General features: G+C 43.5%; 1 protein-coding gene across 2 annotated transcripts; it reads left to right on the top strand.

The window, feature by feature from the left end:
- The first annotated feature begins 49004 nt into the window (after positions 1-49004).
- LOC121562168 (transcription factor AP-2-delta-like) lies at positions 49005-69958 on the top strand. Of its 2 annotated transcripts, none has more exons than XM_041874519.1 (8): positions 49005-49338; positions 51044-51553; positions 54472-54532; positions 60479-60644; positions 61506-61624; positions 62515-62656; positions 63512-63625; positions 69152-69958. In XM_041874519.1, the coding sequence occupies exons 1-8, from the start codon at positions 49285-49287 to the stop codon at positions 69360-69362; spliced, it is 1377 nt and encodes a 458-aa protein (XP_041730453.1). In that variant the 5' UTR covers positions 49005-49284; the 3' UTR covers positions 69363-69958. The 2 variants fall into 2 exon arrangements, with proteins under 2 accessions (XP_041730453.1, XP_041730454.1); XM_041874520.1 differs by lacking the exon at positions 49005-49338 and adding an exon at positions 50199-50455.
- Positions 69959-72089: the final 2131 nt, after the last annotated feature.

Below are 72089 nucleotides of genomic sequence, written 5' to 3'. Positions count from 1 at the left end.
AGTTGGTATAACAGTTGGTATGTAGTTATGTAGTTGGTATAACAGTTGGTATGTAGTTATGTAGTTGGTATAACAGTTGGTATGTTGTTATGTAGTTGGTATAACAGTTGGTATGTAGTTATATAGTTTGTATAACAGTTGGTATGTAGTTATGTAGTTGGTATAACAGTTGGTATGTAGTTATGTAGTTGGTATAACAGTTGGTATGTAGTTATGTAGTTGGCATAACAGTTGGTCTGTAGGTATGTAGTTATGTAGTTGGTATGTAGTTATGTAGTTGGTATAACAGTTGGTATGTAGTTGTGTAGTTGGTTTAACAGCTGGTATGTAGTTATGTTGTTGGAATAACAGTTGGTATGTAGTTATGTAGTTGGTATGTCATTATGTAGTTGGTTTAACAGTTGGTATGTAGTAATGTTGTTGGAATAACAGTTGGTATGTAGTTATGTAGTTGGTATGTATTTATGTAGTTGGTATAATAGTTGGTATGTAGTTATGTAACTCATCCTTGACCGCTGGCCATGTCCCTTCCGTCTTCAAGAGAGCGAGAGTTGCACCCCTTCTCAAAAAACCAACACTCGATCCCACTGATGTCAACAACTACAGACCAGTATACCTTCTTTCTTTTCTTTCCAAAACTATTGAGCGTGCCGTCTTTAGCCAACTCTCTTGCTATCTCTCTCAGAATGACCTTCTTGATCCAAACCAGTCAGGTTTCAGGACTGGTCATTCAACTGAGACTGCTCTTGTCTGTGTCACGGAGGCTCTCCGCACTGCTAAAGCTAACTATCTCTCCTCTGCTCTTGTCCTTCTAGACCTGTCTGCTGCCTTTGATACAGTGAACCATCAGATCCTCCTCTCCACCCTCTCCGAGCTGGGCATCTCCGGCGCGGCTCACTCCTGGATTGCGTCCCTACCTGACCGGTCGCTCCTACCAAGTGGCGTGGCGAAGCTGTCTCCGCACCACGTGCTCTCACCACTGGTGTCCCCCAGGGCTCAGTTCTAGGCCCTCTCCTTTTCTCCCTATACACCAAGTCACTTGGCTCTGTCATATCCTCACATGGCCTCTCCTATCATTGCTACGCTGACGATACACAACTAATCTTCTCCTTTCCCCCTTCTGATAACCAGGTGGCGAATCGCATCTCTGCATGTCTGGCCGACATATCAGTATGGATGACGGATCACCACCTCAAGCTGAACCCTGGCAAGACGGAGCTGCTCTTCCTCCCGGGGAAGGACTGCCCGTTCCATGATCTCGCCATCACGGTTGACAACTCCGTTGTGTCCTCCTCCCAGAGTGCGAAGAGCCTTGGCGTGACCCTGGACAACACCCTGTCGTTCTCCGCCAACATCAAGGCGGTGACCCGATCCTGCAGGTTCATGCTCTACAACATTCGGAGAGTACGACCCTGCCTTACACAGGAAGCGGCACAGGTCCTAATCCAGGCACTTGTCATCTCCCGTCTGGATTACTGCAACTCGCTGTTGGCTGGGCTCCCTGCCTGTGCCATTAAACCCCTACAACTCATCCAGAATGCCGCAGCCCGTCTGGTGTTCAACCTTCCCAAGTTCTCTCACGTCACCCCCCTCCTCCGCACACCTCCACTGGCTTCCAGTTGAAGCTCGCATCCGTTACAAGACCATGGTGCTTGCCTATGGAGCAGTGAGGGAAACGGCACCTCCGTACCTTCAGGCTCTGATCAGTCCCTACACCCAGGCGAGGGCATTGCGTTCATCCACCTCTGGCCTGCTGGCTCCCTTCCTCTGCGGAAGCATAGTTCCCGCTCAGCCCAGTCAAAGCTGTTCGCTGCTCTGGCACCCCAATGGTGGAACAAGCTCCCTCACGACGCCAGGACAGCGGAGTCACTCACCACCTTCCGGAGACATTTGAAACCCCACCTCTTTAAGGAACACCTGGGATAGGATAAAGTAATCCTTCTACCCCCAAAAAAAAAAAAAAAAAGTATAATTGTAAAGTGGTTATCCCACTGGCTATAGGGTGAATGCACCAATTTGTAGTCGCTCTGGATAAGAGCGTCTGCTAAATGACGTAAATGTGCCCTTGAGCAAGGCACTTAACCCTAATTGCTCCTGTAAGTCGCTCTAGATAAGAGCGTCTGCTAAATGACTAAAATGTAAAATGTAAAAAAATGGTATAACATTTGGTATGTAGGTATGTAGTTGGTATAACAGTTGGTATGTAGTTATGTAGTTGGTATAACAGTTGGTATGTAGTTATGTAGCTGGTATAACAGTTGGTATATAGTTATGTAGTTGGTATAACAGTTGGTATGTAGTTATGTAGTTGGTATGTAGTTATGTAGTTGGTATAACAGTTGGTATGTAGTTGGTATAACAGTTGGTATAACAGTTGGTATCTAGTTGGTATAACAGTTGGTATAACAGTTGGTATGTAGTTATGTATTTGGTATAACAGTTGGTATGTAGTTATGTAGTTGGTATAACAGTTGGATTGTAGTTATGTAGTTGGTATAACAGTTGGTATGTAGTTATGTAGTATGTATAACAGTTGGTATGTAGGTATGTAGTTGGTAGGTAGTTATGTAGTTGGTATAACAGTTGGTATGTAGTTATGTAGTTGGTATAATAGTTGGTATGTAGTTATGTAGTTGGTATAACAGTTGGTATGTAGTTATGTAGTTGGTATAACAGTTGGTATGTAGTTATGTAGTTGGTATAACAGTTGGTGTGTTGTTATGTAGTTGGTATAACAGTTGGTATGTAGTTATATAGTTTGTATAACAGTTGGTATGTAGTTATGTAGTTGGTATAACAGTTGGTATGTAGTTATGTAGTTGGTATAACAGTTGGTATGTAGTTATGTAGTTGGCATAACAGTTGGTCTGTAGGTATGTAGTTATGTAGTTGGTATAACAGTTGGTCTGTAGGTATGTAGTTATGTAGTTGGTATGTAGTTATGTAGTTGGTTTAACAGCTGGTATGTAGTTATGTTGTTGGAATAACAGTTGGTATGTAGTTATGTAGTTGGTATGCCGTTATGTAGTTGGTTTAACAGTTGGTATGTAGTTATGTTGTTGGAATAACAGTTGGTATGTAGTTATGTAGTTGGTATGTATTTATGTAGTTGGTATAATAGTTGGTATGTAGTTATGTAGTTGGTATAACAGTTGGTATGTAGTTATGTAGTTGTTATAACAGTTGGTATGTAGTTATGTAGTTGGTATAACAGTTGGTATGTAGATATGTAGTTGGTATAACAGTTGGTATAACAGTTGGTATGTAGTTATGTAGTTGGTAGGTAGTTATGTAGTTGGTTTAACAGTTGGTATGTAGTTATGTATTTGGTATAACAGTTGGTATGTAGTTGGTTTAACAGTTGGTATGTAGTTATGTAGTTGGTATGTAGTTATGTAGTTGGTATAACAGTTGGAATGCAGTTATGTAGTTTGTATAACAGTTGGTATGTAGTTATGTAGTTGGTATGTAGTTATGTAGTTGGTACAACAGTTGGTATGCAATTATGTAGTTGGTATAACAGTTGGTATGTAGTTATGTAGTTGGTTTTACAGTTGGTATGTAGTTATGTAGTTATGTAGTTGATATGGTCCTCTTTAGCTCAGCTGGTAGAGTACGGCGCTTGTAACGCCAAGGTAGTGGGTTCAATCACCGGGACCACCCATACACAAAAATGTATGCAAGCATGACTGTAAGTCGCTTTGGATAAAAGCGTCTGCTAAATGGCATATTATTATTATTATTATATGACAGTTGGTATGTAGTTATGTAGTTGGTATAACAGTTGGTATAACAGTTGGTTTGTAGTTATGTTGTTGGTATAACAGTTGGTATGTAGTTATGTAGTTGGTATAACAGTTGGTATGTAGTTATGTAGTTGGTATAACAGTTGGTATGTAGTTATGTAGTTTGTATGTAGTTATGTACTTGGTATAACAGTTGGTATGTAGTTATGTTGTTGGTATGTAGTTATGTAGTTGGTATAACAGTTGGTATGTAGTTATGTAGTTGGCATAACAGTTGATATGTAGTTATGTAGTTGGTATAGCAGTTGTTATGTAGTTATGTAGTTGGTATATAGTTATGTAGCTGGTATAACATTTGGTATGTAGGTATGTAGTTGGTATAACAGTTGGTATGTAGTTATGTAGTTGGTATAACAGTTGGTATGTAGTTATGTAGCTGGTATAACAGTTGGTATGTAGTTATGTAGTTGGTATAACAGTTGGTATGTAGTTGGTATAACAGTTGGTATAACAGTTGGTATGTAGTTGGTATAACAGTTGGTATAACAGTTGGTATGTAGTTATGCAGTTGGTATAACAGTTGGTATGTAGTTATGTAGTTGGTATAACAGTTGGTAAGTAGTTATGTAGTTGGTATAACAGTTGGTATGTAATTATGTAGTTGGTATTACAGTTGGTATGTAGTTATGTAGTTGCTATAACAGTTGGTATAACAGTTGGTATATAGTTATGTAGTTGGTAGGTAGTTATGTAGTTGGTTTAACAGTTGGTATGTAGTTATGTAGTTGGTATAATAGTTGGTATGTAGTTATGTAGTTGGTATAACAGTTTGTATGTAGTTATGTAGTTGGTATAACAGTTGGTATGTTGTTATGTAGTTGGTATAACAGTTGGTATGTAGTTATGTAGTTTGTATAACAGTTGGTATGTAGTTATGTAGTTGGTATAACAGTTGGTATGTAGTTATGTAGTTGGTATAACAGTTGGTATGTAGTTATGTAGTTGGTATAACAGTTGGTATGTAGTTGGTATGTAGTTATGTAGTTGGTATGTAGTTATGTAGTTGGTATGTAGTTATGTAGGTAGTATGTAGTTATGTAGTTGGTATAACAGTTGGTATGTAGTTGGTATGTAGTTATGTAGTTGGTATAACAGTTGGTATGTAGTTATGTAGTTGGTTTAACAGTTGGTATGTAGTTATGTTGTTGGTATGACAGGTAGTATGTAGTTATGTAGTTTGTATGTATTTATGTAGTTGGTATAACAGTTGGTATGTAGTTATGTAGTTGGTATAACAGTTGGTATGTAGTTATGTAGCTAGTTTGTTCAACAGTTTGTATACAGTTCATTCGGAAAGTATTCAGACCCCTTTACTTTTTCCACATTTTGTTACATTACAGCCTTATTCTAAAATTGATGAAATTGTTTTTCCCCCCGCATCAATCTACACACAATAATGACAAAGCAAAAACAGGTTTTAGACATTTTTGCAAATGAATATAAAAAAACAACTGAAATATCACATTTATATAAGTATTCAGTCCCTTTACTCAGTACTTTGTTGAAACACCTTTGGCAGCGATTACAGCCTAGAGTCTTCTTGGTTATGACGCTACAAGCTTGGCACACCTGTATTTGGGGAGTTTCTCCCATTCTTCTCTGCAGATCCTCTCAAGCTCTGTCAGGATGGATGGGGAGCATCGCTGTAAAGCTATTTTCAGGTTTCTCCAGAGATGTTCGATCGGGTTCAAGTCCGGGCTCTGGCTGGGCCACTCAAGGACATTCAGAGAATTGTCCCAAAGCCACTCCTGCGTTGTCTTGACTGTGTGCTTAGGATCATTGTCCTGTTGGAAGGTGAACCTTCGCCGCAGTCTGAAGTCTTGAGTGCTCTGGAGCAGGTTTTCATCAAGGATCTCTATGTACTTTGCTCCCTCAAACCTGACTAGTCTCCCAGTTCCTGCGGCTGAAAAACATCCTCACATCTTGATGCTGCCACCAACATGCTTCACTGTAGGGATGGTGCCAGGTTTCTTCCAGACATTATGCTTGGCATTCAGGCCAAATATTTCAATCTTGGTTTCATCAGACCGAAGAATCTTGGTTCTCATGGTCTGAAAGTCCTTTAGCTGACTTTTGGCAAACTCCAAGTGGGCTGTCATGTGCCATTTACTGAGGAGTGGCTTCCATCTGGCCACTCTACCATAAAGGCCTGATTGGTGGAGTGCTGCAGAGATGGTTGTCCTTCTGGAAGATTCTCCCATCTCCACAGAGGAACTCTGGAGCTCTGTCAGAGTGACCATCGGGTTCTTGGTCACCTCCCTGACCAAGGCCCTTCTCCCCCGATAGCTCAGTTTAGCCGGGCGGCCAGCTCTAGTAAGAGTCTTGGTGGTTCCAAACTTCTTCCATTTAAGAATGATGGAGGTGTCTGTGTTCTTGGCGACCTTCAATGCTGCAGAAATGTTTTGGTACACCTTCCCCAGATCTGTGCCTCGACACAATACTGTCTCGGAGCTCTGGTTTTTGCTCTGACATGCACTGTCCATTGTGGGACCTTATATACACTGGTGTGTGCATTTCCAAATCATGTCCAATCAATTGAATTGACCACTGCTGGCCTCCAATCAAGTTGTAGAAACATCTCAAGGATGATCAATGGAAACAGGATGCACCTGAGCTCAATTTCAAGTCACAGCAAAGGGTTTTAATACTTATGTGAATAAGGTATTTCTGTTTTTTATTTTAAATACATTTCCAAAAACCTGTTTCGCTTTGTCATTATAGGGTATTGTGTGTAGAATGATGAGGAAAAATTGTATTTAATCAATTTTAGAATATGGCTGTAACCTAACAAAATGTGGAAAAAGTCAAGGGGTCTGAATACTTTCCGAATGCACTGTAACAGTTGGTATGTGGTTATGGCATTGTTATAACAGTTTGTACAGTGGCTTGCGAAAGTATTCACCCCCCTTGGCATTTTTCCTGTTTTGTTGCCTTACAACCTGGAATTAAAATAGATTTTTGGGGGGTTTGTATCATTTGGATTTACACAACATGCCTACCACTTTGAAGATGCAAAATATTTTGGGGGGGTGAAACAAACAAGAAATAAGACAAGAAAACAGAAAACTTGAGCATGCATAACAATTCACCCCGCCAAAGTCAAGACTTTGTAGAGCCACCTTTTGCAGCAATTACAGCTGCAAGTCTCTTGGGGTATGTCTCTATAAGCTTGGCACATCTAGCCACTGGGATTTTTGCCCATTCTTCAAGGCAAAACTGCTCCAGCTCCTTCAAGTTGGATGGGTTCCGCTGGTGTGCAGCAATCTTTAAGTCATACCACAGATTCTCAACTGGATTGAGGTCTAGACTTTGACTAGGCCATTCCAAGACATTTAAATGTTTCCCCTTAAACCACTCAAGTGTTGCTTTAGCAGTATGCTCAGGGTCATTGTCCTGCTGGAAGGTAAACCACCATCCCAGTCTCAAAACTCTGGAAGAGTGAAATAAGTTTCCCTCAAGAATTTCCTTGTATTTAGCGCCATCCATCATTCCCTCGATTCTGACCAGTTTCCCAGTCCCTGCCGATGAAAAACATCCTCACAGCATGATGCTGCCACCACCATGCTTCACTGTATGGTGTTCTCGGGGTGATGAGAGGTGTTGGGTTTGCGCCAGACATAGCGTTTTCCTTGATGGCCAAAAAGCTCAATTTTAGTCTCATCTTACCAGAGTACCTTCTTCCATATGTTTGGGGAGTCTCCCACATGCCTTTTGGCAAACACCAAACGTGTTTGCTTATTTTTTTCTTTAAGCAATGGCTTTTTTCTGGCCACTCTTCCGTAAAGCCCAGCTCTGTGGAGTGTACGGCTTAAAGTGGTCCTATGGACAGATACTCCAATCTCCGCTATGGAGCTTTGCAGCTCCTTCAGGGTTATATTTGGTCTCTTTGTTGCCTCTCTGATTAATGGCCTCCTTGCCTGGTCCATGAGTTTTGGTGGGCGGCCCTCTCTTGGCAGGTTTGTTGTGGTGCCATATTCTTTCAATTTTTTTATAATGGATTTAAAGCTGCTCTGTGGGATGTTCAAAGTTTCAGATCTTTTTTCATAACCCAACCCTGATCTGTACTTCTCCACAACTTTGTCCCTGACCTGTTTGGAGAGCTCCTTGTTCTTCAGGGTGCCGCTTGCTTGGTGGTGCCCCTTGCTTAGTGGTGTGGCAGACTCTGGGGCCTTTCAGAACAGGTGTATATATACTGAGATCATGTGACAGATCATGTGACACTTTATTTAACTAATTATGTGACTTCTGAAGGTAATTGGTTGCACCAGATCTTATTTAGGGGCTTCATAGCAAAGGGGCTGAATACATATGCACACACCACTTTTACGTAATTTATCTTTCAGAATTTTTTGAAAGAACTTATTTTTTTCATTTCACTTCACCATTTGGACTATTTTGTGTATGTCCATTACATGAAATCCAAATAAAAATCCATTTAAATTACAGGTTGTAATGCAACAAAATAGGAAAAACGCCAAGGGGGATGAATACTTTTGCAAGGTACCCAATGGTGGAACAAGCTCCCTCACAACGCCAGGACAGCGGAGTCACTCACCACCTTCCGGAGACATTTGAAACCCCACCTCTTTAAGGAATACCTGGGATAGGATAAAGTAATCCTTCTACCCCCCCTTACCCCAACCCCCAAAAAAAAAAAAAAAAATTGTAAAGTAGTTATCCCACTGGCTATAAGGTGAATGCACCTATTTGTAAGTCGCTCTGGATAAGAGATAAATGTAAATGTAATGTAGTTATTTGTGTTTTTATTTGGGCTTAGTGGTTAAGAGCGTTGTGCCAGTAACCGAAAGGTCGCTGGTTCTAAACCCGAGCCGACTAGATTAAGATTCTGTCGATGTGCCCTTGAGCAAGGCACTTAACCCTCATTGCTCCTGTAAGTCGTTCTGGATAAGAACGTCTGCTAAAAATGTGAAATGTATTTATTATGGATCCCCATTAGCTGCTGCCAAGGCAGTGATACATTTTAAAAACATTACCATACATTCATAACAGATTTCACAACATATTAAGTGTGTGCCCTCAGGCCTCTACTCTACTACCACATATCTATAACACAAAATCCATGTGCATGTTATCATGTGTTTGTATGCATGTGTCTATTGTCAAGACATTACTTTCATTAATTTAATGACAGGGATGAATATTTTTGCAAGGCACTGTGTCTTGCTACAGCTTCTTATAGACTGAATTCAACAGTAAGGCCTGGTTTTATCTTAGACTCCTCGCACGGGGGATCAGGATATATGATAAACAGAGTAGCAGCACCAATACAGTGACTAGTTATCAGGATAAACAGAGTAGCAGCACCAATACAGTGACTAGTTATCAGGATAAACAGAGTAGCAGCACCAATACAGTGACTAGTTATCAGGATAAACAGAGTAGCAGCACCAATACAGTGACTAGTTATCAGGATAAACAGAGTAGCAGCACCAATACAGTGACTAGTTATCAGGATAAACAGAGTAGCAGCACCAATACAGTGACTAGTTATCAGGATAAACAGAGTAGCAGCACCAATACAGTGACTAGTTATCAGGATAAACAGAGTAGCAGCACCAATACAGTGACTAGTTATCAGGATAGATGATAAACAGAGTAGCAGCACCAATACAGTGACTAGTTATCAGGATATATGATAAACAGAGTAGCAGCACCAATACAGTGACTAGTTATCAGGATATATGATAAACAGAGTAAGCAGCACCAATACAGTGACTAGTTATCAGGATAAACAGAGTAGCAGCACCAATACAGTGACTAGTTATCAGGATAAACAGAGTAGCAGCACCAATACAGTGACTAGTTATCAGGATAAACAGAGTAGCAGCACCAATACAGTGACTAGTTATCAGGATATATGATAAACAGAGTAGCAGCTCCAATACAGTGACTAGTTATCAGGATAAACAGAGTAGCAGCACCAATACAGTGACTAGTTATCAGGATAAACAGAGTAGCAGCACCAATACAGTGACTAGTTATCAGGATAGATGATAAACAGAGTAGCAACCAATACAGTGACTAGTTATCAGGATATATGATAAACAGAGTAGCAGCACCAATACAGTGACTAGTTATCAGGATAAACAGAGTAAGCAGCACCAATACAGTGACTAGTTATCAGGATAAACAGAGTAGCAGCACCAATACAGTGACTAGTTATCAGGATAAACAGAGTAGCAGCACCAATACAGTGACTAGTTATCAGGATAAACAGAGTAGCAGCACCAATACAGTGACTGGTTATCAGGATAAACAGAGTAGCAGCACCAATACAGTGACTAGTTATCAGGATAGATGATAAACAGAGTAGCAGCACCAATACAGTGACTAGTTATCAGGATATATGATAAACAGAGTAGCAGCACCAATACAGTGACTAGTTATCAGGATAAACAGAGTAGCAGCACCAATACAGTGACTAGTTATCAGGATAAACAGAGTAGCAGCACCAATACAGTGACTAGTTATCAGGATAAACAGAGTAGCAGCACCAATACAGTGACTAGTTATCAGGATAAACAGAGTAGCAGCACCAATACAGTGACTAGTTATCAGGATAGATGATAAACAGAGTAGCAGCACCAATACAGTGACTAGTTATCAGGATATATGATAAACAGAGTAGCAGCACCAATACAGTGACTAGTTATCAGGATATATGATAAACAGAGTAGCAGCACCAATACAGTGACTAGTTATCAGGATAAACAGAGTAGCAGCACCAATACAGTGACTAGTTATCAGGATAAACAGAGTAGCAGCACCAATACAGTGACTAGTTATCAGGATAAACAGAGTAGCAGCACCAATACAGTGACTAGTTATCAGGATATATGATAAACAGAGTAGCAGCTCCAATACAGTGACTAGTTATCAGGATAAACAGAGTAGCAGCACCAATACAGTGACCTAGTTATCAGGATAAACAGAGTAGCAGCACCAATACAGTGACTAGTTATCAGGATAGATGATAAACAGAGTAGCAGCACCAATACAGTGACTAGTTATCAGGATATATGATAAACAGAGTAGCAGCACCAATACAGTGACTAGTTATCAGGATAAACAGAGTAGCAGCACCAATACAGTGACTAGTTATCAGGATAAACAGAGTAGCAGCACCAATACAGTGACTAGTTATCAGGATAGATGATAAACAGAGTAGCAGCACCAATACAGTGACTAGTTATCAGGATATATGATAAACAGAGTAGCAGCACCAATACAGTGACTAGTTATCAGGATAGATGATAAACAGAGTAGCAGCAGCATACAGTGGGGAGAACAAGTATTTGATACACTGCCGATTTTGCAGGTTTGCCTACTTACAAAGCATGTAGAGGTCTGTCATTTTTAAAATAGGTACACTTCAACTGTGAGAGACGGAATCTAAAACAAAAATCCAGAAAATCACATTGTATGATTTTTAAGTAATTCATTTGTATTTTATTGCATGACATAAGTATTTGATACATCAGAAAAGCAGAACTTAATATTTGGTACAGAAACCTTTGTTTGCAATTACAGAGATCATATGTTTCCTGTAGGTCTTGACCAGGTTTGCACACACTGCAGCAGGGATTTTGGGTTAGCAACCTCCCACAAAGCAGTCTACACTCCCAACGAGAGGCTCGGAGCGGATACAAACAACTAATAGTTTCGCCGTCCTGGAGCCTGATCTTCCTGCACCTTCGTCGCTGGGGGTGCCTGTGTCTGCGGCTGCAGTGCCTACTACTACGATTTAGAAGTCAACGTCGGCAACCTTCCGTCCCTGCTCTGGATCGAGCGGGGATTCTTCATCTGTCAGAGGCCTGCATCCTGTGAAGCATGGGAGTGGGCGGATTTCCTCGTCCTTTTGGGCAGCTCCATGGTAAGAAATGTGACCGTTCCTGTTGCAAAAACAATGTCCTATCCCGGAGCTCGAGTAAATGACATTACTAAGCTGCTCCCGAATGTACTTCATCAGGACATGGAAATCAATTCTATCACAGTCCATGTGGGTTTTAATGACATTAGGCAGCTCTGAGGGGTTGAAACTGGATTTTAAAGAGCTGATTGACTCTCTGCTAGACACTAACAAAAAACCAATCATATCTGGCCCTGTGCCCTGAATCGTGGCATTGAACACTTTAGCAAAGATTCTTGCTCTTCAAAACTGGCTATGTGATTATTGCAGGTCCGGGTAGCCATGATTAGCTGTTCAGGAGTCTTATGGCTTGGGGGTAGAAGCTGTTAAGAAGCCTTTTGGACTTAGACGGTGCTCTGGTACCGCTTGCCGAGCGGTAGCAGAGAGAACAGTCTATGACTAGGGTGGCTGGAGTCTTTGATAATTTTTAGGGCCTTCCTCTGACACCGCCTGGTATAGAGGTCCTAGATGGTAGGAAGCTTGGCCCTAGCGATGTACTGGGCCGTACACACTACCCTCAGTAGTGCCTTGCAGTCGGAGGCCGAGCAGTTGCCATACCAGGCAGAGATGCTACCAGTCAGGATGCTCTCGATGGTGCAGCTCCGTAGGGGAAATAGGCTTTGTCGTACCCTCTTCACGAATGTCTTGGTGTGTTTGGACCACAATAGTTTGTTGGTGATGTGGACACCAAGGAACTTGAAGCTTTCAACCCAGGTGGGAAAGGGCAGTGTGGAGTGCAATTGAGATTGCATCATCTGTGATCTGTTGGGGCGGTATGCTAATTGGAGTGGGTCTAGGGTTTCTGTGATAATGGTGTTGATGTGAGCCATGACCAGCCTTTCAATGCACTTCATGGCTACAGACGTGAGTGCTATGGGTCGGTAGTCATTTAGGCAGGTTATCTTAGTGTTCTTGGGCACAGGGACTATGGTGGTCTGCTTGAAACATGTTGGTATTACAGACTCAGTCATGGACATGTTGAAAATGTCAGTGAAGACACTTGCCAGTTGGTCAGCGCATGCTCAGAGTACACGTCCTGGTAATCCGTCTGGCCCTGCGACCTTGTGAATGTTGACCTGCTTAAAAGTCTTACTCACATTGGCTACGGAGAGCGTGATCACATAGTCATCCAGAACGTCTGATGCTCTCATGTGTGCTTCAGTGTTGCTTGCCTCGAAGCGAGCATAGAAGTGATTTAGCTTGTCTGGTAGGCTCGTGTCACTTGGCAGCTCGTGGCTGTGCTTCCCTTTGTAGTCTGTAATAGTTTGCAAGCCCTGCCACATCCGACGAGGGTCGGAGCCGGTGTAGTATGATTCAATCTTAGTCCTGTATTGACTCTTTGCCTGTTTGATGGTTCGTCGGAGGGCATAGCGGGATTTCTTATAAGCGTCCGGGTTAGAGTTCTGCTCCTTGAAAGCGGCAGCTCTACCCTTTAGCTCAGTGCGGATGTTGCCTGTAATCAATGGCTTCTGGTTGGGGTATGCACGTACGGTCACTGTGGGGACGACATTATCAATGCACTTATTGATGAAACCAGTGACTGATGTGGTGTACTCCTCAATGCCATCGGAAGAATCCCAGAACATATTCCAGTCTGTGCTAGCAAAAACGTCATGTAGCTTAGCATTTGCTTCATCTGACCACTTCCTTATTAACCGAGTCACTGGTGCTTCCTGCTTTAGTTTTTGCTCATAAGCAGGAATCAGGAGTATATAATTATGGTCAGATTTGCCAAATGGAGGGCGAGGGAGAGCTTTGTAAAGGTGGTCTAGAGTTTCTTCCCCTCTGGTTGCACATTTAACATGCTGGTAGAAATGAGGTAGAACGGATTTAAGTTTCCCTGCATTAAAGTCCCCGACCATTAGGAGCGCTGCCTCTGGATGAACGTTTTCCTGTTTGCTTATGGCCTTATACAGCTCATTGAGTGCGGTCTTAGTGCCAGCATCGGTTTGTGGTGGTAAATAGACAGCTATGAAGAATATAGAAGAAAACTATCTTGGTAAATAGTGTGGTCTACAGCTTATCATGAGATACTCTACCTCAGGCGAGCAAAACCTTGAGACTTCCTTAGTATTAGATTTCATGCACCAGCTGTTGTTTACAAATATACACAGACCTCCACCCCTTGTCTTACCGTAGTCAGTCGTTCTATCCTGCCGATGTAGCATATATCCCGCCAGCTGTATGTTGTCCATGTCATTGTTCAGCCACGACTCTATGAAACATGAGATATTACAGTTTGTATTGTCCCGTTGGTAGGATATCCTTGATCTTAGGTTGTCAATTTTTTTCCAATGATTGTACGTTGGCTAATAGTACTGATGGAAGAGGCAGATTACTCGCTCAACGCCGGATCCTTACAAGGCACCCCGACCAAAGTCCACGATATCTCTGTTCTTTCTCAAGCGAATGATGGGGATTTGGGCCTTGTCGGTTTTCTGCAGAATATCCTTCGCGTCTGAATCGTTGAATAATTTTTTTACGTCCAATACGAGGTGAGTAATCGCTGTCCTGATATCCAGAAGCTCTTTTTGGTCATACGAGACGGTGGCAGAAACATTATATACAGAATAAATTACAAATAACGCGAAAAAACACACATAATAGCACAATTGGTTGGGGACCGTAAAACAGCAGCCATCTCCTCTGGCGCCATCTTCCTTGTTTGTCACAGAGAAAATCCTTCAACAATAATCAAACCAATTGGACATAGGCATAGTCATGGTTCATGACCTCTGCCAGCTTTCCTACTGACAGGAGGGTTTTGTTCAGGAGAGTAGCCTGTGTGTTTACCACCAAAATAGTGTCCTGGAGAGACTTTCCCACATGTGCAACCTGAGTGCCTGTGATTTCATCTGTTGCTGGATAAGTGGCATCTCTTCAGTAACATCTCTTTTGACTATGGCTAGACTGACTGCATTGACAGCAGTGGTGCCTGCAGCAAATTGTGACGCTACGGCTGCACCTATCGAGAGTAGAGCCCCGACAAATCGTTTTTCTCACCTGGGCTCCGCTAATTATGACTGAGTGACTTTGAACTTTTGGAGTTGGGCCAACATATGGGCAGTGTCTAGCTGGGCGTGCTTAACTGCCTGGGTGGTCCAGTCAGCCCCGGCCCAACTCAAATGTGCCGCAGATAGAAAGTGTTGGCGGTACACGTTCTCTGCATCTAGGCGGACGTACACCCTCTGCGTGTGTACTCTGCAGTTGGTTATAAAGAGTCCTGGATCATCACGGAGAACGATTCCCGTGGGGGGTCCGCCCGCTCGTCAGGATCAGCCAAAGGAACTCCATCCCACAAAAGCGCATACTTAGAGATATTGTTTGATTATTTCAGTTATATATATATTCTTTATAAACAAAAACGTTTTGACAACAAATGTACCTGATTTTCCTATTTTCAGCAGTACAATATCAACAATGGCAATGAAACTAATCTTGCAGCTGGGAAGATAAGAACATATTTTAGGTGCAACGTACTAATTTCCTGGAAGGGATCAGCTGAGGACACTTAAGAATTTTCTTAGTACCTCTGATTTGCTAGGTTTGTATCTATTCGGTGCTGGCTTGCATTATATTGTGTACAACTTGATTTGGTTCTTGTGGACCCACTTGAACGTGGTGTTTTGTCGACCTTTGCTGATTCTGATTTGATAAGCCACGGGTTTGGTGTATATGTAGTACCACACCTTATCCCTGACCTCGAACTCCTGGTGTGAGGCCTTTTTGTCGTAATGGATCTAGTCACCTTCTGCACTTCTTTCCAGCTTTCCTTGAGCGTACGCAAAGGTAGTCTGGAGGTGGGTTCGCAAGTCAGCCACGTATAGATGAGCTGTGTATGCGGCGACATCTCCCGGTTGGTACAGGAGATGCAGTGGAAGCATCATTTGCCGGATCGTCATCATCTCGAATGGTGTTATTCCCATAGACCTGTTGCGTGTGTGGCTCTGATCGCCATCAATACCAGTGGGAGTTTGAGGTCCAATCTCTGTGCTTGGCTGCCACATATTTCCTCAGGATTCTGACGATTGTCTGGTTGCTACTTTCTACCCTGCCGGAGTTCCTAGGGTGGTACGCGATGTGGAGTTTAGCTTTGACTCCCAGGAGCCGCCGCAGTTCGGTCATTACAGTAGCTGAAAAATGGGTTCCTCTGTCGCTGTCCACGGGTTCTCCTGAAACAACTGAAAACATGGTTGAGCAAAAGAACGGCCGTGGTTTCCGTGGTTTCCGTGGTTTCTGTGGTTTCCGTGGTTTCCGTGGTTTCCGCTGTGGGCACCCACAAGTCGCTGTGAGGAGATACTTGTTGCCTCTTGCCGACCTGGCAACTGGGCCGACCCAGTCGATCTGGATCGAGCTCCAAGTGTAAGGCACACCCTTGCGCTGCAAGAGTGCTCTGTGAAGTGGCTTGGAGGGTTGAAACTGGCAGCAAACTAGACACCCCTTCACAGATTGTTCCACGTCTTGTTCCATGTGAGGCCAGTGGGCCACCTGTCGCAATGTTTCACATGTAGCCTTGACCTTGACATGTAGCCATGGCCTTTCACTTTGACCCCCCTATGGCCTCCACATGGCTCGTTGTGGGCATGAGCTATCATTATCCCCCTCTGTGTTTTAGGAACCACCCACCTTTGTGTGCATTCGGTTTCTGAAACATAAACCAGTAGGTCATCTACAAGTGTGAGGTGCTGTTTAGTTGCGTACAGTGAACGCAAGTCTTGTGAGCCTGCCAAAGCTAGCTCGGACACTGGGTGATTGACATGATCAGACAAGAAAGACATCAAAGTGGCGAGGGACTCATCTTGGTGTTGCATTGCTACCAGGTCACCATTCAAGAATGAATGAGTTAATAACACATTATGTTCGTACGAAGATGATTACATGGCTTTGCGTTACCACAGACACCATAGGTGCCTCGGGTGATCATTGCGTCCCGAGCTTCGAACACCCAAGGGGTGCAGTGAATTGCGCCAGATTTCGCTATGCTGTCAGCATGGTCGTTGCCAAGTTTGTCACGAACAGGTGATTTGGAGTGTCCCTTGACTTTGTTCCAATACACCTGTATGTCGTGTTTGGTTATGAGGTCATCGCAAGCTAGAATGAGCTCTTTGTTTTTCACTTCTTTGCCACTTGAAGTAGTCATGTGCTTTTGTTTCCAAAACGGCAAGTGGCATAAGAAGGTGAGTCTGGCATAGTTTGAGTCGGTGCAGATTGCCAGTTCTGACAAGTCGTGTTTTACCGCAGTTTGCAGTGTGATAAGTACGCCAGCTACTTCTGTGAACTGGCTGGTCTTGTCGCCTAGCTGAAATTGAAGCGGTTTGCATGGAATGTCATTGTGCCATACTAATCCCACACCAGCTTGCAAGTGGTCTAGCTGACGGTAGGAACAGCCATCCACAAATGCCATCGGCATGCCAAGACACATGTTCTCTTCGACGTAATTATGGTTCGACGGCAATGGCGGAGCTACATCACCGCAGCATTGACACACCGCCAAAGCTCTACCCAAAGGCAGGTTTTTCACTTTTGCGTAGTTGACAACCACATCATGGCTCTGCAGCGTCATGAGCCAAACCGCTATCCTACTGTTGTGTACAGCGCCTCACGGATTCTTTGGCTTTTCAGAAAAGTCATTGGCTGGTGACATGTTTCTATGATCACCTTTTGTCCTCCGACATAACAGGTGAAGTGCTTGACAGCCCAGACTGTCGACAGCAGCATATTTTCACAGTCTGAGTACTTGTGTTCAGCAGGGTTGAGTGTTTTGCTCGCGTAAGCCACCACATGTCTGTCTTGGTCATATTTTTGGTACAACCCAGCACTACGGCAGTGCTCTGAGAAACCTACTTCCAAAAATAACGTATTGTCTTTGTTGGGGTAGACCAGGCAGAGTGCCGTACAAAGCAGGTCTTTCGAGGAAGTCACAGCTTCGTCATGAGTGGCATCCCAAATGAACGTGGTGTCTTTCTGAAGAAGACAGGTCAAAGGCTTTGACAAGTTGGCATAATTTTCGATTAACTGATGGGAGCAATTACATACTCCCAAGAAGCTGCGTACCCCCTTCTGATAACCAGGTGGCGAATCGCATCTCTGCATGTCTGGCAGACATATCAGTATGGATGACGGATCACCACCTCAAGCTGAACCTTGGCAAGACGGAGCTGCTCTTCCTCCCGGGGAAGGACTGACTGTTCCATGATCTCGCCATCACGGTTGACAACTCCGTTGTGTTCTCCTGCCAGAGTGCGAAGAGCCTTGGCGTGACCCTGGACAACACCCTGTCGTTCTCCGCTAACATCAAGGCGGTGACCCGATCCTGTAGGTTCATGCTTTACAACATTCGGAGAGTACGACCCTGCCTTACACAGGAAGCGGCACAGGTCCTAATCCAGGCACTTGTCATCTCCCGTCTGGATTACTGCAACTCGCTGTTGGCTGGGCTCCCTGCCTGTGCCATTAAACCCCTACAACTCATCCAGAATGCCGCAGCCCGTCTGGTGTTCAACCTTCCCGAGTTCTCGCTACGTCACCCCCGCTCCTCCGCACACTCCACTGGCTTCCAGTTGAAGCTCGCATCTGCTACAAGACCATGATGCTTGCCTACGGAGCTGTGAGGGGAACGGCACCTCCGTACCTTCAGGCTCTGATCAGTCCCTACACCCAAACGAGGGCATTGCGTTCATCCACCTCTGGCCTGCTGGCTCCCCTACCTCTGTGGAAGCATAGTCCCCGCTCAGCCCAGTCAAAACTGTTCGCTGCTCTGGCACCCCAATGGTGGAACAAGCTCCCTCACGACGCCAGGACAGCGGAGTCACTCACCACCTTCCGGAGACATTTGAAACCCCACCTCTTTAAGGAATACCTGGGATAGGATAAAGTAATCCTTCTACCCCCCCTTACCCCAACCCCCCCAAAAAAAGTATTATTGTTTATATTTTTTTTATATTGTAAGTGATTATCCCACTGGCTATAAGGTGAATGCGCCAATTTGTAAGTCGCTCTGGATAAGAGCGTCTGCTAAATGACGTAAATGTAAATGTACCTCATGAAGGTTTGCAGGCGTTTTGACGTTGTGGACTGCTTGGATTCTGCTAGATTGTGGCAGGATGCCCTCAGCACCCACCAGAAGTCCAACATAGTTCACCTTGGTCCACCATTGTCCTTTCATGATAGCCAGCTTAACCCCAGCCGTTCCTAGTTGGGTAAGAACGTGGTCCATCTCGTTGAGGTGATGTGACAAAGTCTCGCTCCTCATGAGAACATCGTCCACATAGACTATCATTCCCCTGGTGGCTGCATCTGGCATTGCCTTGTGCAGGAAGATGTTGAACTCTGCGGTCGAGTTCAAATACCCGAACGGGCAACGATTGAACGTGAAGAGCTTGTTTGAGAAAGAGATATTCAACTTGTGTTGGTCACGAGGGTCGACTGTCATGGTCCAGAAACCATTCGCTACGTTGACAGTGGAGAAGTATTTGGCGTTTGCCACCTTTGGCAACTCTTGGTTGAGCTGTGTCATAGGCCAACGAGACAACGGAACCAGCTTGTTGAGTTTTCTATATTCAATGGTAAGACGCCATTTACCCGTTGGTTTCAAAACAAGCCACACGGGAGCGCTGTACATTCTGTTACATTCCCTGATTATCTGTTTATCTAGTAGGGAGTCAAGCCACACGGCAGCATTGGTCCTCCTCAGGGGACCCGGTTTGGCAGCATTGGTCCTCCTCAGGGGATACGGTTTGGCAGCATTGGTCCTCCTCAGGGGGTACGGTTTGGCAGCATTGGTCCTCCTTAGGGGGTGACGGCATGTCAATGATGGGGGAATCATCGGCTGTTACCTCATTAGTGTGTACCTCACATGCAGAAGGAGATGCGGTATCATCCTCCATGATGATGGAGTATATCAACAGCTCGTTGTCCGAATCGACATCCATCCTGAACGTCGATGTGTCGTCAAGTAGCAATATGGGAGTTATTGCGATTGCCTTTGACTGACAAGTAAAAAACGTCCCTCCCTCACCACATAAAGGAAGAGGCCCAATGACGGGAACAACAAGTTCAAAATCATGGAAGGAGTCATCAATCAATGTTCCCAGCTGAGTGTGCCGAGGAACAGAAATATCCGCTTGAGTCAGATTCTGCACCAAGAGGTAAGTGGATCTAGCGTGTAGCTTCAACAGCGGGTTACCATTGATAGTTATCCCCAAGTCGAATAGTTGTGGAGAGGGTTGGAAGAACGCAGTGGTGCTTTCCATCCGGTAGCCGGGCACCAGGTTCAGTCTTACAGAAACCTCTGTGGTTCTTGCCGGCAGACTCAGTTATCACTTTGCAAGCTTCAGGAATAGTCTGCCCGGTTGCCATCCGCACAGGGTCGAAAGAAAAGGTGTGTTGGGCTAGCTGTGCCAAAGACCATAGAACTTGGTGTATGGTATTGATTTTAACACCCAATCTTACCAAAATGTCCGCTCACACATAGACTGTATGTGGGAGGTTTGCGACAACCAGTAGGTAGTGAGATACTTCCTTGGTTCCGATGCGGAGTGATAGCATCACTAAAGCGGTGAGAGTCGTCTGGGGAGTCGTTCCCAGTGGGAATCTGAACGTTTTCGGAACAAGGGGGTGGCAGTGAGCCGCTTTCAAAATGTTGTTGAACATTTCTAAACTGATTGCAGATTTTTCTGACCAGGTTGCCATTATGGCATCCTCAACCATTGTGCGTTATGTGTCAGCTGGTGATTCACCCAAGCCACACAGGAAAACCCCATGTTCGGTTAATTTCCGAGTTGAACTTGTCACCCTATAATTTGCCACAAATGGCGGAGTCATGACACACTTTACCGGGGGTACGTCAGTTGATGACGCCGAAGCCTTGTCTTTGCATAATGTATTGTATGTAGCCTTCGACGAAGGCGGTGTGCTCAACGGAGGTGGCATAGTTATTTGTGACCAGACTTGACTGGTTTTCCAATCCATCATTGGTACCAAACGGTCAATTAAATCTATCCCAATCAGCATCTGTTCAGTGTCAATCCTAGCCACGTACACAGGGTGGATGAGTGACATGCTCTTGAAGGTCAGTTTTAGTAGGAGGCGCTTGGTTAAAGGCGAGGTAGCCTGAGAGAAACCTTGAAGTGTAATGTCGGAAAGTTCCGTTTTTAACTGAACTTTCCATGAACGCCTTCCAGACTCTAGACGTGAACTGGGGACCTCGGTCGGACACCATATCCTCTGGTACCCCGCAGTTTGTAGGGCCATGGGGAGACCGGGCAGAGGAAGGAGGTGGCAGGACTTCGAAAAGCGATCCACAACGACCAGGATTGTGGTGTTACCTTGGGTGAGGGGAAGATCAGTAAAAAAATCAATTCTAAGGTGAGACCATGGTCGATGTGGAACTAGTAAAGGTTGTAGCTTACCCGCTGGGAGGTGCCTAGGTGCCTTACTCTGGGCGCACACTGAGCAGGAGGAAACATACACCCTAACGTCCTTAGCCAAGGTAGGCCACCAGTACTTCTCGGTCAGGCAGCGCATTGTACAACCGATACCTGGATGACCAGAGGAGGGTGACGTGTGTGCCCAGTAGATCAGACGATCACGGATAAGCGCAGGCACGTACTGCAGCCCAGCTGGACACTGCGGTGGTGATGGATCTGTGCGTAATGCCTGCGCTATATCCTCATCCATCTCCCATACTACCGGCACCACAATGCATGAGGCCGGGAGTATGGGGGTGTTGTCTCTGGGCCTCGCCTCTGTGTCATACAGCCGAGACAGTGCGTCTGCCTTCACGTTCTTCGTACCCGGAATGTATGAGAGTGTGAAATCAAACCGGGTGAAGAAGAGGGCCCACCTCGGAAGTAGTTCTGCTCCGCCATGCTGAGCTTCTTTGAAAAGAAGGCACAGGTGCGGAGCTTGGGTGGCGTGCCCGAGCGTTGGGATAAGACAGCGCCTATCCCTACCTCGGACGCATCCACCTACACTACGAACGGTAGTGATGGATCGGGGTGGGCCAGTACCGGGGCTGAGGTGAACAGACCCCGCAATCTACTGAAGGCCAAATCAGCCTCAGCAGACCAGCGGAGCCGGAACGGCCCACCCTTCAACAAGGAGGTAATGGGAGCTGTGACCTTGCCAAAGCCCCGAATAAACCTCCGATAGTAGTTGGCAAAGCCAAGGAAGTGCTGCACCTCCTTCACCGTGGTTGGTGTCAGCCAATTACGCACAGCAGAAATGCGATCTCCCTCTATCTCCACACCTGTGGTAGTAATGCGGTATCCGAGGAAGGAGATTGACTGCTGGAAAAACTCACACTTCTCTGCCTTGGCATGAAGATCATTTTCCAGCAGTCGGACCAGTACCTTGCGAACCAGGGACACATGCTCGGCGAGCAGAGCGGAATACACCAGGATGTCATCGATGTAGACCACCACCCCGCGACCAAGCATGTCCCGAAACACCTCGTTCACAAAGGACTGGAAAACAGATGGAGCATTCATCAAACCGTAGGGCATCACCAGGTATTCATAATGCCCTGAGGTTGTGCTGAATGCTGTTTTCCACTCATCCCCTTCCCGAATACGCACCAGGTTGTAGGCACTCCTGAGGTCTAATTTGGTGAAAAAACGGGCCCCATGCATTGACTCAAACACTGAACGAATGAGGGGAAGAGGATAACTAAATCATACTGTCACCTTATTCAGTGGTCGATAATCAATGCACGGGCGTAAACCACCATCTTTCTTTTTCACAAAGAGAGGGAGAGAGAGAACACTTGGATACACATGGAACTACGCTCACCCCGAACTGCCGCCCGTTTGGTAAGAAGTAATGCATGTATTTACGTTTTGGAGGTTGTGAATCTCTGTGTGGCCCAGGCTTCGATGGCTTGATGGGGTCTTCTCCTCGTGTTCTGGATGATAGTTGTCTGGTTCTGTAGTCTGTGGACTAACAGGGTGATGTTCACTCTCCCTGTTCTGGAAAAGTGATCTTCTGATGACGGCTAATCATCCATGTCGATGATCCGTGTCGATGGGGTGATGAGAACAGTGTTGTTGACGATGATTTGAAGAGAATAGCCGGATGGTCCTACTTAAATTCTTAGATACAGTGCTTAGAACATTTTCTCAACCGTAGCATTGAATGTTAAAGGCTCCTTCGTCTTCTTTAACCGCATGTTGGTTTTCAGGGTCATGACCAATATAGACCTAGCTGCAGCTTGAGGTCCGTCTAGTCTACCTGTTGATTCTTAACTCAACCTTTTATACACTCTGGTAAAGAGGGAGTTTACCTCATGCTTTCACTCTTTCTGAGCTCCCGTGGGCGTGGCTAGTTACTGGGGCAAAGTATTCTGAACACTATGATTTGGTTGGAGAACCAAAGTCATCTTCCTATCTTTACAAAAATTGTATCTTCCTTCTGGATATCTCCTACGCAATGTATCGGATGCAAACTTGAAATGCACAGTATGAAAGCTCTTCAAGTTACAATATTTTTGTTATAACATTTTTATAAAAGTTTTATTGACATCACAAAATATACATTAATTTTCCATATTCCCTCTCTCGTCATTCACAACATTCAGATGTTGAAATATACTGTTCCAGTGTCCACCTTTGGTTGTTAGAGTTTTTGGGCGGGAACCTGTAACACCAATATTAGGCACCAACAAGGAGTCGCTTAGGGGTCATAAAACCCCCCACATCAATCCCTCCTTTGTTCTGCGGGAGAGAGAGAGAGAGACTGTTGCTTCTCTGTATTCTGATCTTGGGCTTCTCCCGTGGGACCATCCCATGAGAGTCATGACACTATGTTTGTGTTGCTTCTGTTATGATTTAACTGGATAGAACCCAAATGCAGACAAGTACACCAAGCCAGAGAAGTTTTAACAGGTTTATTATAATGTTCAATAGTCCAGGTTTCCAATAAATGGGGAAGAGCAAGTCCAGGTTACAGGGAGGGTACAGATCCAGGTCAGGGCAGGTGTGGTACCGTAATGTCCTAGTGTCCGTGGTGAGTCCAAAGGAGAGGCCCGATAGTGGAGAGCAGGATGGTGGTGGCAGGAGTGAAGCGGAGGCAGGAGTCGGTTCCAAATATATGGTTGTCTTGACTATGATCTGACGATGAGTGGAAAGTTTGACCGGGTCTTAAAGGCTGAGGTGATTATGGTGAATGAGCTGCAGCTGGAACCCTGACTCCCGCACACCAGACTTCACTCCTGCAATCAAGGACAGACAGAGGGGGGAGGGGGAGAGCAGAGAGAGCTACCTAGCAGCAGTAGGCCTAACAATACCCCCCTCTACGGACGCCACCTGGCGGCCGACAGGGTTTATCAGGATGTAACCTGAAACTCACGAACCAGAGCAGGATCCACAATGAAGCTCCTGGGCACCCAGGAACGTTCCTCAGGACCACAACCCTCCCAATCCACCAGGTACTGGAAACCACGACCCCGGCGGCGAACATCCAGAAGTCGCCGGACAGTGTAGACCGGACCCCCACCCACGATCTTGGGCGGAGGAGGGGACGAGGGCGGGCACAAAGGGCTAACCGACACAGGCTTAATCTGGGAAACATGAAAGGTGGAATGAACCCGTAGGGAGGCAGGAAGCTGTAGCTTAACCGCGCAGGGGTTAACAATAGACAGTATCTTGAACGGTCCTATAAAACGAGGCGCCATCTTCTTCGACTCCACCTTCAATGGAAGGTCCCGTGACTTCAGCCATACCTCTTGACCAGGAGAGTAACCGGAGCCTGGGACCGGTGACGGTTGGCTTGCCTCTGCATGTACGCCGAAGCTCGGGACAGAGCTACCCTGGCCTTCCTCCAGACCTTGCCGCAGCGGCGCATGTGGGACTGCACCGAGGGTACCGCAAGTTCCCTCTCTTGGGAAGGGAACAGGGGAGGTTGATAACCCAGAGCACACAGAAAAGGAGACAAACCAGAGGAAGCGTTAGTCAAGGTGTTATGAGCATATTCCACCCAGGGGAGCATGGAGCTCCATGACCCAGGGTTGGACCCAGTGACACAGCGAAGTGCGGTCTCCATCTCCTGGTTCGCTCTCTCGGCTTGCCCGTTGGTCTGGGGGTGATATCCAGAGGACAGGCTGGATGTAATGCCCAAAGCTTTACAGAAAGCTTTCCACACCTGGGAGACAAACTGGGGACCCCTGTCAGAGACAATATCCGTGGGTAGACCATGAGAGCGGAACACATGTTCAACCAAAATATCAGCCGTCTCTCTGGCAGTGGGCAGTTTAGGTAGGGCCAAAAATGAGCGAACTTAGAAAAACGATCAATCACCGTAAGAATGACAGTCTTACCAGATGAGGGGGGAAGTCCAGTGACAAAATCCATAGCGATATGCGACCAGGGCCGGCTGGGTATAGGTAGAGGTCGTAGATGACCAGCGCTGGCCTGGGTGGAGTTTTTACTTCGTGCACATACCGTACAAGCAGCAACGAAGGCTCAGTGTCCGCCTCCATCGTGGGCCCACCAGAACTTCCGTCGCACAAAGTCAAGGGTCCGCGAAACTCCAGGGTGACAGGTAAGGGGAGACGAGTGAGCCCACTGAAGTACCTGGGAGCTTGAGGCAGACTCAGGGACAAACATCCGGTTAGGAGGACCCCTCCCAGGGTCAGCTTGATGATGTTGAGCCTGTCTAACAATCCCCTCGATGTCACATGTGATGACTGCAATACTGCAGGTAGGAGGCAAAATGGGTTCAGGGTTACTACCAGTATCAACAGCCGAATGAACACGAGACAGGGCGTCAGGCTTGACGTTGCGTGACCCAGGACGGTAAGACAGAGAAAAATTGAATCTCCCAAAAATAGTGCCCACCTGGCTTGACGGGGGTTGAGCTGCTTCGCTGACTGGAGGTAAGCCAGATTCTTATGATCCGTCCAAAGCGATGAAGGGTTGTTCCGCCCCCTCCAACCAATGTCGCCACTCCTCGAGAGCCAGCTTAACGGCGAGCAGTTCACGATTTCCAACATCATAATTCCTCTCTGCCTGAGAAAGTTTCCTTGAGAGAAAAGCACAGGGATGCAGTTTGTTATCTTCAGGAGAACGTTGTGACAACACTGCACCTACCCCAGTGTCGGATGCATCCACCTCCACGACAAACTGGCGGTCGGGGTCCGGCTGCATCAGAATGGGAGCCGAGGCGAAGCGATCTTTCCAGTTCTTCGAACGCTGATTCGGCCCCTTCATTCCAAGCGAACGGTCGTGAGATGGAGTGAGAGCGGTGAGTGGCGCCGCAATGCGGCTGTAGTCCTTGATGAACCTCCTATAGAAGTTCGCAAACCCCAGGAATCGTTGAAGTTGTTTGCGGGTAGAGGGAGCTGGCCAGTCCGTGACAGCAGAGATCTTAGCTGGGTCCATCCGCAGCTCCCCCTGAGCTATGATGTAACCCAAAAAGAGGTCTCAGACACATGAAATTCACATTTCTCCATCTTCACAAACAGTTTGTTCTCCAACAACCTTTTGCAACACCTGGCGCACATGCAGTTCATGTTCCTGGGAGGACTCTGAGAAAATCAAGATATCATCCAGATAGACAAAAACAAACCGATTCAACATGTCCCGAAGGACATCATTGACTAGTGCCTGAAAAACAGCAGGGGCATTAGACAACCCAAAAGGCATAACCCGATACTCAAAATGTCCCAAGGGTGTGTTGAAGGCAGTCTTCCATTCATCACCCTTACGAATGCGCACCAGGTGATACGCATTTCGTAGATCCAGTTTCGTAAAGATGGTAGCACCATGAAGGAGGGGAAAAGCAGAATTAATCAAAGGCAGAGAATACTTGTTCTTAATGGTGATGTTGTTAAGTCCACGGTAATCAATACAGGGGTCTGAGGGTCTTATCCTTCTTAGCAACAAAAAAAGAATCCCGCTCCTACAGGTGACGAGGAAGGACGCTAATACCTGCCGCCAAGGAGTCCCGAATGTAGTTCTCCATAGCCTCCGTCTCCGGCCGGGAGAGATTGTACAGGCGACTGCTGGGGAGCGGGGCTCCTGGCTGGAGGTCAATGGCGCAGTCGTAAGGCCGGTGAGGAGGAAGAGAAGTAGCTCTGTGTTTGCAGAAAACGGATGCCAGGTCATGATACACGTCAGGAACAGCAGAAAGATCCATGGACTCCAGTGGAGGTTGAGGCACAGTACTGGCAGGAGTCTGAGCAGAACACAAACAATTCACATGACAAAATGTGCTCCATGAAACAATGCTACCTGTCACCCAATCAATGTGTGGATTGTGTTTTATGAGCCAGGGGATACCAAGGACCAGGGGAGTCTGTGGGCAGTCGATAATATGGAATTGAATGTTCTCCTGATGATTTCCCGACACTCTAAGACAAACAGGAACAGTCTGATGGGTAATGCGGGTCAACAATTGTCCATTTAGACCCTTAGCCTGCAGCGGACAGTCCATAGGAACAGTCTCCAAATCCATTTGTTGAGCCCACTCTCTATCCAAAAAGCTTTACGTCGGCACCAGAGTCAATCAGCGCACTAACAGAGAAATTCTGGGACTGCCACTGGAGGGATGCCTGGAGCAGAATGCGGGGAGAAGAGGAAGAATCCGCTGCTCGGCTCACCAAAACTTCTCCCATAAATGATGAGCCGGCCCTTTTCCCGGACGAACTGGGCAGGAAGAAACGAAATGACCAGCTTCTCCACAATACAGGCAGACCCGAGCCTGAATACGACGTGCACGCTCCTCTCGCGGGACAACCGTGCCCGACCCCACCTCCATGGCTCGGGTTCAGTGCTCCTCGTATCGACTCGGGAAGACACGGCTCTCTCCGTAGGGACGATGCAGGGAGGAGTTTGTTGATGACAGACAGGTTGCTTGGAACTAACACTCCTCTCCCGGCGGCGCTCCCGAATCCGATTATCCAACCTGATAGTGAGTGAAATAAGATTATCCAGCGTAGGCGATTCATCATATGACACCAATTCATCTTTTAAAGTCTCAGACAAAGCATTGATGAACACTCCTTGTAATGCCTCGTCATTCCAACCACTCACTGCTGCTAAAGTCCGAAACTCCACTGCCATCTCCGCCACACTCCGAGCCCCCTGCCGAAGAGAAAACAACCGTTTCGCAGCCTCCTTGCCTCGTACGGGGTGGTCAAAAACCTTCCTCATCTCCGTGGTGAAGGCCACGTAAGCGTTGCAAATGTCCGACTGACTCTCCCAGACCGCGGATCCCCAGGCACGAGCGGAACCGCTAGTAGAGTTGATAAGGTAGGCAATACGGGCTCTTTCTGAGGCGTAGGTGAGGGGCTGTTGTTCAAACACTAACGAGCATTGAGTCAAAAAATCGCCACAGGTTCCCATGTTCCCGTCATAGCGCTCTGGAGCAGGAACAAAGGGCTCTCTGATCTGGGCTGAGGGGGTAGTAAGGGCAGACACTTGATTGGTGAGTAATTGAACCTGATTAAGCAGCACCTGACTGTCCTCAGCAATCGTCTTAAACAGGGTATCATGTTGGTCAAGTAGAATGCCCTGATTGGCTATGGCAGTCCAAATTTGAGTGCACTCTGGGTGGTATCCGAGCTACTGTCTGCTGGGTTCATGTTGGTCAGATCATACTGTTATGATTTAACTGGATAGAACCCAAATGCAGACAAGTACGCCAAGCCAGAGAAGTTTTAACAGGTTTATTATAATGTTCAATAGTCCAGGTTTCCAATAAATGGGGAAGAGCAAGTCCAGGTTACAGGGAGGGTACAGATCCAGGTCAGGGCAGGTGTGGTACCGTAATGTCCTAGTGTCCGTGGTGAGTCCAAAGGAGAGGCCCGATAGTGGAGAGCAGGATGGTGGTGGCAGGAGTGAAGCGGAGGCAGGAGTCAGGTTCCAAATATATGGTTGTCTTGACTATGATCTGACGATGAGTGGAAAGTTTGACCGGGTCTTAAAGGCTGAGGTGATTATGGTGAATGAGCTGCAGCTGGAACCCTGACTCCCGCACACCAGACTTCACTCCTGCAATCAAGGACAGACAGAGGGGAGGGGGAGAGCAGAGAGAGAGCTACCTAGCAGCAGTAGGCCTAACAGCTTCACAGTCCCCACTGTTCCATAAGGTGTGTTTATATGATTTTTTAAATCTAATTTTACTGCTGACATGAGTTACTTGAAGTGGAATAGTTCCATGTAGTCATGGCTCTATTTAGTACTGTGCGCCTCCCATAGTCTGTTCTTGACTTGGGGATTGTGAAGAGACCTCTGGTGGCAAGTCTTGTGGGGTATGCATGGGTGTCTGTCAGGGTTTCGGCCGAGGCTGCTCCTCCTCCTTGTTCGGGCAGGCTTCGGCGGTCGTCGTCTCCGGAGTACTAGCTGCCACCGTTCTATGTTTCGATGTTTGTTTGGTTTGGTCTGTTTTGTACACCTGTTCATTGTTAGTGTTAATTATGTGTCCTATAAGTTCTCTTGGGTTTTGTCATGTGTTGTGTGTAATTGTTTCTTATGTCAGCAAGGGCTGCTAGTACTTCTCTCTCTCGTGATTGGTTTGGAGAGAGTGTTCGCACAGTGTGCGCATTTTGTTTTGTATTTTGAACTGTACTCAGTGTGCATAAAGTTCGCTTGCCTTCCGGCTTGGATTTAGCCGTGTGTCTTGTTTTTCGTGTCTTCACTAAAGACTGTTGAACGAAGCCTCTGTTGTCCTGCGCTTGATTCCACACCACATCCACGCTCGAACCTGACAGAATTACACACCATTCCATGGAATCAGCAGGAGCAGCCTCACCCGCCGAGGTAATCGAGGAGCGCCTTCGTGGACAGGGGCCAGAATCAACCGGATCGGGAACGCTCTCGATGAAGTGATGAATACCCTCCGTGGATGGGAGACCAGCGGGGTACCCACGCCTCCACCTACCACACCACCACTGGTCAGTCCACCTGTCCACTCTCCGGAACCCAGTGGGATTCGGCTCTCGCTCCCGAGGACGTATGATGGCACCGCTGCCGGGTGTCAGGGTTTCCTTTTACAAGTCGAACTCTACCTAGCCACCGTACACCCGGTACCCTCAGGACACGAGAGCGTTTCCGCCCTCATCTCCTGTCTCACCGGCAAGGCGTTGGAGTGGGCCAACGCCGAATGGAGGAGGATAGACGCCGCAACGATCACATATGCAGAGTTCTCCCGCCGCTTCCGGGCTGTGTTCGACCATCCACCTGAGGGGAAAGCGGCGGGGGAGCGTCTATTCTACCTCCGGCAGGGGATGAGGAGCGCCCAAGAGTTTGCACTGGAGTTCCGGACTCTAGCGGCAGATGCAGGGTGGAATGAGCGGGCCCTCATAGACCACTTCCGCTGCAGCCTCCGGGAGGACGTCCGTAGAGAGTTGGCTTGCAGGGACACCACTCTCACGTTTGACCAATTGGTTGACATGGCCATTCGTCTAGACACCCTGCTGGCTACCCGCGGACGTCCGGGGTGGGGGTCACCCATTCCACCCTCCAGCACCTCTGAGCCGAGTCCTATGGAGCTCGAGGGAGCTGGCGCTAGAGAACGGAGGAGAAGGAGTCCGAGGGGGGCCGTCCCCTGCACCAACTGTGGCCGTGGAGGACACACTGCGGCTAGGTGCTGGGGAGGGTCTCCAGGGGGACGAGACGGCAGGCCACGCACTGGGGAGTCCTTCCAGGTGAGTAGGCGCCCCACTTACCCAGAGCTCTCTGTCGTGCACCTAACCATACCTGTTTGTTTTTCACAGGTTGCACCTCGTTCCCAGCATAAGGCGCTAATAGATTCAGGCGCAGCTGGGAATTTTGTAGATCGAAAATTTTGTAAAGAGTTAGGGATTCCTCTCCTTCCTGTTAAAAATCCCTTCCCTGTACATGCCCTAGAAAGCCGTCCGTTGGGATCGGGGTTGATTAGGGAGGTCACAACGCCACTTAGGATGGAGACGCAGGGGGGTCATGAGGAGACGATTCAGCTATATCTGATCGACTCTCCTGCGTGTCCGGTGGTGCTGGGGCTTCCCTGGTTGATTACTCATGATCCCATTATTTCTTGGCGAGAGAGGGATCTTAAGGAGTGGTCTGCCCGGTGTGTGGGGCGATGTCTGGGTGTTTCCGTGGGGGCGACCTCGGTGGAGAGTCCAAACCAAGTGCCCGCACTGCACGTTCCCCCCGAGTATGAGGATTTAGCACTCGTTTTTAGGCAAAGCGAGGCGGCGCGATGCCACCTCATAGACAGGGGGATTGTGCGAGACCTCCAGGCAGGAGCTGCGCCCCGCGAGCCATGTGTACCCTTTGTCTCAAGAGGAGAGAGGGCGATGGAGACATACATAGCCGAGTCTCTGAGACAGGGATACATCGGCCCTCCACTTCCCCTGCGTCCTCAAGCTTCTTTTTTGTGAAGAAAAAGGATGGAGGGTTGCGCCCGTGTATTGATTACCGCGGTCTCAATCAGATTACTGTGAAATACAGTTATCCACTCCCTCTGATTGCGACTATGACGTAGTCATTACACGGGGCACGGTTCTTCACAAAATCGGACCTCAGGAGCGCCTACAACTTGGTGCGCATTAGGGAGGGCGATGAATGGAAGACAGCATTTAGTACCACCTCGGGTCATTACGAGTATCTCGTCATGCCATACGGGTTAATGAATACTCCATCAGTCTTCCAATCCTTTGTGGATGAGATTTTCCGGGACATGCAAGGGCAAGGAGTGGTGGTGTACATAGACGATATTCTGGTGTACACTTTTACCCGCACCGAGCATGTAGCCCTGGTGCGCCGAGTGTTGAGGAGGTTTGATGGAGCACGACCTGTATGTCAAGGCAGAGAAATGTCTGTTCTTCCAGGAGTCTGTCTCCTTTTTGGGTTATCAGTTGTCCGCGTCAGGGGTGAAGATGGAGGTTGACCGTGTGTCAGCCGTGCATAATTGGCAAACCCCAACCACGGTTAAAGAGGTGCAGCAGTTCTTGGGCTTTGCGAATTACTACCGGAGGTTTATCCGGGGTTTTGGACAGGTGGCGGCTCCCATAACGTCCCCTTCTCAAGGGGGGTCGGTGCGCTTGCGGTGGTCAGCTGAGGCGGACAGGGCATTTGGGAAACTGAAGGGACCTGTTTACTTCGGCTCGGAGCTGGCGCATCCGGATCCGCGTTACCATTCCAGGTGGAGGTGGACGCGTCAGAAGCCGGTATAGGGGCCGTTCTCTCATAGCGGTCCGGCACGCCACCTAAACTCTGCCCCTGTGCTTTTTACTCGAAGAAGCTCAGTCCGGCGGAGCGAAATTATGACGTAGGGGACAGGGAGCTGTTGGCCGTGGTACAGGCCCTAAAGGTGTGGAGGCATTGGCTTGAGGGGGCTCAACACCCTTTCCTCATTTTGACTGACCACCGTAACCTGGAATACATTCGGGCAGCTAGGAGACTGAATCTCGCCAGGCTCGGTGGACCATGTTTCTAGCCCGGTTCGTCTTTAAGATCACGTACATCCCTGGGTCCCAGAACGGAAAGGCAGACGCCCTGTCTCGGCGGTATGACACAGAGGAGAGGTCCGTTGAGCCCACTCCCATACTACCGAAGTCTTGTCTGGTGGCACCGGTGGTGTGGGAGGTCGATACTGAAATCGAGCGGGCGTTACGTACCGACCCTAGCCCTCCACAGTGTCCTGTGGGTCGGACGTACGTTCCGCTCGAGGTTCGGGATCGACTCATTTATTGGGCTCACACGTCACCCTCCTCTGGACATCCAGGTATTGGCCGGACAGTGCACTGCCTTAGCACTAAGTACTGGTGGCCAACGTTAGCCAGGGATGTGAGGGTTTATGTCTCCTCCTGCTCGGTGTGTGCCCAGTGTAAGGCGCCCAGACACTTGCCCAGGGGAAAGTTACAACCCCTGCCCGTTCCACAACGACCCTGGTCTCACCTCTCGGTGGATTTTGTTACAGACCTTCCCCCCTCACAGGGGAATACCACCATCCTGGTCGTTGTGGATTGGTTCTCGAAGGCCTGTCGTCTCCTTCCCATGCCGGGTCTCCCTACTGCCCTACAGACCGCTGAGGCACTATTCACCCACGTCTTCCGGCATTACGGGGTACCCGAGGATATAGTGTCTGATCGAGGCCCCCAGTTTACCTCCAGAGTCTGGAGAGCGTTCATGGAGCGCTTGGGGGTTTCGGTGAGCCTTACCTCGGGGTACCACCCGGAGAGCAATGGGCAGGTCGAACGTGTAAACCAGGATGTGGGTAGGTTTCTGAGGTCGTATTGCCAGGGCCGGCCGGAGGAGTGGGCGAGGTATGTTCCTGGGCCGAGATGGCACAGAACTCTCTCCGCCACTCCTCCACTAAACTAACTCCTTTCCAGTGTGTGTTAGGGTACCAGCCGGCTCTGGCACCTTGGCATCAGAGCCAGATCGAGGCTCCTGCGGTGGATGAGTGGGTGCGGCGCTCGGAGGAGACGTGGAACGCTGCACACGTCCATCTGCAGCGGGCCATCCGTCGACATAAGACGAGCGCCGATCTCCACCGCAGTGAGGGGCCAGTGTACGCACCGGGAGATCGAGTCTGGCTCTCGACCAGAAACCTGCCCCTCCGCCTGCCCTGCCGGAAGCTGGGTCGGCAGTTTGTGGGGACTTTTAAAGTCCTGAGGAGGTTGAACGAGGTGTGTTACAGGTTCCAACTGCCTATTGATTACAAGAATATTAACCCCTCGTTCCATGTGTCTCTCCTCAGGCCGGTGGTAGCTGGTCCACTCCAGGTCTATGAGATAGAAGAGACTCCTCCGCCCCCGCTGGACATCGAGGGGGCTCCGGCGTACACTGTTCGGTCCATCCTGGATTCGAGACGCCGGATGGGGGGTCTCCAATATCTCGTGGAGTGGGAGGGGTACGGCCCGGAGGAGCGGTGCTGGGTGCCGAGGAGGGACATCTTAGACCCGTCTCTTCTGACCGAGTTCCATCGTGGTCATCCCACGCGCCCTGCTCCGCGTCCTCCTGGTCGTCCTCGAGGCCGGGGTCGGCGCACGGCTGGAGACGCGCGTCAAGGGGGGGGTACTGTCACGGTTTCGGCCGAGGCTGCTCCTCCTCCTTGTTCGGGCAGGCTTCGGCGGTCATCGTCTCCGGAGTACTAGCTGCCACCGTTCTATGTTTCGATGTTTGTTTGGTTTGGTCTGTTTTGTACACCTGTTCATTGTTAGTGTTAATTATGTGTCCTATAAGTTCTCTTGGGTTTTGTCATGTGTTGTGTGTAATTGTTTCTTATGTCAGCAAGGACTGCTAGTACTTCTCTCTCTTGTGATTGGTTTGGAGAGAGTGTTCACACAGTGTGCGCATTTTGTTTTGTATTTTGAACTGTACTCAGTGTGCGTAAAGTTCGCTTGCCTTCTGGCTTGGATTTTGCCGTGTGTCTTGTTTTTCGTGTCTTCACTAAAGACTGTTGAACGAAGCCTCTGTTGTCCTGCGCTTGATTCCACACCACATCCACGCTCGAACCTGACAGTGTCTGAGCGATGTGCCAGTAGTTCAAACAGACAGCTCGTGCATTCAACATGTCAATACCTCTCACAAATACAAGTAATTATGAAGTCAATTCCTCCTCCACTTTGAGCCAGGAGAGATTGACATGCATATTATTAATGTTAGCTCTCTGTGTACATCCAAGGGCCAGCCGTGCTGCCCTGTTCTGAGCCAATTGCAATTTTCCTAAGTACCTCTTTGTGGCACCTGACTACATGACTGAACAGTAGTCCATGTGCGACAAAACTAGGGCCTGTAGGACCTGCCTTGTTGATAGTGCTGTTAAGAAGGTAGAGCAGCGCTTTATTATGGACAGACCTCTCCCCATCTTAGCTACTGTTGCATCAATATGTTTTGACCATGACAGTTTACAATCCAGGGTTACTCCAAGCAGTTTAGTCTCCTCAACTTGCTCAATTTCCACATTATTCATTACAAGATTTAGTTGAGGTTTAGGGTTTAGTAAATGATTTGTCCCAAATGCAATGCTTTTAGTTTTAGAAATATTTAGGACTAACTTATTCCTTGCCACCCATTCTGAAACTAACTGCAGCTCTTTGTCAAGTGTTGCAGTCATTTCAGTCGCTGTGCTAGCTGACATGTATAGTATTGAGTCATCCGCATACATAGACACACTGGCTTTACTCAAAGCCAGTGGCATGTTGTTAGTAAAGATTGAAAAAGTAAGGGGCCTAGACAGCTGCACTGGGTAATTCCTGATTCGACCTGGATTTTGTTGGAGAGGCTTCCATTAAAGAACACCCTCTGTGTTCTGTTAGACAGGTATCTCTTTATCCACAATATAGCAGGGGTTGTAAAGCCATAACACATACGTTTTCCCAGAAACAGACTATGATCGATAATGTCAAAAAATGTACTGAATTCTAACAAAACAGCCCCCACAATCTTTTTATCATCAATTTCTCTCAGCCAATCATCAGTCATTTGTGTTAGTGCTGTGCTTGTTGAATGTCCTTCCCTATAAGCGTGCTGAAAGTCTGTAAAATAGCATTTTATCTGGTCAAACACCATTTTTTCCAAAAGTATACTAAGGGTTGATAACAGGCTGATTGGTCGGCTATTTGAGCCAGTAAAGGGGGCTTTACTATTCTTAGGTAGGGGAATAACTTTTGCTTCCCTCCAGGCCTGAGGGCACACACTTTCTAGTAGGCTTAAATTGAAGATATGGCAAATAGGAGTGGCAATATCATTCGCTATTATCCTCAGTAATTTTCCATCCAAGTTGTCAGACCCCAGTGGCTTGTCATTGTTGATCACTAATTTCCCATCCAAGTTGTCAGACCCCGGTGGCTTGTCATTCTTGATCAGTAATTTTCCATCCAAGTTGTCAGACCCCAGTGGCTTGTCATTGTTGATCGACAATAATACTTTTTTCACCTCTTACACACTTACTTTACGGAATTCAAAATTACAATGACCGTCATTCATAATTTGGTCAGATATACTTGGATGTGTTGTTTCAGTGTTTGTTAATGGCATGTCATGCCTAAGTTTGCTAATCTTGCCAATGAAAAAATCATTAAAGTAGTTGGCAATATCAGTGGGTTTTGTGATGAATGAGCCATCTGATTCAATGAATGATGGAGCGGAGTTTGCCTTTTTGCACAACATTTCATTTAAGGGGATACAAAGCTTTTTACTATCATTCTTTGTCATTTATCTTTGTTTCATAGTGCATTTATTCTTATTTTTATTTTATTTTATTCAGTTTAGTCAGATGATTTCACAATTTGCAGTATGTTTGCCAATCGGTTGTACAGCCAGACCTATTTGCCATCTCTTTTGCCTCATCCATATCAACCATACAATTTTTCAATTCCTCATCAATCCACCGGGATTTAATAGTTTTTACAGTCATTTTCTTAATGGGTGCATGCTTATTAGAAACTGGGATAAGCAATTTCATAAATGTGTCAAATGCAGCGTCTGGTTGCTTGTCATTACACACCACAGACCAACAAATATTCTTCACATGAACAACATAGGAATCAGTGAAAAACGTTTTGTATAACCTCTTATACACAATATTAGGCCCAGCCTATGGAACTTTGGTTTTCCTAGATATGGCTATTATATTGTGATCACTACATCCAATGGATTTGGATACTGTTTCAAATAAATTTCTGCAGTATTAGTAAAGATATGATCAATACATGTTGATGATTTAATTCCTGTACTGTTTGTAATTACCCTGTTAGGTTGATTGATAACCTGAACCAGGTTGCAGGCACTAGTTACAGTTTGAAGCTTTTTCTTGAGTGGGCTGCCTGATGAAAGCCAGTCGATATTTCAATCACCCAGAAAGTATACCTCTCTATTGATATCACATATATTATCAAGCATTTCACACTTTATCCAGATACTGACTGTTAGCACTTGGTGGTCTATAGCAGCTTCCCAACAAAATGGGCTTTAGGTGAGGCAGGTGAACCTGTAGCCATTTTACTTCAATAGTATTTAACATGGGATCCTCTCTAAGCTTTACAGGAATGTGGTTCTGAAAATAAACAGCCACACCTCCACCTTTGGCATTTCTGTCTTTTCTGTAGAACTTATAACCTTGTGTTGCCACCACTGTATCATCAAAGGTATTATCTAAGGGAGTTTCAGAGATTGTCAGAATGTGAATGTCATCTTTTACTAGCAAATTATTGATTTCATGAACCATGTTTCTTCAGCTACATATGTTAATGATATTTTTAACGCTTTTTGGGATGCTTGATAGTTTTTCTTGCTTTACTGGGAAGCTTAGCAGAGGTAGACATGCTCAAGTTATTTTTATTAGTGCAGGGTGAGCTGCACACAGTGGACTCCTCTGTAGCTCAGCTGGTAGAGTACGGCGCTTGTAACGCCAGGGTAGCGGGTTCGTTCCCCGGGACCACCCATACACAAAAATCTATGCACGCATGACTGTAAGTCGCTTTGGATAAAAGCGTCTGCTAAATGGCATATTATTATTACTAGGGCACACCACCTCAGTGCTAACAGTATTACTCTGGTTCATAGGCATATGAGTACTACATACAATAGCTGTAGGATCAGCAGAGGTATTCAGGGCAGCAAGAGGGACATAAATTAGGTTACTTACATTGTGTCTTCCAACACCCCTAGGATAATGTACATTTGCGGAGGTATTATGACAACTCAGCGACACAATGGTAGGGATTAAATGAGCTGGATTAGGGTCATTGATAAGTAATTGTCTCAACGAAGCCTTATATTGCTGTGAAAGGATCCAGTAACCCAAATGATTTGGGTGGATCCCATCCTCCTTATAATACAAGCTTTGTTTCCAGAAGGTATCAAAATGGTCAATAAATGTTACAACCACAGAGCTGCAATAGTCTCGTAGCCAGTTATGGAGGGATAAAAGTCTGATGAACCGTTCAATGCCACGATTTAGGGAGGGCAGAGGGCCAGATGTTTGGGGCATTTGTTGGTTCTTCTTTTTGAAGAATGGCGCCAGAGGAGATGGCTGCCGTTTTACGGACTCCTAACCAATTGTGCTATTGTGCGTGACTGTTAAATGTGCAACCAGAGGAAAAAACAACTATAGACCACCTTTACTCCACACACAGAGACGCATACAAAGCTCTCCCTCGCCCTCCATTTGGCAAATCTGACCATAAATCTATACTCCTGAGTCCTGCTTACAAGCAGAAACTAAAGCAGGAAGCACCAGTGACTCGGTCAATAAAGAAGTGGTCAGATGACGCCGATGCTTAGCTACAGGACTGTTTTGCTAGCACAGACTGGAATATGTTCTGGGATTCTTCCGATGGCATTGAGGTGTACACCACATCAGTCACCGGCTTCATCAATAAGTGCATCGATGACATCGTCCCTACAGTGACCGTACGTACATACCCCAACCAGAAGCCATGGATTACAGGCAACATCTGCACTGAGCTAAAGGGTAGAGCTGCCGCTTTCAAGGAGCGGGACTCTAACCCGGACACTTACAGTATAAGAAATCCCGCTATGCCCTCCGATGAACCATCAAACAGGCAAAGCGTCAATACAGGACTAAGATTGAATCGTACTACACCGGCTCCGACCCTCATCGGATGTGGCAGGGCTTGCAAACTATTACAGACTGCAAAGGGAAGCACAGCCGCAAGCTGCCTAGTTACACAAGCCTACCAAACGAGCTATATCACTTCTATGCTCGCTTTGAGGCAAGCAACACTGAAGCATGCATGACAGCATCAGCTGTTCCAGACGACTGTGTGATCACGCTCTCCGTAGCCGATGTGAGTAAGACTTTTAAGCAGGTCAACATTCACAAGACGGATTACCAGGACGTGTACTCCGAGCATGTGCTGACCAACTGACAAGTGTCTTCACTGACATTTTAAACCTGTCCCTGACTGAGTCAGTAATACCAACATGTTTCAAGCAGACCACCATAGTCCCTGTGCCCAAGAACACTAAGGTATCCTGCCTAAATGACTACAGTCCCGTAGCACTGACGTCTGTAGCCATGAAGTGCTTTGAAAGGCTGGTCATGGCTCACATCAACACCATTATCCCATAAACCCTAGACCCACTCCAATTTGCATACCGTCTCAACAGATCCACAGATGATGCAATCTCAATTGCACTCCACACTGAGAGAGACATTCGTGAAGAGGGCACGACATAGCCTATTACCCTCAGGAGACTGAAAAGATTTGGCATGGGTCCTCAGATCCTCCAAAAGTTATACAGCTGCAACATCGAGAGCATCCTGACTGGTAGCATCCCTGCCTGGTATGGCAACTGCTAGACCGCAAGGCACTACAGAGGGTAATGCGTACGGCCCAATACATCACTGGGGCCAATCTTCCTGCCATCCAGGACCTCTATACCAGGCGGCCCTAAAAATGGTCAAAGACTCCAGCCACCCTAGTCATAGACTGTTCTCTCTGCTACCGCACGGCAAGCGGTACCGGAGCGCCAAGTCTAGCTCCAAAAGGCTTCTTAAAAGCTTCTACCCCCAAGCCATAAGACTCCTGAACAGCTAATCAAATGGCTACCCGGACTATTTGCATTGTCGTCGTCCCCCCACGCCCCCTCTTTTACAATGCTGCTACGCTCTCTTTATCATTTATGTCACTTGAACTCTACCTACAGTAGTTAGTATTACAGTTGGTATGTAGTTACGTAGTTGGTATAACAATTGGTATGTAGTTGGTATAACACTTGGTATGTAGTTATGTAGTTGGAATAACAGTTGGTATGTAGTTATGTAGTTGGTATAACAGTTGGTATGTAGTTATGTAGTTGGTATGTAGTTATGTAGTTGGTATAACAGTTGGTATAACAGTTGGTATGTAGTTATGTAGTTGGTATAACAGTTGGTATAACAGTTGGTATGTAGTTATGTAGCTGGTATGTAGTTATGTAGTTGGTATAACAGTTGGTTTGTAGTTATGTAGTTGGTATAACAGTTGGTATGTAGTTATGTAGCTGGTATAACAGTTGGTATAACAGTTGGTATGTAGTTATGTAGTTGGTATAACAGTTGGTATGTAGTTATGTAGTTGGTATGTAGTTATGTAGTTGGTATAACAGTTGGTATGTAGTTATGTAGTTGGTATGTAGTTATGTAGTTGGTATAACAGTTGGTATTTTAGTTGGTATAACAGTTGTTTTTATGGTATAACAGTTGGTATGTAGTTATGTAGTTGGTATAACAGTTGGTATGTAGTTATGTAGTTGGTATAACAGTTGGTATGCAGTTATGTAGTTGGTATGTAGTTATGTAGTTGGTATGTAGTTATGTAGTTGGTATAACAGTTGGTATGTAGTTATGTGGTTGGTATAACAGTTGGTATAACAGTTAGTATGTAGTTATGTAGTTGATATAACAGTTGGTATGTAGTTATGTAGTAGGTATAACAGTTGGTATGTAGTTATGTAGTTGGTATAACAGTTGGTATAACAGTTGGTATGTAGTTATGTAGTTGGTATGTAGTTATGTAGTTGGTATAACAGTTGGTATAACAGTTGGTGTGTAGTTATGTAGTTGGTATAACAGTTGGTATAACAGTTGTTATGTAGTTATGTAGTTGGTATAACAGTTGGTATGTAGTTATGTAGTTGGTATGTAGTTATGTAGTTGGTATAACAGTTGTTATGTAGTTATGTAGTTGGTATAACAGATGGTATGTAGTTATGTAGTTGGTATAACACTTGGTATGTAGTTATGTAGTTGGTATAACAGTTGGTATGTAGTTATGTAGTTGGTATAACAGTTGGTATGCAGTTATGTAGTTGGTATGTAGTTATGTAGTTGGTATGTAGTTATGTAGTTGGTATAACAGTTGGTATGTAGTTATGTAGTTGGTATGTAGTTATGTAGTTGGTATAACAGTTGGTATGTAGTTATGTAGTTGGTATAACAGTTGGTATGTAGTTATGTAGTTGGTATGTAGTTATGTAGTTGGTATAACAGTTGGTATGTAGTTATGTGGTTGGTATAACAGTTGGTATGTAGTTATGTAGTTGGTATGTAGTTATGTAGTTGGTATAACAGTTGGTATGTAGTTATGTAGTTGGTATAACAGTTGGTATGTATTTATGTAGTTGGCATAACAGTTGGTATGTAGTTATGTAGTTGGTATAACAGTTGGTATGTTGTTATGTAGTTGGTATATAGTTATGTAGTTGGTATAACAGTTGGTATGTACAGTGAGGGAAAAAAGTATTTGATCCCCTGCTGATTTTGTACGTTTGCCCACTGACAAAGACATGATCAGTCTATAATTTTAATGTAGGTTTATTTGAACAGTGAGTGACAGAATAACAACAAGAAAATCCAGAAAAACGCAAGGCAAAAATGTCATAAATTGATTTGCATTTTAATGAGGAAAATAAGTATTTGACCCCTCTGCAAAACATGACTTAGTACTTGGTGGCAAAACCCTTGTTGGCAATCACAGACGTCAGACATTTCTTGTAGTTGGCCACTAGGTTTGCACACATCTCAGGAGGGATTTTGTTCCACTCCTCGTTGCAGATCTTCTCCAAGTCATTAAGATTTCGAGGCTGACGTTTGGCAACTCGAACCTTCAGCTCCCTCCACATATTTTCTATGGGATTAAGGTCTGGAGACTGGCTATGCCACTCCAGGACCTTAATGTGCTTCTTCTTGAGCCACTCCTTTGTTCCCTTGGCCATGTGTTTTGGGTCAGTGTCATGCTGGAATACCCATCCACGACCCATTTTCAATGCCCTGGCTGAGGGAAGGAGGTTCTCACCCAAGATTTGACGGTACATGGCCCTGTCCATCGTCCCTTTGATGCGGTGAAGTTGTCCTGTCCCTTTAGCAGAAAAACACACCCAAAGCATAATGTTTCCACCTCCATGTTTGACGATGGGGATGGTGTTCTTGGGGTCATAGGCAGCATTCCTCCTCCTCCAAACACAGCGAGTTGAGTTGATGCCAAAGAGCTCGATTTTGGTCTCATCTGACCACAACACTTTTACCCAGTTCTCCTCTGAATCATTCAGATGTTCATTGGCAAACTTCAGACGGCCCTGTATATGTGCTTTCTTGAGCAGGGGGACCTAGTGGTCGCTGCAGGATTTCAGTCCTTCACGGCGTAGTGTGTTACCAATTGTTTTCTTGGTGACTATGGTCCCAGCTGCCTTGAGATCATTGACAAGATCCTCCCGTGTAGTTCTGGGCTGATTCCTCACCGTTCTCATGATCATTGCAACTCCACGAGATGAGATCTTGCATGGAGCCCCATGCCGAGGGAGATTGACAGTGCTTTTGTGTTTCTTCCATTTGCGAATAATCGCACCAACTGTTGTCACCTTCTCACCAAGCTGCTTGGCGATGGTCTTGTAGCCCATTCCAGCCTTGTGTAGGTCTACAATCTTGTCCCTGACATCCTTGGAGAGCTCTTTGGTCTTGGCCATGGTGGAGAGTTTGGAATCTGATTGATTGATTGCTTCTGTGGACAGGTGTCTTTTATACAGGTAACAAGCTGAGATTAGGTGCACTCCCTTTAAGAGTGTGCTCCTAATCTCAGCTCGTTACCTGTATAAAGACACCTGGGAGCCAGAAATCTTTCTGATTGAGAGGGGGTCAAATACTTATTTCCCTCATTAAAATGCAAATCAATTTCTAACATTTTTGCCATGCGTTTTTCTGGGTTTTTGTTGTTGTTATTCTGTCTCTCACTGTTCAAATAAACCTACCATTAAAATTATAGACTGATCGTTTCTTTGTCAGTGGGCAAATGTACAAAATCAGCAGGGGATCAAATACTTTTTTCCCTCACTGTAGTTATGTAGTTGGTATAACAGTTGGTATGTATTTATGTAGTTGGTATAACAGTTGGTATGTAGTTATGTAGTTGGTATAACAGTTGGTATGTAGTTATGTAGTTGGTATAACAGTTGGTATGTAGTTATGTAGTTGGTATAACAGTTGGTATGTAGTTATGTAGTTGGTATAACAGTTGGTATGTAGTTATGTAGTTGGTATAACAGTTGGTATGTAGTTGGTATAACAGTTGGTATGTAGTTATGTAGTTGGTATGTTGTTATGTAGTTGGTATAACAGTTGGTATGTAGTTATGTAGTTGGTATGTTGTTATGTAGTTGGTATAACAGTTGGTATGTAGTTATGTAGTTGGTATAACAGTTGGTATGTAGTTATGTAGTTGGTATGTAGTTATGTAGTTGGTATAACAGTTGGTATGTAGTTATGTAGTTGTTATAACAGTTGGTATGTAGTTATGTAGTTGGTATAACAGTTGGTATATGTAGTTATGTAGTTGGTATAACAGTTGGTATGTAGTTATGTAGTTGATATCACAGTTGGTATGTAGTTATGTAGTTGGTATAACAGTTAGTATAACAGTTGGTATGTAGTTATGTAGTTGGTATAACAGTTGGTATGTAGTTATGTAGTTGGTATAACAGTTGGTATGTAGTTGGTATGTAGTTATGTAGTTGGTATAACAGTTGGTATGTAGTTATGTAGTTGGTATAACAGTTGGTATGTAGTTATGTAGTTGATATAACAGTTGGTATGTAGTTATGTAGTTGGTATAACAGTTGGTATAACAGTTGGTATGTAGTTATGTAGTTGGTATAACAGTTGGTATAACAGTTGGTATGTAGTTATGTAGTTGATATAACAGTTGGTATGTAGTTATGTAGTTGGTATAACAGTTGGTTTAACAGTTGGTATGTAGTTATGTAGTTGGTATAACAGTTGGTATAACAGTTGGTATGTAGTTATGTAGGTGGTATAACAGTTGGTATGTAGTTATGTAGTTGGTATAACAGTTGGTATGTAGTTGGTATAACAGTTGTTTTAACAGTTGGTATGTAGTTATGTATTTCCTATTCTGCTTCCAACCCCCCAAATAGACACAAACACAAACTAGGGAGGATTAAATGCCTTGCTTAGGGGCATAACGGCAGAATATGGTACCTGGAATCTGACACCAGCAGCCTTACAGCTCATCTTTAATTACCTGGACTGACATGCAAACCTTTTAATGGACCTCTGGACTTTTAGATTCCTTTGTCCTTTCTGAACAACTGATTTTTAGAGCCTATTTAACTGACAATAGAGGATTTTTATGTAAACATGTTTAACAAGGTGGTTTTAAGGTAATGTATTGTTAGAAGTAGCCTACTGTAACTAGGTTCCCACTGGGCAAAAAATAGTTCAATCAACATTGTTTCCATGTCATTTCAACAACAAAAAATCTATGCGATTTATTTTAATTTAATTTTACCTTTATTTAACTAGGCAAGTCAGTTAAGAACAAATTCTTATTTACAATGACGGCCTACACCGGCCAAACCCGGACGACGCTGGGCCAATGACATTGAATCAATGTGGAAAACTGATTGGATTTGCAAAAAGTCCTCAATGTAAAGTAATTTCATATTTTTTTTCACCGAACCATTAACCTAAATCCAATGACATGGTGAAATGTTTTGTTGATTTCACATTGAATTCACATTAGTTGACAACTCAAACAAATGTAAATCAAAACTAGACATTGAGCTGACATCTGTGCCCAGTGTGGTTTTATATCAATGTGTTATTTGGGCCTGTTTAACCAGGACATTCCCAATGTCCCATGAAGCCCTTTAATATTCCATCAACAGGCTATAGATAGACCCAGGCTTAGAATTATTAGCCTAATGGATGATGTCTGATCAATTCAATTTGATCAAATTAATTTCATCTTAAAATTATACTTTTTTGAAAATGCTTAGAAAGTTTTAAATCTGTAACTAACCAACTAATCAATTCACCTTGGACCCGCTGTTGCCTGTCCGTTGGCGGTCTGAGCGAGAGCAGATCGGCCTTTTTCTGCACTCTTTTGTTATTATCGCAGCTGGCACGTGTCTGGTCTGAATGGAATGGGGCAGTAATTAAATTAACAATGAACAACAATTACTCTGTTAATGATGTAGACAAACGGTTAGTGATACCAGTAGTTTGTTTTTAATGAAGTAGACAAACGGATAGTGATACCATTAGTTTGTTTTTAATGAAGTAGACAAATGGTTAGTGATACCAGTAGTTTGTTTTTAATGAAGTAGACAAACGGTTAGTGATACCAGTAGTTTGTTGTTAATTAAGTAGACAAACATTCATGATACCAGTAGTTTGTAGCCGGGATGTTGATGTGTTTCTGATGTGGGATGTTGTTCTGAATAAAGGGGATCCCTAGTCTCCGGGATGACGTCAGAGTCCTCAGATACAGTACTGTGACAGGGCCGTGACCGGCTGGCTGCCCGGGTTCACTGGCAGCTCCTTATAACGACTACATGATGGCGTTATGAGTATGAGACTATGACTGAGGGGTAGCCTATGGGTGAGGGGTAGGGTGGAGGGGTATGGGTGAGGGTGATGGGTGAGGGGTATGGGTGAGGGGTATGGGTGAGGGTAGGCTGCTGATAGTTTCGATAGCCCTACACAGCCTGGATGAGGGTCAGGAACCAAGACATATTTCCATGGTTTGGACTAAATCTACAGCACTTTGATAACTAATGATTAATCTAGTCCTACTGCATTGTTGAGGGAGCGAGCACATTAGCATTTCGCTGCACCTTTTATACCTGCTCTATCTCTGTAGCCTACATGACGAATCAAATGTGATTTGATTTCGATTTGATTCATTAATTAAAACAATAAAACATCCTAAATACAAATAAAAAGCAGAATCTTCACTACTAATGAGACATTTCAGTCTGTAGGCCTATGTGTTTATATTTGGTCTGTTGGTGTGTGTAATTAATGAATGGCTAATATCGTTACACTAGGCCTGCAGCCTAATATAAGAAACTCTGGCTGGAACGGTCCGTTTGAACGGCTCTGGCCTTGCAGCAACAGGCTTCATTTAAATACTGACCACCTGTTTCCTGCTCCACGCCTAGCGCCCTGTGAAATTAATTTAGTAATGTGTACATAAAGCAGACATTGCCTCTGAATGACCCCCCTCCCCTAACATCCCATCACTGAGCTATGTAGGTCAGGCCAGTATGTTGTCATGGCCGGTTGTTATGTTGCCTTATAGCCAGGCTGTTGTCATGGCGGGTTGTTATGTCGCCTTTAATAACTTACACTGACCAAGACTCTTATTTGGGCTGGCGCTGCATGCGATGGAAAGGTACGCTTGTGGCCATATGAACCCGGTGTCTGACTTAGTGTACAACTTCGCCACATGGGCATAACAGTCCACAGCACACCGTTCAATACAACACATTAATATACAATCTATAGGCCTACAAAGGCGTTTATACATCATTAATATAGCCTACCCTAGAAATTATTCATTTCAAATATTTTCTTCAATCTGTATTTTGGATCTTGGATTGTGTTGCTGTCTGTTTTTATTTCTAGCATATTATTTCTACTTGTATGGTAATGTGTAGTTCCCACTAGTGTTGATACGGTTGATTGATCGAATTGTTAACCTATTGCTGATATAATTTTTACCTGCTTTAACCTTTAAATGTATTTGTTGAAATGTGGATTAATTTGTAGGCTACTGTCTCTATCAAGCCTAAATAAATGAACAAATAAATTCAGCATAGCATTAACACATACCCTAATCATGTGAAGCATTTCCATGCTTTCTTAATAACTTAAATTCCCTGCTGGAAACTGAAACGACACTCCGTTTCAGTCTGAAACGTCAGTCGGCCCGTCTATTTAAATATAACAAGTCTGAAACGTCAGTCGGCCCGTCTATTTAAATATAACAAGTCTGAAACGTCAGTAGGCCCGTCTATTTAAATATAACAAGTCTGAAACGTCAGTAGGCCCATCTATTTAAATATAACAAGTCTGAAACGTCAGTAGGCCCGTCTATTTAAATATAACAAGTCTGAAACGTCAGTAGGCCCGTCTATTTAAATATAACAAGTCTGAAACGTCAGTATGCCCGTCTATTTAAATATAACAAGTCTGAAACGTCAGTAGGCCCGTCTATTTAAATATAACAAGTCTGAAACGTCAGTAGGCCCGTCTATTTAAATATAACAAGGGAAGAAGAGAGGAGAAAGGATGTCAAGATGAAACCATCTGGCATTCTATTTTAAAACATATATTTGAATTGGGACATATACAAGCAAGTTGACATATAGACAAAACAATACAACTAAACCCGCTCCAAAGCATGAAAAAATATGTTTCAACTGTATTTATAAACATATTTGTGTTGTAAAATGTTCAGCTCGGCCTATAGGCTTTTACAAAGTATTTCCACTTAACCCAAACTATTGGATTAGTGGTCTGTAAATGTTTCGTTCACTTGAGGATTTCGATTAAATTCCAGTCCTAAAGGAAGGAAGCATAGAGGTTTCAGCAACAAAAAAACGAAAGAATTGAAAGACAAGTTCATAATAGTTTCTCATCTAATTGACAACATTAAGACGCTTTCACAGGGTCTTTATCACTCTCTTTCAAGTAATGTTAACCGTTAAAATTAAAGTTGATAAAATGTCACTTTAACGCCTAAAGTTAGGCTATTTAGTATATTTATCATAAAGCGTATAGGCTAGTATATTTATCAAAAAGAGTATAGGCTAGTATATTTATCATAAAGCGTATAGGCTAGTATATTTATCAAAAAGAGTATAGGCTAGTATATTTATCATAAAGCGTATAGGCTAGTATATTTATCAAAAAGAGTATAGGCTAGTATATTTATCAAAAAGAGTATAGGCTAGTATATTTATCAAAAAGAGTATAGGCTAGTATATTTATCAAAAAGAGTATAGGCTAGTATATTTATCATATAGTAGGCCTATAGGTTAGTATATGTATCATTCAGTGGTTGTAAACGGATTAATGTCAGATGGCGCTGATCGTTTATGAGATGATTTACGGTAGTAGCCTTCACTTCAACCTCAACGGGATGTTGATAGGCATGGTTAACTGTATTAGCCTATATATACTACACTGATAGTTATTATAGTATAGCCTAGTAGTATGCTGTTATAGTAGTTCATTTTTTAAAGTAGGCGATATATTATAATTTCAGCCTGTCTGTCTGAGTGTTCATTTCTCTGCCGCTGAGATTCTGAGAGTTGGAGCTGGAGTCTCGAGCCTTGCGGGGCAGCAGATGGAGCCGGTCCGGGCTCGATCTCACTGCGCATCTGGTGCTGCGCTTCCCGCGCTGTCCGCGAGGCTGCTCCACGAGCTAAGCCCTATTAGCACCGTCTACTACGCAACTGGTGCCTCGCGCACACAGCGCGCTCTGCCCGGTGGACACGCAGGGAAAAGCTTAATCCTCACATGCGACAACTGGTCTTCAAACGCGCGGAGGTTTCATCAAGCCTCGAGGCAAAACAATCGAATTACTTAATTTACTCATGGACATGAGGGCCTTGAGAACCTTATATTTAAAAATCATCCATTAAACCTTGTATAATGTGTGCGTTTCATGATCTTGTTTTGTGGTTGTAAATTCTCATTTGGATTATATAATTTAGAAGAGATGTAGGATAATATTGTTGAGATGAGAGAGTGTTGTGGTGGTTATTCAGCGATAGGCCTGAGACCTGCAGGAACAGATGGAGAAATAGTTTCCTAATTCAAGACTAAGACTCAATATCGGCGTCTAACTGGCCTGCCTATCTGTCTGTCTGTCTGTCTGTCTGTCTGTCTGTATAAGCGTCTCTGGTGACTGGTTATTATAATGACACAGTCTGCACTCTGCACATTAATATCACATCGTTACAGTTTAAACCACAACCGGTTGTTTCAGTTAAACATTGATTAACATTTCCACGTGCCTGTTGGGCTGCCGGTTTTGGTAGTGGAGTGGGCGGATGGGCTTAGGGTCTGGCCGCTCCCGGAGTAATTGCGATAATTTGGGTTAAATAATTAGGCTTGAGGCTTTAAAACACTTTAAAAGCACCGTCGTGCCCTCACGTTGACTCACTTTCTCTTCTCTCTCCCTCCATCCCTCCATCCCTCCCTCTCTCTCTCAGTGTGTGTGTGTGTGTGTGTGTGTGTGTGTGTGTGTGTGTGTGTGTGTGTGTGTTCTGAATGTGTTATATCTGACAGACTGCTAGAGTAGTTCAGTACTGAGGCAGACAGAGAGAGCTGCAGGGCCTGACCGGAAGCACAGACTTCTTCTGTCGTTTCACATTTCTCTTTTCCTCTCTTCCCTCCCGAGCCGGCAGGCCCTCACTCTCAATCTCTCTCTCTCTCTCTCTCTCTCTCTCTCTCTCTCTCTCTCTCTCTCTCTCTCTCTCTCTCTACCAGCCCGTTACCCGTCTAACCGGCTCAGGACCACCCTGTGGGCAGGCGCACAGGTGAGCGCGGGTGGTTGAGCTCATCATAGTGACCACCGTGTCTCACGCTGATTTCCCGTTCCTAGCCAGTGTCGCCAGCTGACCTCCGTGCAAGCCCCAGCCTGTCACACAATGGAGTCAGAGTCTTGTAGCGGTCTGCTCGAGGGCAACATGGCAGAGGACACTTCCCCTCAACGCGTGAGCCGGGGTTGAAGATGCTCGATCCAAACCAACAAAAGAGAAGAGACGAGTTGGTATCTCCGTTTCCCTCACGAGCTGCAACCTTATGGCCCTTCTGCATGAGCGCAGAGCACAAACAAACACACAAAAACTTATCCTGGTAATATCACAAAGCCTCAACAATTTACTGTGAAATGCCGTTTTGTTAGCCTATAAATGTACGTTATAAATGTCCATGTTCCATTTATGACATAAAAGAAAAGCTACGAGGTTTATTTCTCAAAGAAAATCCAGTGCTGTTAGCAGAAATTATCTCCTGATTATTGTCATTATTTCTCTCCAGGAAATGATCTTCTTTCCTGGTATACACTCATTGCATAGCCGATTGTCCCTTATTTCCAAATGCATCTGGAGCAGACATTACTGTTTAATATGGAGTCTATTTGATTTAAAAACAAGGACAATTTAAAATAATAGTAATAAAGGCAATAAATAAGTATATAATAATATATCATATTGATATTAATTACACAACAACAATAACGATAGTAATACAAATAAAACAATAATAATCATATTGGTAATAGTAATAATAAAATGCTTAATAGAGATTCGTTGACGGTGCACGGCAATCAAGTGCTCTGTTTGAAAAAACTAAATAGCCTATATAAAATGACATTTAGTTTAATAGATCAGAAAAAAATATTCTTAAAACGAAGATACATGTTTATTTCATAAAGATTGCCTAAATAAACCAGGGGATGTTTTGAAATCAACTTACATTTAGTTGAAAATCCGATTAGTTTTGTAATAGCCATGTGGGTAAAACGAAGAAAGCAAACCGTCTGAAAATACAAAGGAGCAAAAATAAAATGTCCACAAAAATGGTAAAACATTTTGAAAGTGTCGGTTCCTTATTAGGGAAGATACAATATTTATTCCTTGTCTCCTGGGATGGAAGCAGCTAGCTCGTCTATTGTCCTCCATCCATTCCTCAGTGCTGATGCTTATTTTTCTAACTATATTATCAGGGGACCACCGACGACATCACAACAGAAATACCCTGCAAGTACAAAATCCGTGCGCCAGCCGGTGTGATGGTACAGAGGGAAACGCTCGCGTTCCACCATCTATAGGGCGGCTCCGTGCAGGGACTTTTTCAATTTCTCTCGGTTTGGGGATTTTAACGGAAAGCATTTATTCGATCAGGAGGGAAAGCTGGTTAGCGGAGCAACACAATGTCAGCCACGTTCCCCGGTTTGGTCCATGATGCCGAGGTATTTATTTATTATCACTCTTCATTATCAATAACATTAAGGAATATAATCTATCAGTTATAGTAATCACACCTGTTTGATACATGCATATTTAAAGTAAAATCGTTGTGATGCGTCTCCAGAAAGCAGAGCTTCAGATACCCTGGATAATGGGAGAGGACTGGCTCGGTGAAACTGGAGTTATTTGTTTTATTTGTGTGGAGAGAGAGGGAATAAAATGAGAAAGGCAGACGAGGCTTGTGTGTGTAAACCGGTAACGGGTGTGATTAGAACATTTAGGGCGGAACACTGGTGGCTCGCTCTACTTACCTGCCACCCAGCGCGCGCAGAGCTGAGACCCAAATAAGAATAGAACAACACATGCTCTGAAACGCTGCACTGAGAATGACAGATACCGGGTACAACGCACACACACTGAGGGTTTGTGCCGCTGTGCATACCCCTCCCAGGCTCATGCAATCACATTTTCTTCAGGTGTTTTTTCTAAGAGCTTTGGGTGTTTGAGTTTGAGGTGTTAAAAGAGAGAGAGGTAAAGAGAGAGATGGTAAATGAAATGACACCGCTGATATTTCCCTTTCTTCCTCTCAGATACGTCATGACGGGTCCAACAGTTACCGTCTGATGCAGCTAGGTTGCCTTGAGAGCGTCGCCAACTCCTCGGTGGCTTATAGCTCGTCCTCGCCGCTCACAGCCTACCCCGCTGCGGCTACAGAGTTCGCCTCGCCCTACTTCTCCACCAACCACCAGTACACCCCCCTGCACCACCAGTCCTTCCACTATGACTTCCAGCACTCCCACCCCGCGGTGGGACCGGAGGCGTACGGCCTCAACTCTCTCCACTCTGGGCAGTATTACCAGCAGATTCACCACGCGACACACGGAGATGCAGACTTCATCAACCTGCACAGTGCCCGTGCACTCAAGTCCTCGTGCCTGGACGAGCAGCAGCGGCGCGAGCTGGGCTGCCTGGACGCCTACCGGCGCCATGACCTGTCTTTGATGACGTCACACGGCGGGCAGTACGGGATGCACCACGACCAGAGGCTGCTGCCTGCGGCCGGTCTTGGGCTCCCTCCCCCCGGGGCGGATGACCTGCAGGTACCCCCTCTCCTCTTCTCTTCTCTCTCCTCTCCTCTCCTCTCCTCCACTGTTGTCATCCTGATCAAACACCAACAAGTCTACCCAGCTGCTCACACTTTTCACCCAACAGCCACACTGGCTATAGTGCACCACAAAGTTTAATTTCAGACCCTAAATCCTAAACCCAAGGTCATAACTCCGAAACCCTAGCCCCTATCTCCTAAACCATATTCCCTAGCCCCTATCTCCTAAACCCTAGCCCCTAACTCCTAAACCATATTCCCTAGCCCCTAACCCTAACCCTATCTCCTAAACCCTAACTCTTGTCACTCTCAGAGTCCGTATGTCTGTCTGTCTGTCTGTCTGTCTGTCTGTCTGTCTGTCTGTCTGTCTGTCTGTCTGTCTGTCTGTCTGTCTGTCTGTCTGTCTGTCTGTCCTGTTCCAAACACAAAGAGAGGAGTTTATCTCTGCTCCCCTCACACGCTGCAGAACTTCAGCTATTCTGAGTAGGACAAGGAGGGTTCAGTCAAAAATAAAAATAGAACATTCAATGTATGAATATGACATTCGATACCTACATTAGGCTGATATTACACTAGATGGAGAGGAATTAAATCAAAATGGGTAAAATTGAAAGATTAAGTAATCTAGAATTAAACTGAATGGAATAAACGCTGCATTAAAACAGTTAATGTGAGAAATCCACTTCCATTATGCAGTCCACCCTCTATTTTACTCCAAATTCACGTGACCTATATTTTACATATTATTTTGGATGTAAAGAAATGGTGTGTGTGTGCGTCCGGCTGGTGAGGCGGTGAAAAGATGCTGGTTCTCTCTTCTCTTCTGAAAGGCGGATTAAGGGATTGGGGTTCGGGGCACAATGGGCTGCTCGGGCGCCGTAAAGCACCGTAGTTTATCCAATTACCGACTTAATGTCAATCAACGTGTTCTTTATGCAGCGACATCTGAGCGGCGGCTCCGGTTAAACACACTTCTGCGGCTCCGGTTAAACACACTGCTGCGGCTCCGGTTAAACACACTGCTGCACTGGACAGAACCTTCGGTTAAACACATTGCACGAGACAGAACCTCCGGTTAAACACACTGCTGCACTGGACAGAACCTCCGGTTAAACACATTGCACGAGACAGAAAGATCTCGTCTTAAACAGGTTGCATCATTCCTTTATCGCATTATTCCTTTCTCAACTTTACAACCTAACTGGTAGGATACCAGAAGTAATTAAACTGCTAGCATACCAGAAGTAATTAAACTGGTAGGATTTCAGAAGTAATTCAACTGGTAGGATAACATAAATAATTCAACTACTAGGATACCAGAAGTAATTCAACTGCTAGGATACCAGAAGTAATTCAACTGCTAGGATACCAGAAGTATAGGATAGTCCCCTGTAGCTCAGTTGGTAGAGCATGGCGCTTGCAACGCCAGGGTTGTGGGTTCGTTTCCAACGGGTGGCCAGTATGAAAATGTATGCACTCACCAACTGTAAGTTGCTCTGGATAAGAGCGTCTGCTAAATGACGTAAATGTAAGTAATTCAACTGCTAGACCTAGATATATATTTACTTGACTATTAATATAGGGCTATTTGCTAACTACTTGTTTGTATTATTAATATAGGATAATAACTAGTTGATTAATACTATTTATATAGGGCAATATGATAACTTGTTGTATAAAAGTATTAATAGCATAGCATAGTAAAATAGTCTGCTGGTAAGATCTGTAATAATAATAATAATAATAATAATAATAATAATAATAATAATAATAATAATAATAATAATAACGATAATAACAATAACAATAACTAACAATGATAACGAAAACCATAATAACAATAACAACAATAATAATAATAATAATAATAATAATAATGATAATGATAATGATAATGATAATGATAATGATAATGATAATGTTAATGATAATGGGGATGGTGTTCTAGACCCTACCATATTGTTCTTTCAATGTTCTCTTATTTAGGCTATTATGTTGGTGACGAGGATAACAATTATTATTATTCAGATTATTCAGATTATTATTATAGATGCTAAGAATATAGTTTTTATTTAGATGTTAATATATTTCAATATGTCACCATCATTACCACTTCATTATGTAGATTGTTATCAGACATTTGAGTGGTGTGTTGGTAGGAAGGGGTCTCTCACACCCTGGCCATTAGAATATGTCTCTGACCTCCTTTAGAAAAGAAAGGCACGTGAACCTGAGTAGAACAGATGCAGTCTGTCTCGTGCAGCACATCGCATCTTTGAGCGACTAAAGAGATTTCCATGCTCAACAAAAGAGCTGCCACACCTTTCCCCCGCCAGGCTCCCTAACTCTTTCTCCTGTTAGACGTTTAATGTATGCGAGACCTCTGCGTTTTGTATATTGATTGTATAATCACTTTAGCTTCGGAGTAAAAAATATGCTATACAGCCGAGTTTGTTAAAAAGACTTAGACGGCCTGTTCCATGTGGCGCGAGAAAGACAGCCGAGTGTTGTATTTTAATCAGGGTTGTGTCTGTGCCCGGCCGCCTCGCGGCTCACACCGGGGATTAACCGGGTTCTTCTCAATAAAAGCTCGTGTTCCTCAGTCATTCTGATGACATCACTGATATCATGCCCTGCACGCGGCCATGTGTAACAGGTTCCACATCTGTGGTTAGGATCGGTTATAAGCGGTAACAACAGGTAGACGCAGGTGTCAAAACACGCGCACGGACACACACACACACACACACACACACACACACACACACACACACACGCACACCACCGTGGGCTGGGCTGAGCGTTCTCGCTCATCCTGAGGTTGACGCACTGCGCCAAGCCAGTGTGTTTGTGTGTGTGCGTTTCTTGATTCTGATTCTTGATCTTATTATTATTAATGTGACGCTGTTTCAGGGCTCCGTGGAGGCGCAGTGCGGGCTCGTGCTCAATGGCCAAGGCGGCATCATCCGAAGAGGTAAGACACACCTTAAACACACATTAAATGAATACCCCATCTCCTTCCCTCTCTGGTAAAATGAAGAATCGAAAAGACTAGATGGAAGCATTATCTAAAACAAGCGAAAATATATTTTTGTTGAACTAGACAATTTTGTGACACAGCACTGTACTATTTTACATTTTTCTGTCAGTTTGTGTTTAAAATTGTTAAATTAGGATCTCCTGTCAGGTCAATCCAGAGAATTCTACTACTCTGCGTAAATCTGTAATGTCGGGTTTGCTTGACGCTATCAGTGCACTTTCCATTGTAGAATAGAGAGTGTATAATCCTTTCACTCAGATCTGTCATTCTCAAACCAACTCTATTATCAAAATGATTACCAATGAGGAGAAGAAACAAAATTCATATTTCCTAACAATAATAAAAATGACAGCAACAATAACAGTAATAATAATAATAATAATAACAGTAATAATAATAATAATAATAACAGTAATAATAATAATAATAATAATAACAGTAATAATAATAATAATAATAATAACAGTAATAATAATAATAATAATAACAGTAATAAAAACAGTTATAATAATAGTTATAGTAATCATAAAAATAATAGTTGTAATAACAGTAATGATTACAGTTGTAATAGCAGTAATAATTACAGTTGTAATAGCAGTAATAATTACAGTTGTAATAACAGTAATAATTACAGTTGTAATAACATTAATAATTACAGTTGTAATAACAGTAATAATTACAGTTGTAATAACAGTAATAATTACAGTTGTAATAACAGTAATAATTACAGTTGTAATAACAGTAATAATTACAGTTGTAATAACAGTAATAATTACAGTTGTAATAACAGTAATAATTACAGTTGTAATAGCAGTAATAATTACAGTTGTAATAGCAGTAATAATTACAGTTGTAATAACAGTAATAATTACAGTTGTAATAACAGTAATAATTACAGTTGTAATAGCAGTAATGATTACAGTTGTAATAGCAGTAATAATTACAGTTGTAATAACAGTAATAATTACAGTTGTAATAACAGTAATAATTACAGTTGTAATAATAGTAATAATTACAGTTGTAATAATAGTAATATGAGTAAAAGCAATAACGGTAATAATAACAGTAATAATAATAACACTAGTAATAATAAGAACAGTAATGGAGTAATGTTAATAACAGTAATAATAATAGTTATAATAACACAAATAATTACAGTAATAATAACGATAATAATAGTAACCCCTAACCCTAACCCTAATTAAACAGTTATAATGATAGTCATTTGGTAATTTCATTATGTTGGGCTTCACAGTCATAACTAACGGATGTTTTGGTCATTTCATTATGTTGGGCTTCACAATCATAACTAACGGATGTTTTGAAGTCATTTCTTTATGTTGGGCTTCACAATCATAACTAACGGATGTTTTGAAGTCATTTCTTTATGTTGGGCTTCACAATCATAACTAACGGATGTTTTGAAGTCATTTCTTTATGTTGGGCTTCACAGTAATAACTGGAGGATGTTTTGAAGTCATTTCATTATGTTGGGCTTCACAGTAATAACTGGAGGATGTTTTGAAGTCATTTCTTTATGTTGGGCTTCACAGTAATAACTGGAGGATGTTTTGAAGTCATTTCTTTATGTTGGGCTTCACAGTAATAACTGGAGGATGTTTTGAAGTCATTTCATTATGTTGGGCTTCACAGTAATAACTGGAGGATGTTTTGAAGTCATTTCATTATGTTGGGCTTCACAGTAATAACTGGAGGATGTTTTGAAGTCATTTCATTATGTTGGGCTTCACAGTAATAACTGGAGGATGTTTTGAAGTCATTTCATTATGTTGGGCTTCACAGTAATAACTGGAGGATGTTTTGAAGTCATTTCTTTATGTTGGGCTTCACAGTAATAACTGGAGGATGTTTTGAAGTCATTTCTTTATGTTGGGCTTCACAGTAATAACTGGAGGATGTTTTGAAGTCATTAGTGAAAACTTATGGCTGTTTTTATTACTTGTTATCTTTGCCAAATTGGATATTAACTGTATAATGAAATATGGCCTAAGGGTGTAGAAAGAGATCATTAGAACTCTGAAATGTTGTTCCTGCTGATTTCTATCCACTAGGCTGTTGACACAATACTTTTCCATGTGTTTGTGTGGTAAAGTAAAGTAAATATAAATTAAAAAACAAAAAAACAAAAATTAAGATAAAAAAAACATTTTAGCTTGAGCGAAAAAGACAACAAAAAGTGAACTGCTTTCCGATATTTTTACCATATTACTTTCTGTTGATGTGATAGTATTTTTACCATATCACTTTATGTTGCTGTGATAGTATTTTTACCATATTACTTTCTGTTGATGTGATAGTATTTTACCATATTACTTTCTGTTGATGTGATAGTATTTTTACCATATCACTTTCTGTTGCTGTGAATGAAGCAAAGAAGGCGTTATTCTTCCGTTATTCTCGAGCTATACACATGTGTAATTTTCGAGCTAGCAGCCTGTGTCTAGTAGTTCATATTTCATAAACTGCCTAGGTGTGTATATGTGTGTATGTATGTGTGTGTGTATATGTGTTTGTGTGTGTGTGTGTGTATGTGTGTGTATGTGTGTATATGTGTTTGTGTGTGTGTGTATGTGTGTGTGTGTGTGTGTGTGTGTGTGTGTGTGTCTGCTACTCTGTCTAGGTGTTGTTTTTTTTGGTTTTCTGGAGGTTTGATGCGGGAATCTCTCCGCTATCACTTTCGGTTAATGGTGTGTAGGATTTAGCCGTGAGCTCCTCTGCTCCAACCATCACAACCAATAATCTTTGCTTTACCTCGCGCTCCCGTATCGATAGCTTCTCTCGCCTCGGGCGGCAGCTTTGATATGCTAATGCCGCGCGGCCCGAATTCAGCTGAGATCATATTAATGTTGTTCTTTCTGACGGCGGCTTTGGCGCCATGAATATTCACACAACCTTTTTCAAAAGAAATCTCTCCAGAAACGCGGCTCCTACTTAGAGCACTGTCTGTGTTTTAATCACCAGTATCCCGCGAAGCCTTCAGCGTCTGATCAAGCCTATCACCTTCTACGTGCACGCGCCCTCTCTGAGACTGCTGCTGGGTTTGTGTGGGCTGTGCTGTCTTGTGACAGGTGCTATAAACATTGTGGTTAAAATAGGAGGAGAATGACATTTGGCCCATGTCTCTTTTTCTTTAATTTTCGTGGCAAACTTGTAAAAGGCGCTTGATTCCGAGTGTGATCCCGCCACTGCTCCGCCGCTGCCTGAGGCTACTCTCCGCTGCTTAAATAGAGCTATCGCCTCTGGGCCCACGCGCTCCACCGCACTATCGGCAATAGCTCTTTTTCCATTGCCCGTGGCAACATAAAATACAAACTACTTTGATTCAAAACATTTTTGGAGGAATTACTGTGATGTGAACTTACAGCTTTCAGAGATGTGAGCCTGACTGACAGGCCAGGCCGGAAACTGTCACACAGCCGGACTTCACACACAAACACACACACGCACACACACACGCACACATTAGCCTGTGACCATATTTAATCCTGTATCAAATAGTGAAAGCCTATAGCTGGATTTGCAAGGTTTATTCAAATTAGAGTTAATCAATGTCTGTGTTCTCATTGATAAAGTGTTGTCAGTCCAACCTCCCTCTTACCCTGATACTATGCCCCCCAGTCTGTTAGCAGCTGCTAGGGTTGTTTTGTATTTGTATTTATTAGGGAACTTCAATCTTTAAAAATTGTCTAATAAAACTAATACTTTTTTTATGGTGAGCGAGCCTTTTGCCTTTTCCTGTCCAATGATATTTATTATGGATCCCCATTAGTTCCTGTCAAGGCAGCAGCTACTCTTCCTGGGGTCCAAACAAATTAAGGCACTTACATTACACATAAAACAAAAGATAAAACAGTACATCATATAACATTATTACACCACTACATATCTACAATACAACATGTATAATACCACCATACAACAATATTACAATGTACATGTGCGTAGAGTGTGTGTGCGTATGCGTGTATCTGTACCTGTGTGTCTCTTCACAGTCCCCCGCTGTTCCATAAGGTGGATTTTTATCGGTTTTTGAAAATCTGATTCTACTTCTTACATCAGTTACCTGATGTGGAATAGAGTTCAATGTAGTCATGGCTCTATATAGTACTGTGCACCTCCCATAGTCTGTTCTGGACTTGGGGATTGTGAAGAGACCTCTGGTGGCATGTCTTGTGGGGTATGCATGGGTGTCCGAGCTGTGTGCTAGTAGTTTAAACAGACAGCTCGGTGCATTCAGCTTGTCAACACTTCTTACAAAAACAAGTAGTGCTGAAGTCAATCTTTCCTCCGCTTTGAGCCATGAGAGATTGACATGCATATTATTAATGTTAGCTCCCCGTGTACATTTAAGGGCCAGCCGTGCTGCCCTGTTCTGAGCCAATTGTAATTTTCCTAAGTCCCTCTTTGTGGCACCTGACCACACTACTGAACAGTAGTCTAGGTGTGACAAAACTAGGGCCTGTAGGACCTGCCTTGTTGATATTGTTGTTAAGAAGGCAGAGCAGCGCTTTATCATGGACAGACTTCTCCCCATCTTAGCTACTGTTGTATCAACATGTTTTCACCATGACAGTTTACAATCCAGGGTTACTCCAAGCAGTTTAGTCTCCTCAACTTGCTAAATTTCCACATTATTCATTACAATATTTAGTTGAGGTTTAGGGTTTAGTGAATGATTTGTCCCAAATACAAAGCTTTTAGTTTTTGAAATATTCAGGACTAACTTATTCCTTGCCACCCATTCAAAAACTAACTGCAGCTCTTTGTTAAGTGTTGCAGTTATTTCAGTTGCTGTAGTAGCTGATGTGTATAGTGTTGAGTCATCCGCATACATAGACACACTGGCTTTACTCAAAGCAAGTGGCATGTCATTAGTAAAAATTGAAAAAACTAAGGAGCCTAGACAGCTGCCCTGGGGAATTCCTGATTCTACCTGGATTATGTGGGAGAAGCTTCCATTAAAGAACACTCTCTGTGTTCTGTTAAACAGGAAACTCTTTATCCACATTATAGCAGGGGGTGTAAAGCCATAACACATATGTATTTCCATCAGCAGACTATGATCGATAATGTCAAAAACCGCACTGAAGTCTAACAAAACAACTCCCACAATCTTTTTATCATCAATTTCTCTCAGCCAAACAGTCATTTGTGTAAGTGCTGTGCTTGTTGAATGTCCTTCCCTATAAGCATGCTGAAAGTCTGCTGTCAATTTGTTTACTGTAAAATTGCATTGTATCTGGACAAACACAATTTTTTCAAAAATGATTACTAAGGGTTGGTAACAGGCTGATTGGTCGGCTATTTGAGCCAGTAAAGGGGGCTTTACTATTCTTGGGTAGCGGAATGACTTTTGCTTCCCTCCAGGCCTGGGGGCACACACTTTCTAGTAGACTTAGATTGAAGTTATGGCAAATAGGAGTGGCAATATCGTCCGCTATTATCCTCAGTAATTCTCCATCCAAGTTGTCAGACCCTTGTGGCTTGTCATTGTTGATAAACAACAATATTTATTATCATCTCTTCCACCCTCACTTTACGGAATTCAAAATTACAACCCTTGTCTTTCATAATTTGGTCAGATATACTTGGATGTGTAGTGTCGGCGTTTGTGGCTGGCATGTCATGCCTAAATTTACTAATCTTGCCGATCAAAAACTCATTAAAGTAGTTGGCAATATTAGTGGGTTTTGTGATTAATTAACCATCTGATTCTATGAATGATGGAGTGGAGTTTGCCTTTTGTTGACCAAAATGTCTAGGGGGGATTTGCTCATAGGGTTATTGGAGGGGGGTTAGGTACCTGAACCCTATATGTTACTAGTGTTTATTTAACATGTGTATGTGTGTTGTGTCTAGGAGGTACCTGTGTGGTGAACCCCACAGATCTGTTCTGCTCTGTCCCCGGCCGTCTGTCTCTCCTCAGCTCAACCTCTAAATATAAAGTCACCATCGCTGAGGTGAAGAGACGCCTCTCACCTCCAGAGTGTCTCAACGCCTCACTACTGGGAGGAATCCTCCGCAGGTACACACACACACACACACACACACACACACACACACACACACACACACACACACACACACACACACACACACACACACACACAAACTCGATAGTATGAAACATTTTGAAGCTAAACATTTATATAATTTTGAAAGACTCAAATGAGAACAAAAACATGAACAATGGAGTACTGCTGTTAGCCCATACAAATGCATTGAATAACATATTCACTATATGGAACATAAGATAGTCCCCACATTTTTTTAAAAGGACATTTATTCTGAAGTGTCTATCCTATATCTGAGAGATATAAGAAAGATCAGGAAACATTATTATTATTTTTTGTACATATATTTAACCCCATATTTTTGGCACTAAACAGTCTCCATATATACTTCCATTACTGTTTACAACTGGTACCGGGGGACCTATAGATGAATCCAGTGAGGCTTGGGGACGTCCTAGAGCAAAACCAATTCTCACCTTTCTACAGAGGGGTCTTATTAGTGTGTAGCCCAAACCGTTCGGACGCTACAGACAAAAGTTGGCAGATCAGCTGCACTGACTTTAGACGAGTCCCAAGACGCTTGTGGGGTTCGTAGAGCAAATCGTTTGGACGCAACAGACGATTTCATGAGAAGACCGATTTTTGGGATGTCTCATGGTCGGACAAACACAGCTCTAGATCTGTCACATTTCACCGCAGATGCGGAAGTGCGACTGCGGCTGCAGTGGATTGAGACGCATCCAATGCAAAAAATAGATATCTCTAGTTTGAACTGCCATATTTGTGTGGGGATTTTTGGTTCAATGCTAATTATATTATTGATGTGATAATGTATTTCATTAATATCGATGTGATAATGTATTTTAATGCAGAGCTAAGTCTAAGAATGGTGGTCGTTGTCTGAGAGAAAAGTTAGATCGACTGGGCCTCAACCTGCCAGCTGGACGGAGAAAAGCTGCAAACGTTACACTGCTCACCTCTCTGGTGGAAGGTAGGAATAACTGATCCCTTTATCGATCTAAACCTCCTAATAAAACTCATCCCTCTATCGATCTAAACCTCCTAATAAAACTCATCCCTCTATCGATCTAAACCTTCGAATAAAACTCATCCCTCTATCGATCTACACTTTCTAATAAAACTCATCCCTCTATCAATCAATACCCTCTAATAAAACTCATCCCTCTATCAATCTAAACCTCCTAATAAAACTCATCCCTCTATCAATCTAAACCTCCTAATAAAACTCATCCCTCTATCAATCTAAACCTCCTAATAAAACTCATCCCTCTATCGATCTACACATTCTAATAAAACTCATCCCTCTATCAAGCTACACCTCCTAATAAAACTCATCCCTCTATCGATCTACACCTCCTAATAAAACTCATCCCTCTATCGATCTACACCTCCTAATAAAACTCATCCCTTTATCAATCTACACCTCCTAATAAAACTCATCCCTCTATCGATCTACACCTCCTAATAAAACTCATCCCTTTATCAATCAATACCCTCTAATAAAACTCATCCCTCTATCGATCTACACATTCTAATAAAACTCATCCCTCTATCAATCTACACATTCGAATAAAACTCATCCCTCTATCAATCAATACCCTCTAATAAAACTCATCCCTCTATCGATCTACACATTCTAATAAAACTCATCCCTCTATCGATCTACACCTCCTAATAAAACTCATCCCTCTATCGATCTACACCTCCTAATAAAACTCATCCCTCTATCAATCTACACCTCCTAATAAAACTCATCCCTCTATCAATCAATACCCTCTAATAAAACTCATCCCTCTATCAAGCTACACATTCTAATAAAACTCATCCCTCTATCCTAATATAATGTGTATGTGTTTGTAGGTGAGGCGCTCCACCTGGCCAGAGACTTTGGTTATACGTGTGAGACAGAGTTTCCTACCAAGGCAGCAGGAGAACACCTAGCCAGACAACACAACGAACCCAAGGAGACCAGCGGACGCAAGAAGATGGTGCTGGCCACCAAGTAAGAAACACACTCACACACAGACACAAACACACACACACACACACACACACACACACACACACACACACACACACACACACACACACATACACACACACACACACACACACACACACACACACACACACACACACACACACACACACACACACACACACACACACACACACACACACACACACACACACACACACACACACACACACACACACACACACACACACACACACACACACACACACAGACACACACAGACACACACACACAAACCAAACACACACACACACACACACACACACACACACACACACAGTCTTGTGCAGCTAACCTTGTGGGGACATACAATTCAGTCCCATTCAAATTCCTATTTTCCTTAACCCATAACCCTAACCCTAACCCGTACCCCAACCTTAACCCAAAAACCTAACCTTAACCCTAACCCTAAACCTAACCCTAGCTCCTAACCCTGACCCTAAAACTAACCCTAGCTCCTAACCCTAACCCTAAACCTAATTCTAACACTAATTCTAACCTTAACCCTAAACCTAAAATAACATTTTGTGGAGACCAACAACATGTTAGTCCCATTTTTCTTTGAGTACCATTCTGGGTCCCTTCAAGAAGTATAGTTAAATACACACACACACACACACACACACACACACACACACACACACACACACACACACACACACACACACACACACACACACACACACACACACACACACACACACACACACACACACACACACACACACACACACACACACACACACACACACACACACACACACATTGAACCCTTAACCTCTAACCCCTAACCTGTAACATGTGCCCTGTGACCTTTAGGCAGATCTGTAAAGAGTTCCAGGACCTGTTGAGTCAGGACCGTTCTCCTCTTGGCTCCTCCAGACCCACACCTATTCTGGACCTGGATATACAGAGACACCTCACACACTTCAGGTACACACGTACACACGTAAACACATGCTCACACACACACACACACACACACACACACACACACACACACACACACACACACACACACACACACACACACACACACACACACACACAAACATACACACACACACACACACACACACACACACACACACACACACACACACACACACACACACACACACACACACACACACACACACACACACACACACACACACACACAGAAACACACACACACACACACAGTGATGAGCTTTGTGGGCACTATGGTGTTGAACGCTGAGCTGTAGTCAATAAACCTATGTGAGAATGCTGTTCATTGACTACAGCTCAGTGTTCAACTCCATAGTGCCCTCCAATCTCATCACTAAGCTCAGGACCCTGGGACTAAACACCTCCCTCTGCAACTGGATCTTGTACTTCCTGACGGGTCGCCCCCAGGTGGTAAGGGTAGTCAACACGGGGGCCCCTCAGGGGTGCGTGCTCAGTCCCCTCCTGTACTCCCTGTTCACCCATGACTGCATGGCCAGGCACGACTCCAACACCATCATTAAGTTTGCTGACGACAACAGTGGTAGGCCTGATCACCGACAATGATGGGACAGCCTATATGGAGGAGGTCAGAGACCTGGCTGTGTGGTGCCAAGATAACAACCTCTCCCTCAACGTGATCAAGACAAAGGAGATGATTGTGGACTACAGGAAAAGGAGGACTGAACACGCCCCCATTCTCATCGACGGGGCTGTAGTGGAACAGGTTGAGAGCTTCAAGATCCTTGGTGTCCACATCACCAACGAACTATCATGGTCCAAACACACCAAGACAGTCGTGAAGAGGGCACGACAAAGCCTATTCCCCCTCAGGAGACTGAAAAGATTTGGCATGGGTCCTCAGATCCTCAAAAAGTTCTACAGCTGCACCATCGAGAGCATCCTGACCGGTTGCATCACCGCCTGGTGTGGCAACTGCTCGGCATCCAAACCATAAGGTTCCCATATGTGGGAACTCCTTCAAGACCGTTGGAAAAGCATTCCAGGTGAAGCTGGTTGAGAGAATGCCAATAGTGTGCAAAACTGTCATCAAGGCAAAGGGGGGCTATTTGAAGAATCTCAAATATAAAATATATTTTGGTTTGTTTAACACTTGTTTGGTTACTACATGATTCCATATGTGTTACTTCATAGTTTTGATGTCTTCACTATTATTCTACAAACGTTTGACTGATAGTATATATGTAGTGTATATATAGTATATATATAGTGTTTATATTGTGTCAATATAGTGTATATATATAATATATACTTTCTATATATTGTATATAGTGTCTATATAGTGTATATAATGTATATATCATGTATATAGTCTATATATATTGTATTGATGGTGTCTATGTAATGTAATAGTGTATATAAATTGTATATATTGTCTATTTAATGTATATATAATGTCTTTATAGTGTCTATAGTGTATATAGTGTCTATATTGTGTATGAAGTGTATGACGTGAATATGTAGTGTAGATAGTGTATAGTGTGTATACAGTGTGTATATAGTGTGTATATAGTGTTTATATAGTGTGTATATAGTGTGTATATAGTGTGTATATAGTGTTATATAGTGTGTATATAGTGTTATATAGTGTGTATATAGTGTTATATAGTGTGTATATAGTGTTTATATAGTGTGTATATAGTGTGTATATAGTGTGTATATAGTGTTTATATAGTGTGTATATAGTGTGTATATAGTGTGTATATAGTGTTTATATAGTGTGTATATAGTGTGTATATAGTGTGTATATAGTGTGTATATAGTGTGTATATAGTGTGTATATAGTGTTTATATAGTGTGTATATAGTGTGTATATAGTGTGTATATAGTGTTATATAGTGTGTATATAGTGTGTATATAGTGTTTATATAGTGTGTATATAGTGTGTATATAGTGTTTATATAGTGTGTATATAGTGTGTATATAGTGTGTACATAGGGTGTATATAGTGTGTATATAGTGTTTATATAGTGTGTATATAGTGTGTATATAGTGTGTATATAGTGTTTATATAGTGTGTATATAGTGTGTATATAGTGTTTATATAGTGTGTATATAGTGTGTATATAGTGTGTATATAGTGTTTATATAGTGTGTATATAGTGTGTATATAGTGTTTATATAGTGTGTATATAGTGTGTATATAGTGTTTATATAGTGTGTATATAGTGTGTATATAGTGTGTATATAGTGTGTATATAGTGTGTATATAGTGTGCATATCGTGTGCATATCGTGTGTATATAGTGTGTATATAGTGTGTATATAGTGTTTATATAGTGTGTATATAGTGTGTATATAGTGTGTATATAGTGTTTATATAGTGTGTATATAGTGTTATATAGTGTGTATATAGTGTCTATTCAAATCAAATCAAATCAAATCAAATCAAATTTTATTGGTCACATGCGCCGAATACAACAGGTGCAGACATTACAGTGAAATGCTTACTTACAGCCCTTAACCAACAGTGCATTTATTTTTTAACAAAAAAAGTAAAAATAAAACAACAACAAAAAAAGTGTTGAGAAAAAAAAGAGCAGAAGTAAAATAAAATAACAGTAGGGAGGCTATATATACAGGGGGGGGGGGTCTATATAGTGTTTATATAGTGTATATAGTGTATATAATATGTATATATATGTATATATTGTCTATATAGTTTTTATATAGTATATATAGTGAATATTTAGTGTCTATTGTGTTTGTATAGTGCATATATAGAGTATATACTTTCTATATAGTGCATATATGGTGTCTATACAGTGTCTATATCAAATCAAATCAAATCAAATCAAATTTTATTGGTCACATGCGCCGAATACAACAGGTGCAGACATTACAGTGAAATGCTTACTTACAGCCCTTAACCAACAGTGCATTTATTTTAAACAAAAAAGTAAGAATAAAACAACAACAAAAAAGTGTTGAGAAAAAAAGAGCAGAAGTAAAAATAAAGTGACAGTAGGGGAGGCTATATATACAATAGAATAAAGTGACAGTAGGGAGGCTATATATACAGGGGGTACCGTTGCATAGTCAATGTGCGGGGGCACCCGCTAGTTGAGGTAGTTGAGGTAATATGTACATGTGGGTAGAGTTAAAGTGACTATGCATAAATACTTAACAGAGTAGCAGCAGCGTAAAAAGTATGGGGTGGGGGGCAGTGCAAATAGTCCGGGTAGCCATGATTAGCTGTTCAGGAGTCTTATGGCTTGGGGGTAGAAGCTGTTGAGAAGTCTTTTGGACCTAGACTTGGCACTCCGGTACCGCTTGCCGTGCGGTAGCAGAGAGAACAGTCTATGACTAGGGTGACTGGAGTCTTTGACAATTTTGAGGGCCTTCCTCTGACACCGCCTGGTATAGAGGTCCTGGATGGCTGGGAGCTTTGCCCCTGTGGTGTACTGGGCCGTACGCACTACCCTCTGTAGTGCCTTGCGGTCAGAGGCCAAGCAGTTGTCATACCAGGCGGTGATGCAACCAGTCAGGATGCTCTCGATGGTGCAGCTGTAGAATTTTTTGAGGATCTGAGGACCCATGCCAAATCTTTTTAGTCTCCTGAGGGGGAATAGGCTTTGTCGTGCCCTCTTCACGACTGTCTTGGTGTGTTTGGACCATGATAGTTCGTTGGTGATGTGGACACCAAGGAACTTGAAGCTCTCAACCTGTTCCACTACAGCCCCGTCGATGAGAATGGGGGCGTGCTCAGTCCTCTTTTTTTTCCTGTAGTCCACAATCATCTCCTTTGTCTTGGTCACGTTGAGGGAGAGGTTGTTGTCCTGGCACCACACGGCCAGATCTCTGACCTCCTCCCTATAGGCTGTCTCATCTATATAGTGTCTCAATAGTGTATATATAGTGTAAATATAGTGTATATATAGTGTAAATATAGTGTATATATAGTGTATATATAGTGTAAATATAGTGTATATATAGTGTGTATATATGGTGTCTATATAGTGTGTATATATGGTGTATATATAGTGTGTATATATGGTGTATATATAGTGTATATATATAGTGTATATATGGTGTACTCCTGAGTGGCGCAGTGGTCTAAGGCACTGCATCGTAGTGCTAACTGTGCCACTAGAGATCCTGGTTCGAATCCAGGCTCTGTCGCAGCCGGCCGCGACCGGGAGACTCATGGGCGGCGCACAATTGGCCCAGCGTTGTCCAGGGTAGGGGAGGGAATGGCCGGCAGGGATGTAGCTCAGTTGATAGAGCATGGCGTTTGCAACGCCAGGGTTGTGGGTTCGATTCCCACGTGGGGCCAGTATGAAAAAATTTGTATTCACTAACTGTAAGTCGCTCTGGATAAGAGCGTCTGCTAAATGACTAAAATGTAAATGTATATAGTGTTTCTATATAGTGTGTATATATAGTGTGTAAATAACGTGTATATATAGTGTATATATAGTGTAAACATAGTTTATATAGTGTATATATATTGTATATATAGTGTAAACATAGTTTATATAGTGTATATATAGTGTATATATAGTGTATATATATATTGTATATATAGTGTAATCATAGTTTATATAGTGTATATATTGTTTTTATTGTGTCTATATAGTGTATATAGTGTATATAGTGTATATATAGTTTATATAGTGTATATATCGTTTTTATTGTGTCTATATAGTGTATATAGTGTATATAGTGTATATATAGTTTATATAGTGTATATATCGTTTTTATTGTGTCTATATAGTGTATATAGTGTATATAGTGTATATATAGTTTATATAGTGTATATATCGTTTTTATTGTGTCTATGTAGTGTCTATATAGTTTATATAGTGTATATATCGTTTTTATTGTGTCTATATAGTATATATATAGTGTCTATATAGTGTCTATATAGTGTATATATAGTGTCTATATAGTGTATATATAGTGTCTATATAGTGTCTATATAGTGTATATATAGTGTCTATATAGTGTATATATAGTGTCTATATAGTGTATATATAGTGCATATTTTACATTTTGGTCATGTAGCAGACACTCTTATCCAGAGCGACTTACAGTTAGTGAGTGCATACATTTTTGTCCCTACCGTGTATATGTAGTGTACATTTAGTGTAAATGTGTAATAGTGTAAATGTAATGTATATATTTTGGTCTATTTAGTGTATATATAGTGTCTGTATAGTCTCTAAATCGTATATATTGTGTCTGTATGGTGTCTATATATTGAATATAGTGTATAAATAGTGTTTACATAGTGTCTCTATAGTGTATATAGTGTATAATGTGTACATGTAATGTCTTTATTGTGTCTATATAGTGTATATATAGTGTATACATAGTGTATACATAGTGTATATATAGTGTATATAGTTTATATATAGTGTATATATAGTGTATACATAGTGTATACATAGTGTATATAGTATATATACAGTGTAGATAATGTATATATTGTGTATATTTATGTCTTTATGTATTTTGTGCTCTCCAGTCTGATCACCCATGGCTTCGGGACTCCGGCAGTGTGCGCGGCTCTCAGCACCTTCCAGACCGTTCTTAGTGAGATGCTCAACTTCCTGGATAAACATTCTGCCGCCGGGAACCCTGGGAAAACCTCTGGTCAGGAGACGGAAAAGACTGGAACTGTCCGGAAAACCAGCGAGCTGCTCAATAAAGACGGAAAAGCTGAAAAGACAGAGTAGCCCTTTCTCTGTGCTGTGCAAGCGAGTGTGTGTGTCAGGGTTTGATCCTGTGGAGACGGACAGAGACGTTTATTTATTCTGAACAACAGGAAGTAGAGACAGGGACTTCGGGTCAGCGCCATCTGGGAGTGAACGGGAGAGGAGCAGGGTACACATGCACATGCACGCACACACACAGTCCGTTCTGCCTCCAGAACAGTACAATTAATGCCATTATTATGTTTACCATTTTAGAACCAAGAGACTGGGGTCTGGGTTCACTGTGTTGGTGAGAGTGTGAGACTGGGTTCAATATGTTGGTGAGAGTGTGAGACTGGGTTCACTATGTGCTTGTGTGTGTGCCTCTGCGTGCCAGTGTGTGTGTGAGTCCAGATTTCTGAGACTCTGCCATTTTGTAATGGGGACTATTCAGTTGCCATAGAAACATTTTGTTGTGCATGTCTACCTTTGTACACTCCCCAGAACTACATTTACGACACAAGCTCTTTGACCCTTCATAAACATTTGTATAGATATATATATAAATATTTAAATAACAACTTTTCTTGTAGGCTTTGAATTACATATACTGTATGTTAAAACCATACTCTCTAAAATACCTGTGTTCAATAAAAACAATTGATACATGTTCCTTCCCACTTGTTCCTGTGTAGTGGGTGGCTCAATCAATCAATCAATCAATCAATCAATCAATCAATAAATACACACACACACACACACACACACATATACAGCAAAATATACAAGAACATGTTGTGGTATTGTGTCTTAACAGTCCCAGGATGTGAATCCCTCTGTTAGAATATTAACAGTTTGATTGAATACTCAACAGAAGAACATCTGAAACGGAAAAACATGAAGAATGAAGACCTGACAGTTCCCCAGGCGAGATAGAGAGATAGATAGATACAAATACCATTTTATTTGTCAAATGCGCCGAATACAACCTTACCGTGAAATGCTTACTTACAAGCCCTTAACCAACAATGCAGTTCAAGAAATAGAGTTAAGAAAATATTTACTAAATAAACTAAAGTAGAAAATAAAATAAAAAGTAACACAATAAAATAACAATAACGAGGCTATATACAGGGGGTACCAGTACCGAGTCAATGTGTGGGGGTACAGGTTAGTCGAGGTAATAATGAGGCTATATACAGGGGGTACCGGTACCGAGTCAATGTGTGGGGGTACAGGTTAGTCGAGGTAATAACGAGGCTATATACAGGGGATACCGGTACCGAGTCAATATGCGGGTGTACAGGTTAGTGGAGGTAATAATGAGGCTATATACAGGGGGTGCCGGTACAGAGTCAATGTGCGGGGGAACAGGTTAGTCCAGGTAATAATGGGGCTATATACAGGAGGTACCGGTACCGAGTCAATGTGCGGGGGAACAGGTTAGTCCAGGTAATAACGAGGCTATATTCAGGGGGTGCCGGTACCGAGTTAATGTGCGGTGCTTCAGGTTAGTCCAGGTAATAATGAGGCTATATACAGGGGGTACCGGTACCGAGTCAATGGGCGGGTATACAGGGGGTACTGAGTCAATGTGCGGGGGTACAGGTTAGTCCAGGTAATAATGAGGCTATATACAGGGGGTACCGGTACCGAGTCAATGTGCAGGGGTACAGGTTATTCGAGGTAATAATGAGGCTATATACAGGGGGTACCGGTACCGAGTCAATGGGCTGGGGAACAGGTTAGTCCAGGTAATAATGAGGCTATATACAGGGGGTACCGGTACCGGGTCAATGTGCGGGTATACAGGGGGTACCGAGTCAATGTGCGGGGTACAGGTTAGTCCAGGTAATAATGAGGCTATATACAGGGGGTACTGGTACCGGGTCAATGTGCGGGTATACAGGGGGTACCGAGTCAATGTGCGGGGGTACAGGTTAGTCCAGGTAATAATGAGGCTATATACAGGGGGTACCGGTACCGAGTCAATGTGCGGGGGTACAGGTTAGTCCAGGTAATAATGAGGCTATATACAGGGGGTACCGGTACCGAGTCAATGTGCAGGGGTACAGGTTAGTCGACGTAATTTGTACATGTAGGTTGGGGTAAAGTGACTATGCATAGATAATTAACAGCGAGTAGCAGCAGGGTAAAAACAAAGGGGAAGGGGGGGTCAATGTAAATAGACCATGTGGCCATTTGATTATTTGTTCAGCAGTCTTATGGCTTGGGGGTAGAAGCTGTTATGGAGCCTTTTGGACATAGACTTGGCGCTCCGGTACCGCTTGCAGTCTATGACTTGGGTGGCTGGAGTCTTTGATAATTTTTTGGGCCTTCCTCTGACACCGCCTAGTACATAAGTCCTGGATGGCAGGAAGCTTGGCCCCAGTGATGTACTGGGCCGTACGCATACCCTCTGTAGCGCCTTACGGTCGGATGCCGAGCAGTTGCCATACCAGGCGGTGACGCAACCGGTCAGGATGCTCGATGGTGCAGCTGTATAACTTTTTGAGGATCTGAGGACCCATGCCACATCTTTTCAGTCTCCTGAGGGGGAATAGTCTTTGTCGTGCCCTCTTCACGACTGTCTTGGTGTGTTTGGACCATAATAGTTTGTTGGTGATGTGGACACCAAGGAACTTGAAACTCTCAACCCGCTCCACTACAGCCCCGTCAATGTTAAAGGGGGCCAATTCGGCCCTCCTTTTCCTGTAGTCCAAGATCAGCTATTTTGTCTTGTAGTATTCTGTATATTATCACAGCTAT

Source organism: Coregonus clupeaformis, unplaced genomic scaffold (genome assembly GCF_020615455.1).
Source record: "Coregonus clupeaformis isolate EN_2021a unplaced genomic scaffold, ASM2061545v1 scaf1369, whole genome shotgun sequence".
NCBI lineage: Eukaryota > Metazoa > Chordata > Actinopteri > Salmoniformes > Salmonidae > Coregonus > Coregonus clupeaformis.
The sequence above is the reverse complement of the archived record's forward strand: the minus strand, read 5'-3'. Positions and strand labels throughout refer to the sequence as shown.

What these genes read in the sequence shown, in the direction of transcription:
- LOC121562168 (XM_041874519.1), top strand. Translation starts at nt 49,285, where the DNA reads ATGGCCCTTCTGCATGAGCGCAGAGCACAAACAAACACACAAAAACTT. An exon ending in CCGGGGCGGATGACCTGCAG is followed by an intron (nt 51,554 to 54,471) that starts GTACCCCCTCTC and finishes ACGCTGTTTCAG; the next exon opens with GGCTCCGTGGAGGCGCAGTG. An exon ending in AAGATGGTGCTGGCCACCAA is followed by an intron (nt 62,657 to 63,511) that starts GTAAGAAACACA and finishes TGTGACCTTTAG; the next exon opens with GCAGATCTGTAAAGAGTTCC.